The sequence below is a fragment of the Cyprinus carpio genome, chromosome A14 (assembly GCF_018340385.1).
Source record: "Cyprinus carpio isolate SPL01 chromosome A14, ASM1834038v1, whole genome shotgun sequence".
NCBI classification, from domain to species: domain Eukaryota; kingdom Metazoa; phylum Chordata; class Actinopteri; order Cypriniformes; family Cyprinidae; genus Cyprinus; species Cyprinus carpio.
Window position 1 is genome coordinate 8,530,240 of NC_056585.1, and position 72,089 is coordinate 8,602,328.

The 72,089-nt window shown below is 35.8% G+C and overlaps 2 protein-coding genes across 2 annotated transcripts; both read left to right on the forward strand.

Annotated features, from left to right (window-relative positions):
• Positions 1-1,746: 1,746 nt before the first annotated feature.
• Positions 1,747-44,529, forward strand: aff2 (AF4/FMR2 family, member 2). The gene is made up of 13 exons (XM_042770521.1): positions 1,747-1,769; positions 21,788-21,950; positions 24,024-25,147; positions 26,955-26,961; positions 27,212-27,327; positions 28,934-29,192; positions 29,790-29,926; positions 31,964-32,191; positions 32,741-32,812; positions 36,108-36,201; positions 36,461-36,510; positions 38,869-39,086; positions 43,054-44,529. Exons 1-13 carry the CDS (start codon positions 1,747-1,749, stop codon positions 43,173-43,175), a joined length of 2,613 nt encoding a protein of 870 aa, XP_042626455.1. The 3' UTR covers positions 43,176-44,529.
• LOC122147413 (AF4/FMR2 family member 2-like) lies at positions 26,952-30,086 on the forward strand. The gene is made up of 3 exons (XM_042769842.1): positions 26,952-27,327; positions 28,934-29,192; positions 29,790-30,086. The coding sequence occupies exons 1-3, from the start codon at positions 27,230-27,232 to the stop codon at positions 29,943-29,945; spliced, it is 513 nt and encodes a 170-aa protein (XP_042625776.1). The 5' UTR covers positions 26,952-27,229; the 3' UTR covers positions 29,946-30,086.
• Positions 44,530-72,089: the final 27,560 nt, after the last annotated feature.

A 72,089-nucleotide genomic window follows, 5' to 3' on the forward strand; every position in this document is an offset into this window, starting at 1 on the left:
GACAGGGGACTCACATTAAGCAATTCTGAGGCATCTGCTTCGTATTTTATATTGTTACAGAGATGAGACCTACAGTATGATGAGGGTTTTGGATTGAATATTTTTATTTGTCTGAAAGATTATGCATGCGCTTTGTTCTTCCATTGAAAATGAAATCTGAACAGCTTTCACCAGATTGAAACTCTGGCTAACCTTTTACCTCGGCACAAGTGTCTCAGACTTGCATAAGCAATGTACACATGAGTGGAACACAGAGTAAAACAGGTGCAGATCAAAGAGTCTTTCCCAGCTCACTTGTTCCAAACATTTTCACCTTGGTTGCCTGTTAGCTTTTGAGTTTCTACGAATCATGAAATTCCTTGTTGGTTTAATAATGCATTACCGTGGCAACAGGTTTGAACTTTTGATGTTTGCTTTATATTATGCTCTTCAGAAATGGCTTGGCATGTGTCCCAACAGATAAGTTTAACAGAACTCTGAGAAAATCTTTGTTTGGAGTATAATCTACATAATGCCTCGGAGGCTTTGCAAAAGACCCAATTCATTAGAACTGCAAATGGTATTCAGGAGAACCGCTCGTAATGGTGAAGATATTCTTACCCCATTTCTTGACCTTTGCTCTGCCTCGCAGACATGATATGTTAATGTCAGAATAATGTTTGAGTTCTGAGAGGAAATGAAGACATAAAAGAATGCACTGATATTGTGCCTGCATTGTGACCTCTTTGGAGACTAGTAATTTGTGTAATCTTGTAAGTATGATCTTAATGATTATAAATAATAATGCACATTCAATGAAATGCTTATAAAACTTTAATTTTTTATTAACAAAAATATGTTTAAATTAATATCATTATTTTCTATATTCTAAACTTTGTAACGGGTTGAATGGTTGAGCTTTGTGAAGATTGCAAAAATAAAATTTGTCTAATTACGTCTTCCCTTATTTTTGATATATCATGCAGTGGAACTCAAAATTAAGAACAAATTGATTTGGTAAAAATAAGTTGATAAACTATATATTTGTTTTAAAAAATCACTAAACCTTTCAACACAATAACAAAATCCCTGAATAGAAATTTTAATAAGACACAATTTGAACACTATTAGTTGAAAGTGCTCTAAACTTTTCAACTCTTGTGCAAAGTCCCTGAAGATAACTAGTGTATGAATACTGTTGCAAAATTCGAAACCCACACTTATGTAAACACACACACACTCTTTCGCTTGAACACATCCCGCTTATTTCTTTTTATTTCACTCCAATCAAAACATCTCAGCTAGCTCTCATGTCATCAAAGCTGTGAGTGGTGGACTGGCGTCTAGTGGGTGGCCTTCCCACTGATAGTCCCCAAAAGATAAGAAAATGCAGGAGTGCCCTTCTTAGATCCATGATCTTTCTCTTTTTTGCCCCATCTGAGCAATCATCAGCAACATTAGAGAAACAGCCAGATGTTGGCACAAATAAATCATCACCGTGGCAATCACAAAATCACTCCAGGAAGACCTTTGTGTTGATCATCTTGCAGCTCTGAAACATTTCACCCTTCTTTGCAATTGTGGACACAAAACCCAAAAACCAGGTGTTGCTTACCAGATGTCAGGTCATTCTGCAGAGGTTCAGACTTAATAAACATCAATTACACTTCAAACCAAACAAATATCTCTGCCATAAACAAGATACCAAGATATTTTATTTTTCTCAAGCCAAACTGCAATTAGGCCTTTGTGAGCTGACCACTCAAGATGGTTCTCATTGAGTTCCTGAGGTTTGTTCATGGATACTTGAGTGTGGTGATGTTATTGTGATTGCGAGATGCTTTGATTTCAGTTGCTTCAGGTCAGAGTCACGCTCTACTTTCAGCCTGTCTGTTTCTCATGTGGGCAAACATGCTAATTTATCTTTTCTCCCTTTTGCATGTCCGTCAAGCTTGTGCCTTTTCATTTTAATGTCATCACTCCATATCCTGCTCTCTCACATACACTGATTACACACACACACACACTTCAGCCTCAATACATCCTCTGAATCATTCCTGCCATAGTCAGCACAATGTGTGTTTTTATAAAGTATCTCTCAGTCACTCTGTGTTTACCTCTGTGATGCCATGGTCTAATAATTCAGCTCAATCTATGTGGGCCTGTCAGACACACCGCACACCGCTGTAACATAAATCTCCCTTTCCTTCCCTCCATGCACCCTGTAAATGTGTTGAGTGAGATCTCACTCTGACAGGTCTTTTTTAAGAGTTAGGAGGTGCCGTTTAAGTGGTGAACTTGTGTGGATAAGGAATGAGCCAGACTCAGCCGAGGATTTGTCTATGAATGTAGACTGTGCAGGGATAGATGGGGAAATATGTGTTAATATTTATTCTGGAAGATATGTCTGCATTCTAAGTATGACAGATTGTATGTGTATGAATATAGATATGGATGGATGGATGGATGGATGCATGGATGGATGGATGGAGAGAGGGATGTATAGACAGATGTATAGATGTAAATATCCATAAATAGATTGGATGAAAGGTTGATAGATAGATAGATAGATAGATAGATAGATAGATAGATAGATAGATAGATAGATAGATAGATAGATAGATAGATAGATAGATAGATAGATAGATAGATAGATAGATAGATAGATAGATAGATAGATAGATAGACTAATGGACAGAGCAATGGATAGACAGATGTATATATCCATAGATAGATATATTGGTAGATAATCATTCCCTGTTCTGTCTGCTTAACTGGAAATTTACTTAGTTTTGAATACAATATACTACTTATTAGTTACAATATTTTATTTAGTGATATTTCATTTCAGGCTGGTTTGTGTCACTTCTATATATTTCTGTTCTTTGAAGTGAGTGTGCGTAGGATGCTTGATGCTGCAAAAGCTGATTTATGTGTTTACTGATGGGAACAAATTAACATGACTCAGAGGCCTCTGTGAAACGTCTCTTTCCACTCGATGTTTCTGTTACTCCCACATCTAAAGAACACCTGTTAATGAGCCACAAATATATGACAGCTAGTGCTGCTAATGGCCAGACAGCAGTTTAAATGAATGAGGGAAACATCACTGGAAAACTGCAGATCAACTGGAATGATTCCAGTGAGAGAGCTGGTTTTGACTTTCCGAACAAAACGATCGGCTGAATGTTGCTGCAGGATAAATTCTCTCAAAAGCAAATTTTTGGGGGGCTTAACAATATATCAGAATGCTTTTAAGAGCAGTATTTATAAAACAGCATAGCAACAGACGCTGGAAACAATCAAACATCTTTAGCTGTCAGAGGATGCAGTGGGGTTATTTCGGTGCAGAAGCTTAAAAAAGGGATGTGTCTTTGTTAAGGTTTCTGGAAAAGACATTATTTATCAATACAGGGAGGTGAAGTCAGAACACCCAGTGTTCAGTTTCATGTCTCCCATCTATCAAACGTGTACTGCACACACTAAATAGGTCTCGTCATAGTAATAGAGCCGTGCTGGTGTTGACACACTTTGTCCAGCTGACAGACAGATGATGCTTTTAAAGAGAAGCACAGGGCAATTTATTTGTGTGACCCACATTTGACTCTGCCTGAGCTTGCATTCTTCCTGTTATCCTGGATGTGTTCAAACGCAAGCAGGACTGTTTTTTGTTTTTTCCCCAGAGCTGACAGTACAACTTTGAATTGCATTGTTTACGCTTTTGTTTTTACCCTCTCACATCACTCACTTCTTTTAACTCATACAACAAGGTGTTTGCATCTTCAAATTTTAAAGTGATCTTTTTAGTGCTAGAAATTATCCATTGGGAAAAAAAAGGAAAAAAAACAAAAACTTGACTGGATCTACAGATGCCACATTTACAGCCATCCTAGAGTCTCACTTACAGCCGAGAAAGTGTTAATCAAATCAGGCCACGCTACCAGGTGTCACTCTCAACACAAGTGCATGTGTATCTTTATATGTGTGACTGGAGTAAAGGCTGCTGGTTTAGCCGTCAACATCTCAGCAAGGGTTAAAAAAAAATCTCAAAACACTCTCATAACTGATAGAATGTGCATAGAATAAGCAGTCGGATTACCATAATATTCAGGCTACAATTGCTATGACTTTTCTTTTTTCAGAAGCTGCATCTGAATTGGTATTTAGATATTTTTACAAACAGTTTATTGTAGCTCACAGGTGGCATAAATGCATTTACAATGCATTTACAGTTGCTGAATACTGCATTGGGATTAATGGGTATTGAATGGCTATTAAAGGGTTAGTTCACCCAAAAAAAAAAAATTAATTCTGACATAATTTTCTCACTTTCATCTCGTTTCAAACCTTCAGGACTTTCTTTCTTTTGTGTAACATGAGATAATTTTGTATGTGTATATATATATATATATATATATATATATATATATATATATATATTTCATTATGCAATTGTAATTGCAGTATAAATGCTTTCATGCTAGCAACACCGCTTTCTCCTTCTCTCCAAAGCTAAAAACAAATCCCACTCCAAATCCACAAATCCCACCTCTGAACTGCAATAAACTAAATACCAGTTCAGATGCAGCTTCTGAAAAGCATTGTTGCCTTTATATAACTGTCTGTGATTTCATATACTGATTTGCATGGGATTGGGATTCAGTTTATTATTAAGGTGGATTGTTTGGATGAGGGCATCACAAAAGGATATTTTTTTTTTTTTTATATAATTAATTGATTAGGGTAAAGATCATACCTGGTGCTTTTCTAAAGTGGCCGTTCTGAGCTGCTTCTGGGATCTGACTCTCTCCTTATAGATTTAATTTTCATTTTAGGATGCCAGAATGCATCATTTGAACCACCAACTGTTATTTCACAAAAAAAAAGTAGACAAAAAGATCTCAATACATAAAGAATGTGCAACAGGCAATCACAAAAAGTAAAGTAGCTTTAGTTACAATCTTTAGAACTGGAATCAAAAAGAAGGACTATTCTAAAAGTAACTAGCGCTACTTTCACTTGCTCTGCTTGTTTGTGTTTTTCAATATAACAGAAATAGAAGAGACTATTGTTTTAATTGAATCATAAAAGGAAACATTACTATGTGCATGCCCAGTTGTAAAATAAGACCAGTGAACAGTGATTTATGTATCGCCCACTCCATTCTGACAATATTATATATGTCACTATTTGCATTTGGTGTGGGCGACAGCTCCTTGCAAGTTAACGCCCGGCACTCGGCTGTGTTTATGCTTCTCCATCTGTCTTTGACAAATAACTTCATGTGCCAGCAGCTCAGCTCGAGCACACAGGGTTTTGTAAATACTTAATAGTGACAAGCTTGTCAATATCCAGCAGGTTTGACTGGGATTCCATAAGCTACCCCTCTGGGCACTCATTTCTCCCATAATCCTCCTCTCAGCTCTTCAGTTGTCAATCAGGCAGGGCGCATAACATTTACATTTACACTTAGTCATGTAGCAGACGCTTTTATCCAAAGTGACTTACAAATGAAGACAATGGAAGCAATCAAAATCAACAAAAGAGCAATAAAATATTAGTGCTATAACAAGTCTCAGTTAGCTCAATGCAGTACATGTAGCAGGGTTTTTTAAATTGTATAACATAATATATATATATAAAGGGGTATGTGAGAAAGGCAGAGACTTGGTTGAACACAGCTCATTCAAGTGTTTTTGCAATGGAAGGAAGAAGGGAAACCCGTCTGTAGTTCTCTATAAGCGATGGGTTAAGGGTGGGTTTCTTAAGCACTCGTGATACACAAAAAACTCTAAACGCTGTGGGAAAAACACCAGTGTGAAGGAATGTGTTAATGATGTGAGTGTGTGCAGGTACAAATAAAGGAGAAATGGCTTAGAAGAAATGGCATTAGAAGAGTGAGGCACTGGTGGTGGCAGCTAAAGATGCACAGGCAGCCATTGATAATGTAGTAAAAGAAGAACAGTGGAAATCCTACAGCTGACAAAATCTATCTATCTGTCTGTCTATCTGTCTATTTATTTATTTATCTATCCACATTATATATAAATATTATTTTACAGTATATAAGTAATTATGTACATGAATAGTCTTTCTTTATTTCTTTATTCTATCTTATAAACATCATTTTATGGTATAAAAATAATTAGATAAGTAATTAAAGTCTCATTTATGGCATTGATAGTATATAAAGAATTATATAACTGAATAATAGTATATAAACAACAATATAAATTAATATACTTACCCTACAACATTAAATAAAAAAATTACTTTTCTACCTTATATATAAATATTATATAATATTATATATTTGTTGCATAAAAATAATTATATAACTGAATAAAGTTTATTTTTATTTACTTATTTTACATTTCATAAATCATAGAAAAATGCACAAAAAATGACACTATTCGTTCAAAGTCTGAACACTTTTGCTCTAAGAAAACACATTTAATAAGGCCACCATAATAAATGTCACATCTGTTCAGATCATTAAATGTTTATATTTTTGGTTGTGCATGTTTTCCTTCCTTCCTTCCTTATTGATTGATTGAATTTGCACCTTCTTTTTCATTTCATTTTATTGTAATTGTAGTTATTTATTTATTTGACATGCACTTAAGGCCTATTATTCAAACACAACTGAATAACATATTTGCACTGTATTTGATTGCCGTACATTCAAGAAGATTTCACAGTTAAATCATTAGAACACGCTCATTAGCAATTATAAAAATCTGGCATTATTAGCACCGCGGGTTAACTGCAAACTCCGCTTGGACAGTGTCCAGATGCTAGTGGGGGAACAGGTAGTGTTAGTGCTGAATAGATGCTCCGACACAAAGGTGTCTATGATGGTAATTGAGCTTCATTAGTGATTAGCGGCAGCAGCGTGCTGTGGCTCAGGTGCCTGGGTCAGGTTAGCACAGGTTAGCGCTAATGTGCAGTGGCACTGTAATAACTGCCGCGTTGCAGCCTTGTCAAAGACGTTAGCAGCGTATCTCCCCGTGGGTGGTGAACAGAGGGTGGGGGGCTGTTTCTGCAGAGGAATTCAACACTGCACACACAATCAAACTAATTGAAGGCGAGACTATTATCCAGCTCGAATACATTACCACTTCTGCATGCAGAGAAATATCCTACCCTTGTCGTGTTGGAGCTACACGGCACAGTGGCTGTTTTGATGAAGATGGGATACATACAGGATGTGTTGACCTCAGTGTGATGTTGCCTCACTCTCAGGCACTGTGGTCCATGAATTACAAAAATCAACCAACAAAGGTAAAAAAAAGCAGAGCCGGGAACATCACATGTAAAAATCAAATGTAGAGACCATTAAACAGTTTGTTAAAGTAGGCTTCTCAGTTTTGCTAATCATCTAGAAAATTAGTCCACAGATTTTATAAGAAGTCATAGTTCTCAGGGAACATCAGTTAATGAACTAAGCTCACAAGTTCTGTCATTACCAAACTAGTTCAATCAATTGGTATAATAATAAAAAGTTCACAGTTCAAAATCAACAAGAACTACAGCTCTCAACCTGTGGTTAAAATGATAGTTTCTTGTTTGTATGACTTAAATAGATCATACAGTTAAGCATAATAATCATAGAATGGTTGCACTTTATTTACAAGTCATATTATACACATACAAAACAAAACATGTCGCTTTCATAAGAGAATGGTTGCACTTTATTTACAAGTCATATTTTATAACTAAATAACACAATTTCCATGTGTATTCAGATTTACATCTATATGCTCAAGATTTACATTTATATATTCAGATTTACATCTATATATTTAGACTTATAAATATATACTCAGATTTACATCTATATATTCATACACACAAACAAAAAATCAGATTTACATCGATCTATCTATCTATCTATCTGTCTATCTAATTGCATCGATCTTTATTATTCTATCTATCTGTCATTTACTATAATTCGTATATCTATCTATCTATCTATCTATCTATCTATCTATCTACTTTCTTTCTATCTGTCTGTCTTACTTCTACTATCTATCTATCTATGATAATAAAAGGTTACTTACTTACTTACTTAGAGTTACATTAAGGGGAAGGTTCAGGGCCAAAAAAGTCACCTGGTTATTAAAGTCGGTACACTTGTAATACAGTATAAGCAGTACACTGTACTGTACTGTGTACTTACCTAAAAAGCTACTGATATAAAGGGTAGCTAAACGGTTAAGATAGGTCTGTCGGTTCAGCATTGTTGAACACTAAAGAAAATATTTGGAAGTTGAACAGTTAGTGGACCCAACTTGACTCTGCAAAGTTAACTGTTTGGTTCTAAAATATCTTTCTTTGTGTTTAGTAGAGAGAAAGTAATATAGGTTTGGAAAAACATGGGGGTGAGTAAATGCTGACAGATTAGAAAAAAATTAAAAAAACAAGAAAAACAAAATGCTGACATAAATTCAGAAAAAAAACAGCGAAGCAGTTCCCAAACTATCCTTTTTCTGAGGAGTGCACACATGAGTGAGTGTTTTTGTACCACAGGGGAACCTAAGAGTCACGCAAGAAAACCCGCAAAATATCAGAGAACAAAAACAGCGAAGCAGTTCCCAGATTTAATTACAACAATAAACAGAAATAAACTTACATCAATAACTTATCAAATACCATAAATTACCAAAACACAACAATCCACAACCCACTAAACAACAGCAATGACAGTTCTCACCAATGTGGTTCGAATGACGAATGTGTGACAAAGTTCCTATATCTTCGGGAAACTGTCATGACCAGCTGGTTAGTTTCTCCAGTAATGTATTGTACTTGGGTAGTTAAGCAGTGAGTTCCGTTGTTTTTCAGGAAATTCGCACCCCTGTTTGATTTGTCAAGGTTTTAATAGTCTTTAAAAGAAGGTTCTTTAGATGGCTTAAATGGTTCACACTTAAAAAAAAAAATCCATGAAACCTTTTTATTGCACAAAAGGTACCCAAAAAGTGAATTATTGGTTTCTTCACACTTGTGGGGGGGGGGGGCAGTTTTGCACTCTTGAAATTTTTGGGGCAAAAAGTGAATTGGTTTCAGGGCAGTTTGCAATAAAACTTTCACTTTGGGCACTAACACTCTTTCAGGGCAGTTTGCAAGAATTTGGCTTGTGTTTGAACACTCCAAATGAACTCCCAGCGTGGCTCGCTTACATGTAAATGCAAAGCACTCCTTTATTTTCACATTATCGTAATCCTAAATATATTTGGCCACTACATGTTAGTATACACAGCTAATGACTTCTAGATACACTTTGACACAGTTTGTGGATAGAGGAATTTTCCTCCTGCTGTTGCTATGTATAGAACAAACACCACGAGTCATGTGATCCAGGACTCATTGACATAGTGACAGTAACAAATCTACTTTATAATAGTATACTTTACTTATACTTACACTTATAATAACAAATTATAAAAAACAAAAAAAAATTAATATAAAATATAATTTATAGTATATAAAAAAAATAAAAACTACACTAAAGCAAAGGATGTATAACATTGAAAAATGACAGTAAAGACATTTATAATGTAAAAACAAAATTAAAACTGCTCTTTTGAACGTTCTATTGATCAAATAATCCTGAAAAAAAAGAAAAGAAAATATCATGGTTTCACAAAAATATTAAGCAGCAAAGCCATTTTATTAACATAATAGTAATAATAATAATAATAATAATAATAATAAATTCAAAATATCACTGTTTATATATTATTGAAGGATCTTGTGACACTAAAGACTGGAGTAATGATGCTGAAAATTCAGCAGTTTATTTTATTTAATTTTTTATTGTTTTTAAATTTCACAATATCACTAAATAAACTCAGCCTCAAGGGTTTTTCATACTGAAAGCGAAAATTCTGCGCGAATGTTCGGCGCGATGACACTTTTGAATAGAAACAATATATAAACAATAATGTAATTTATTGATTCATTAAAAGTCTCACAGACCCTAAATGTTTAAACGATAATGTAATTTATTGATTAAATTATTATTACTTACTTACTTATCTATTTATTTATTTATTTATTTCACCAAATATTGATAGATTCTTGATGGATCTTGTGAAATTCACCACCAAATATTGATAGATTCATCACATATAATAAAACATAAACAATATCCACACAGCAAATACAGCTCCCGTGTCTCTGAATCATAACTCCTCTCAGAGTTCATCTCTAATATCCACACAGCAAATACATAACCAAAAACCTGAATCATAACTCCTCTCAGAGTTTCCCAGTTTGTCGGAGGTCCTCTTTGCTTTGTGTTGTGATTTATCAGCCGATGACATATGACTTATGCTCCTGATTTGGATATGACTTCACCAGAAGACATAACCAAAAACTGTACTGTTTACAAGTGCACATCATCCCTTGAAAATCAATACCAATGTATTGAGTGCGGCAGCTGACTTTATTTTCCAAACTGTCCCCACACAAGCCCAATAAAAGTTTAAGAGCACTAAACAATCATGAGACGACAACATAAAAGGACATTTCTCTGGCCACTGTATAATTTACTCTGGAGTGCATCCATTAGTCCATCAAGCTAAAAACAAAAGGCCAGTGGAGAGGATGACATATTCACTGGCACTCACACGCGTTTACACCGAAGCTGGAGTCATAATCACAGCTGAAATGTTTGCTAATAGGGTGCAAGGCTGTCATTCTGAATTAAGGTGAATTAAATGTGCATTCTTTATTACCACACACCTAAAATTATGTAACCTTTTCATAAGACAAACAAAAGAGGATGACTTGGGCATCAGAGCAACAACAGCTGCAGGCTACATTGCATGCTCTCTCTCACACACACACACACACACACACACACACAAGTCTCTCAGCTGGAGTTAGTGTGTGTTATGCTGGCTGGTCTTCTGTTGAGGTAATTAGACTCTCTCAACTCCCCCACCCTCCCCCCCCCCCCCCCCCCCCTCCCCCTCTCTCATTCTCTTACCCGAAGCTCCACACACTCCAGATTCATTTATTGATGTGTTTTTCACTGTGGATCCACTCTCCCCTTCAATTTACATTTCTCCCTCCACTGTCAAAACACACTCTTCTTTCCAGGCCTACACCCTTCAAGTTTCATTGAATGAATTTTTCATTAACTGATCCCACTTCTTATCATTTTCCCCCATACTGAAAGTGTTTTCATCTTCGAGCGGAAGACAGATTAATGTCCTCCTGTCAGGTTTTGACTCACATGATGTCTCATAGACTTTGAGAAATTAGTGCATTTGGGGCAATTTGGAAAGTCTGCGTGCACAACCATGTGCCAGAAGCAAACCAACTGCTCGAGAACAACAGCAATTATCAGCCACTGACATTGTTAAAAATAATCCAAGCAAATAAACCAATCAAATAAACGAATGATTTACATAAAGGTGTTCCATAAAGAGAATAAAATCATTGTCCAGAAACCCTCATCAGAAAACCTTCTTAAAAATCACATTTATTTCCAGAAGTGACTTGTTAAAGGAACATTCCAGGTTCAGTATAACCCAAACAATATAAAAAACAACATTAAAAATGGTAATTGTTCAAAATCACAAAATCAAAGTTTTAGCATAATTCGGATTACCCTCTTAAGATAAGCAATAAGATGCAATATGGTAATTGTTCAAAATCACAAAATCAAAGTTGTAAAAAATAAAGTGTAAAGTACAATAAATAAATAAAATCAACAAATACAGCATAAACAGTAAAAAAATAGAAACTGAAAAAAAATAAAAATACAATAAAAACACAAAAATCAAAAATAAAAAAATAAAAAAACTAAAAAGAAGTTAAAATTTTGAGATCTGAAGTTAAAGTTTACAAGATATAAAATTACAATTACAATGTAGTCACAATCACAAGAAATAGTCAGAAATAAAGTTCCAAGTTTCCTCTGAGATGAGAACTCTTTCATGAAACAGAGCCTGCTCTCCAGATAATTTAGTAGCAGAAGTGTGAAGCACTTTAGAAGGTGAACTGTAATTTCTCTAAATCGTCCTTTTCTAAAGTGAATGGATGTACTTCTGGTTAAATGATACAGATGTGTTTCCTGTAAGTAGAGTTTACACACTCCCTTGCTGTCATCTGTGCATGTTACATGCAAAGGTTACTGGGTTTACTGACATTACGTGGTCATGTCAGTGAAATTGAAAGATTGGATATAACTTCGCAGAGACAAGGTCAGTAAACCATTCTTTCGTACAGAGACATGCCAACAAATATAAAATTTTACTCTGTGACTATAATTTTGAAACACTATATTTTAATGTTTACATCCTGGTTCAGTGTACTTTAATTGTAAAGGCCAAAAGTAAGTGATTCTTGCTTTTTGACAAGACGAGTCAAAATTATTTTCTGTAGTAACCACCATCACGACATGAAATCAACCCAAAACAATGTGTGAATGTTACCAGTGCTAATTTTCTCAGAGCAGGTTTTTGTATATTATCACAAACAGGGTCGAATTAGTTATTGTCATTGGAGGGCTGACAATGTAAACCGTTCACTTTTTCATATAGCAGGGCGTATCATTGATTTTAGAGTAAGGTGAAGCTTCAATTAGCCTCTGATGGTGTATAAAATCCAGCGGAGCGCTAACATTGGCATTGAGAGGGTGTATGAGAGAGGACATAACTCTACTTCTGTGCCAGAGGTCTTTTTATAAGGCTCAATATAGAGAGCCCATGAGCAACAATGTGCAAATTGCTGCTTCATTAGATTTCCAGCAGCACTTAGAATGAGCATGTCAGCATTTGCGGCTCTGCTGGGCCTAGCTGAGCAGTGCAACTGTGTGTGTGTGTGTGTTGGCAGCTTGTGGGTGGCTCAGCATTTGTATCCAGCTGAAATAGTGCAGGGTAACAGGGCACTCTGGTGCCTGGAGAGAGAACACACTAGATCACACCTAAACAACACTGCAAACTACATAAACACAAAAGGAAAACATACACAAACTCAACAAAACTCCAACAAACCAAACCAAACATATAAACATCTTACACAGTCTGTTTTATTTTAACATTTAAACATCCTCTGAAGCGTGTTTATATAAGGCATCATAAACCTCATCATGACTTATACAGTACTTTATAAAACAGTTATATTAATGATTAGCAGTTACACCTGAAAACTAGCATTTCATATGTTTTACTTTAAAATTCACAGCGCTTAACGACATAAAAATGTAAATTATACAGTTTTATGAATATCCTTATGATGTTTTAAGAATAGTGATATATCAACCCTTGTGAAAAAAGGGTTTAATTGTGTTGAATGTGCAGTGTAATATATTTATCAAACAAAATGCCACTTAAATGCACTTTCATGACTGCTTTTTAACACACTTAAGTACACTTAAAGTGCACTTTTTATTCATGTCAAATGAAAAGGTCTTTTTTTTTCTTTAAAGTACATTTAAATCATTATGTTTCAATATGCTTTAAAGAAGTACATTTATTTAGCAGGGTTCAAATAATATTGTTAACAATGACTAATGTTAATGCATCATAACAAATGTGTCATTCATTATGACAAATGTGTCATTTTAAGTATATTTAAATACATGAATCACGATTTTTAGTAGAAATGACACTTATTTAAAAGTATACCCTTTACCGGTCACCTTATTGACGCTGTTCAGTGAATCTATGTGAACACAGTTTGTCCAGAGTGTGATGTTTAACGTGCTTTGAAAGTGAAATAACAATAATCTGGGATCGCTGATGATCTTGACCACAAAGGGGTTAAGTTTCATTTATGGTAAGCTTGTGGCATTCAGTAGTACACTTTACACTTTACTGATGTACTTAAGTCTTACTTTAATTTAATTGCAATTGACATAGTATACAATTATATCATTTCTGTAGTAAGCAAACTTTTTAAAGTATGCAAAAATGTAACTTTTTTTTCCAATTAAGGGAATACATTGGCCGGACATTATATTTGCCAAATTAGATATAAGTGACATTGGCTGTTTACCTATTAAGTCTGTATGCCTAGCCATTTAACATAAGTGTGTCATAAGACTTTCAACAGATAATAAACTATTTCATATTTCAAATACAGTACTTGTTTGTGAATTTTGAGTAGAATAAGTTAACATTGGTTTAGCAATTTATTTTCTCGTCTATCTATTATTGAGTTTATTAGAACTCATTAGTTTCAGCATCAATCACTGAAAACCACACAAATATATTTAATAAATTATGCATGCTTTTTAGAAAGAGTTACTTCAACAAATTAAACTACAAAATATGTTTACATTAACCATAAATAGTTCAACCAAAAACAAAACAAACTACAAACTATGTTTACATGTACCCTAAATAGTTCAACCATACAAATGCATCATTGTGGGAAACAGCTCTGTTTCCAATAACAGATTTGTGTAATTAGAGGAATATTATTACACCTTTTTTTCTTAATGGATCCTTTAATCTCTCTTGGCCAGAGTTCCTTTTCTCAATAGTGTGAGCCCTTCACATATTAATCATAGTCAACCAGTGCTTAATGTGTGCTGCTTTGTTTGCATCTTAATTCATTTATGCTTTTTCATTCAGCTGTGATCTATTAACATCCTGCATCTCTATTCTTTCTCCCTCTTTCACTCCCAATCTCATTCATTTCTCGACTTCTTTGTTAATTGCACTCACACACGGTGTAAATTCAGGTTGAGAAAGTGTGTTGGGATTATCTAGATGGAGTAGAGCTTGTTCAGAAATCCCTCCACGTATTAATAACTTGTTTACTGTTTCAACAATGACATTTTGTCTCTCAAAGGCAACATATGAAATCAAATCAAGCTCCAGTGATGTGGATCTAATTGTGTGAATATCAGGTGACACCACTTTATAAATTCAAATAAAAAAAACATACTGTTATAGGGCCTTCTTGTTATTGTGATGAAAATATTTTGGAAAAGCGGACCAAGTGTCAATACAAAATATGTAACAATACAAAATATGTAATTTTAGTCAAATATTTTTGGAAAAGCGGACCAAGTGTCAATACAAAATATGTAATTTTAGTCTGTTACCTCGAACAGTTAGGATACAATTGCTTCATAAATTTTACTTTAAGGATCAAAATGGTCAAAAGTTCATCTTGTTTTCTGGTAGTTGGCGAGCCTTGAACTGCACCGCCACCTCATAACTGCATGTATGTGTAATATATCCTTGTAAATCTACTATTAACTTTGACATTTAACTTTCCTTTGATTTAGCTTGTTAGCTTTGATTCATCTCATTTGGCATTGTAGCATAGGAAATGCTGTGCAAGGCAGTGGGATATGTTCTTTTAGTCCTCTCAGAATGCTTTAAGATGGGCCAAAGGGAGGCCTGGGATTCGTGCACCATGCTTTGCAATGGCTGTGGTCCTGCTCTTTCTGGAAAAAAACACAACTCCAAACAAGCAGAGCATAATTATGTGAGAAATATCTCCATCTGGAGCCTTTGGGGCTTTTCTGTGAGACTTTGACATTTAAAGAAAGCCACATATGGAGCGTTTCAAAATCATGATCATTTGGGTAATATTCCTGTCGCTCAATCTGTAGAGCATGGCGCTGGCAACACCAAGGTCATTGATTCCAATCCAATGAACCGAATGAACAAATCTATTAAATGCATTCATTCAATCCAATCTAAGTCGCTTAAAAGATAAAAACCATTTGCCAAAATGCATAAATGTAAATATAAAATGGGCAATTAGGTTAGCTATGCAAAGTTGCTCACGGTACATGAAAAATCAAGCTACAAAAATAGTACTGCCTTTTGTTTAACTAGCATATTAAACTATATTAAAAAATAGCTAAATTCATAAAAACTTACAAAAGAGCTCACCAAATGTATTTTAATGGTTGCAAGGTGGTTTCATTGGCATTTAGGGTGGTTCCCAAATTTTTCTATTCAGTTGTTAAGGTGTTCTGGGTGGCTGCTTATTGGTCAAAAGAGTGCAGCCTCTTGTATTGCGGTCTTTAGATGACTTGGATTCCTCCTACAATGTAACCACTAACAAGCCGTATGCTTCTGTTGAAAGCCCAGCATGAAAATAGCATGTAAATGTCACCAGCCCAGACACTTCAATAATTGTGTCCTACTTAAATGAAGTGCAAGTTAACCATTCAAAGCAAATAGCCACTTAATGACTGAACCATATGGCTGCATTACCACAACAAAGCCAAAAACGTCCATAGAGACAGTCCTTTGCAGAAAGATTCAAGAGCAATGACCATACATCAGTGGTTTGGCTTTGGTATCACATTTTTATTTTGGACATCAAGTGGTGCCTTGACACATTAAAAAAAAAAAAAAAAAAACCTTCCATAAAAGTCCTTAATATTAAATATAGAGTGTGTTATCTTTAATACAAACTACATAGACCCAACAATAAATAAAAGTATGAGCATGAAATAGGCTAAATTGGTTGATGTTGGTTTCCGGACGTCTCATCGAATTAGGTTTCTACTTACCAGATGAATTTTCATCGAAATACTGTAGAGCTTGATTGAATGCACCACCTTTGATATCAACAACAGGGAAAGTGGTTTCTCCTTACTTTAAATGTTGATAAGCTAGTTTATTTTGCTATTATCATAATGATACACTATTATATGATTATTTGCATTTTATTTGCAATTACCATTGTTTTTCCCTGACCTAATCAGAACATACCAGGAACCCACCAGTTGAAAAGCACTGCTTTAGATTATGGTATGGAAATGCATTTGACATCTGCGATGTGTTTTCACAAAAAGTAATCAGTGTAAGCGAGTCAGATGGAATTATAGTCTTGTTTTGAACATTCGCAGACAGTTGAAACATTTTAATCAAGGACCAGACCCAATCTGAGCTTGGGAAACCAACCATCAACTTGTAAATATGCTCAGTGTGTCTCTATTGTGAAATGAAGAGAACAGATCTTGTAATGATTCAGGAATCGTAGTCTTGTTTTGAAACAGGATCTATAATCCATTCATCATGCGAACAGACCATTGATTGAATCAAATAAAGCTTGTAATGGATTTAAGGGCAAAGGGAAGTCACAATCATCATCGTAGGGACGTGTGGCGCGTTATTCTTCAGGGCGATTTATAAAAATAATGCATGTGCTGCTCGCAGATGTTCGTTTTATGAGGCGGTGGGCTGATGAAAACTCTTTGTTGACTCCCCCACCCCAACCCCCACCAAAACACATAACCATCTTTAAATCCAACAAACCCCTTCCTCGAACCCCCCCCCCCTCGCCACAAACACATAATCGTGTTTAGCCCGTAACCCACTTATCCAAAAAATAAATTCAAACTTCATAAAATTAACCCATCGACGAAAACCACAAACTCACAGTACATAAAATTCTTCCATGAAGGTGGTGGCGGTATTGACAGGTTTGCGGTCCAGACTAGATGTCTGAAACAGCCCCAGCTCTCTATCAAAGGGGAATAAAATCAAACGTGGGATTCTGAGCTGCGGCCCAGGTCTCTGCCTGCTCCAGCGACTGTAGGATGGGTTCATCTATAATTAACTATTAAACTTCATTGAAGGAGAGTTTGAAAAAAACGAAGAAAATGATGACAGTTCTGCCCTTGGATATGAGACACGGTGGGAGACGGTGAGAATAATAATGCAGTCTCTCTCAGGGTTCATAAGGACGCTTTTAGATAGAGCTGCAAATAATTATGATCAACAAACAAATACAAGAACAGAGGCGGCCTTTGCTTAGTCCCAAAGATTAACCTAAAGCAACTGGCAACACTAAAAGGATGAACTCGGGTCTTAATGAGTCTCTTTAACCAGCTGGCATCTTTCAGACGCTGCTTTTTCTTGACACTCCCATAATTCCCTGCATGACACTTCATATTTGATGTTTTTTGTTGAAATAATATGTCTCTTAGTTTTTTTCTTATCAGTTGTGTACATTAGGGTTTAATCTTACATCTAATGTTGTTAAATTGATGTTTATTGCATTATTTCACTATCATGTATGTCACCACGATGGGGGTTAGTGTTTGTGTGAATGACATTGTGCACCTCCTATATATTGCCCTCCTCAGCTCGTAGAAAAGCTGTTTGTGATTAGCTTTGGTTCATCATGTGACTTTCTCATCACCACCAGTTTTTGGTGGTTATCAGTGCATTTCAATGGTTCAAAACAGATATTAGTACTTCAGTATGTTGGTTTATTAACATTACATCAGCTAATGAAATATAAAGTATTTTATTGTGAATTTAAGTTAAGTCTGCAAAACCTAAAATGTTTCTACCAATTTTTTTATGGTGAAATTCTGGCAACCACAGCTGATGGTATTTTACCGTAAATGTCACAGATTATTTTTTTTAACAGTGCAGGCTGTGACTATCTGTCACATTGATCTGAGATTATGGTATCAGTGTAAACACAAAGAGAAAAACACTAGTCGATTGGGTCCCTGTAGCTTCCGGTGATGCATCTGCCTTTGTTTCAGTGTGACCTGTGATAATCTCAGGGGAGAGATCACAGATTCGGCCCTTGTATTAGCTTGTTTTTCTGTTAGCAAGAGCCATGGATGGTGTGCTTTTTTTTATAACAGTCTTTTGATTTTCAGCAGATAAGTGAATTGTGGCGAGAAGAAGTCAATCTCACTGACGCTCTCCTAATATGATTGGTTGTTTGCTGCCACACTTTCAGTTGCACTCGCTACAGAAATATATGGATCAAACCCTGAGTTGATAGAGAACCTTTATAGCACCTAAACCAGGTTTAGAAGCTAAACCTTCTTTAAAACTCAGAGCTTGTTCAGCTATTTTCATGTAATATACTACAGAAGTCTAGCTAGTGTTTATTTTTGTGTGTACATCTGGTCTCATATGCCCTACTGGTTAGCACCAGCCTGGAAAATTGCTTCATTATAAAGCATGAATATTTAAAGTGTAAATTGTTCTAAATATTGTTATTTATTCATTATAGAGTTGTTAAAGATGTTTTTCTTATGCCTGGAGATCTTTCTGGGTTTGTAACAGCAACGTGCATTGACAGCACATTATTTAAAGCCATGATAAACTACAAGGCCTGTGCAAACTCTTCCCTTACTGAATGTTAATAAGAGCCTTGACGGCTTTTGCATGGCATTACTTATGGTGGATTTGAGAAATATATTTGTGCACTTCTGTATATTTGTGCATATGTGTTATGTGAGTGTTTCAAGACAGATTATAAATAAATGCTAATATGTTATTTGTGAAGCCGCTATGGTATTTATATAGTTCATGAATTGATAAATATTTACACTTATCTCTTACAATGTAGAGTCACTGATAATATCACATTTCACAGGTTATTTATTTATTTATTTATTTTTGGTAAACTATAGCATAAACAGTTTTCTTAGTCTACTAGTATTCAGACCTAGAAACGTCTAACATAATCCCTTATGAAAGCAGATTTGTTATCGTTCCTTATTACAGTTACAGTTCAGCAGTGAAATGTTAGTTTAATTTACCCAGTTCTTTCAGTCTCAGTGGCCCAGTTCTAGTTGAGTTTGCCCAGGGCCTGCTGTATCTCCTTCAGGGAAACACTTCCTCCTTCCTGTGTTCATGCAACGTGTGCTGCTTTACTAAGGAGAAAGCTATTCCCAAAGCTACTCTGTCCGGTCTGTTTGGGGACGAATATATCTTTAATTATGAATAATGATGATAAGTAAACTTTGTTTACTTTTCATCACATTATACACTTGGCAAATCTGCAGTAAATCTGAAATAGGCGACTTCATGTAAGTTAAATTGAGATAAAAGTATATTATATTATATTATATTATATTATATTATATTATATTATATTATATTATATTAGATTAGATTAGATTATATTAGATTAGATTAGATTAGATTAGATTAGATTAGATTAGATTAGATTATAAAAAAAATCATACAGGATAAAGGCTTAATTAGTTATTGTGTTGTATTGTGTTAAAAAAGTAAACTATACTGTCTGAGACAGAAGGTGAAAGAACCAATAAACGCTTTCTCAGACTTGCCTTTCTCTTATTCAACAGCTGTTAACCAAAGGTCAACCTTATTAAGACCAAAAGATGGAGAGAAAATGACCTTCTGCCTTTTTTCTTTTCTTTTCTTTTGGTTTGTGTTGTATCACACCAGTCAGTGCTATTTGCATGGACAAAGGTCACAGAGGTTGGTGTTTTGAAAGAACAGCACATTCAAAGTGCATGTAACTGTGTCATTTTTCTTTCAGGTGGTTTTTGATTGGTAGATTTATAGATATTAAATATAAAATTATAATTTGAACTGTTTCTTTTTGTTGCATTAAATAAAAAAAGAAACCAAACAAAATATAACATTTACATCAGCCAATTAAAAGTCAGAAAAATGAAGTTAGCTCTGAGAAAAGGTCTAACATCCACCACTTGGTTTGATATTTTGTACTGTATCTAATGTGATGACAAGCATGCATTTTCACTGTAGCCCACACTGGCTGTCGGTTGTTTAGGGTTTTTGCTGCACACTGACAGTGCATGAGTGAACAAGTGTGACATTTTGAATATAGCTTATGATTTGGCACAAATCTTCTTTTTTTTTTATGCTTTTTCACTTTCCTGGGACAGGTTCCCCATTCCTGGCTAATGTTGTCCATGTCTTGCTGGCACAGCTGTAGACCAGAGCGCTTTTTCTTGTCGTAATAATGAAGTGTCAACATAAAGCAGCCTGGTCTGACCTTTGGAAAGGAATTTAATTTGCCTCCTTCTGGCATGTTTGACTCCATGTAGAACAATCTTGGATGGCCACATCTGAGGATACCCTGAGAAGTGAAGTACTCATTGGATTAGAGCACTGTGGCCTTTCATGAACTCATAAATAATGCTGAGCATGACTGATAACTCTGAGACAAAGCCGAGTAATAGCCCCGTAGGTGGAGAAGTAAACAAACCCTTTCTTTCCTTGCTCATTTTCTTTCTATTTATATCTTTCTATCTCTGTCTCTCTCTAAGTGTAGTCTATCATCAATTGGTTCAGTTGTCTCTTTGTTAGTTGGATCTCCAGAGCAGCATCAGCTAGTGTTGGAAAACAAAATAAAATAATAATAATAATAATAATAATAATTGTGGTGTCTGATATTTTACAGACTTGAACTATAAAGTAATGGCATGGCATGGGAAAAAAAAAATAATAATAATTTCCCCTAAAATTATATGACAAGCCCTTCAGGCATATAATCTTCGTTACAATTAACCCCAAAATCATATAATTTCAAACTAGTATGCTGTTATTTTTTTCGATGGAACTGAAAAAAATAAATATTCACTTAGATAATCTTTATTGTGTGGTAAAGAGCTGCATGTTATAAAAATTTTGAGCATTTTGGGCACAAATTATGACGTATTAGGCAGGTTCTATACTATGGAAGTACTGTAGTGAAAACAGGCTTCCATGCAAATTAATTTAATTATTTACTTGCGTAGATTGCATACAAAGTCAATGTAAAGAAGAATAGAATAGCCGGGCAACACGTCCCGTTGTATCAAAAAAATGGAGGAGAGCATTATTATGCTATTATTCGCTAATGCTATGCTAAAAACATCCAGTGAGTAGTCTAGTGTGAGTAACGCTATGCGAATATTTGTATGCGAATATTACAGCTCTGTCTGTTTCTCCTGCTGCTGAATAAAATCCAGTGTACATTAATAAAACAACCTGTATCTACATCTATGCTGTCAATGGCACGTTTGTGTGTTTCGAAGTGTGTCATATCATTTGACGAATGTTCTCCTCTGTTCTTTTTCCTAAAGTCTCCCTGGAACCACACCACGAACCAGCGAACCAACCGGTCACTCCAGTGGTGCCTCGGGCAGCTCCAGCGAATCAGAGAGCAGCTCAGAGTCTGACTCGGACAGCGAGAGCAGTTCCAGTGACAGTGAGTGCAACAGAGCGTCCCGCGCTGCCACACCAGAGGTACTGATCACTTTACTCCTATTAAACTGTCACAACACATCCTCACACTGATCCATGACTCGTCTTTTCATTCCATTCACTGATGGCTGTTGTTACAGGTGTTTCTCAGTTCAGCCCATACACTACAGGATAGGGCCAAAAATATGTGGAAACCCCCTTCTACTTAACAAACTCCTTAAATCTTTTTGCATAATTTCTATAAAGCTGCTTTAAAACAATATGCCTGACACCTCAGAGGCAAAATATTGGGAGGGTAATCAAGACATGTTCAATTGATCAATTTATCATCTTTACTTTTCTATGAAACTGATCACTTCTCTATAAAACAGTACTTACTGCAAATAGAGCTATACAGGTAAAACTGTTTTGCATGAGACATTTTTGCCGATGCTGTATTGCAAAATTAATAAATTATCTGTAATGTGAAAAGAAAATATATAAATGGTCTGTTGTTGTAGTTTATAAAAGTACTGTGGTAAATGTCATATTTGGTGGAAGTCATAAAAAATTTTGTTAGAATTTTTGTATTTAATAATAATAATAATAATAAAAAAACATTATTATTACTGTAATTATTATTAATTATTACTGAATTTGGGGGAGAAAATTGTCTAATTGTTGTGTGAACAATGTATGTTAATGATGAAAAAATAGGCATCGTTTACCTACTGTACAGCAAAATATTATTTCCATATTTATTTTTTTCTTTTTTTTAAGGTGAGGCATGACCCAGACATTTTTGTCAGGTTTGGGTATTTCCTCAGCCCTTCTGTTTAGTGTTATTTACAGTTTTGTTTGGTGTTTTGCTCACCTTCTGAACTCTGGGCCCTGAGGTAAATGAATACCAGTTTATGCAATTATTTCCCTTAGATGATTATTGCCGGGCCCATTACCAGAAATTTCAAAAGAACCGAGATGAATCTGAGTAAGTCAATTTTCTCCGTTAGCGAAAGGCAAAGAGAGACTTAGACAGTATCCCCCCTCCGAGTTTCTCTCAGCATGGGATAGGGGTAGCATTTTTGAAAGGATCTCCTCAAAGGATTAATTGGCAGCTTTAAAGTTGTCCCGCAGTAGCCTGCCCAGGGCTCCCTAAGAGCATTACACAAGAGTAAACATCTCCCGGTTCTCATCGCCCCTTCTGTGTGTATAGCTTTGCTCTCTGCCAGGGAAGGCCAATGGGAATCCGTATCTTAGCACCGCAAGCGCTCTGGTCTATAGAAAGATGTTTCTCTTTCAAGTGGCGGCGCATAGCCTTGATGCCTCAGTGGCAAAATATTGGGAGCCTATCAATTTCGACACGCTCAATTGTTAATTCATCATCTTTGCCGGAGCTTTCAATATAAAATTTGGTAGCTCGTATCGGCGAAAATATCTCTCTGACAGATGGAGAATGTGGCTTTTGAATGTGAAACAGCTTTTGTCTCGAAACGTACCATCAGGTCTGATTAGAAAGTGCACTGAATTGAATTTCTTACCCTGTGAGTTTAATGGTTAATGTCCACTCATTTCCACAGCTTCCTTTTCTAAATGATTTTCTATCATTCAGAGCATTCAAGACAGTGTTTATGGGTTCGTGGGAAAGATTTACTTGTGTCTGGAAACATAATGGTACACAACAATTGGCGTGAGATAATATAGCTGATGAAAACATCACCGCAGTGAGAGCTGTGAGCAGTCATCAGGACAGTACTTCCAGCGTTTCCTCCGTTATTCAGGAATTTTATGACTTCCTCTCTTAATGGCCTTTTCATCATAGAGCCAGTTCATTGGTCTGTGAAAGACAAATGACGGAATCATCAAGCTTCTCATGAATCAACACTGGAGACAGATGAAATCTGTACCGATATGCATCATTAGAAATTCGGTTTCCATGTTATTTTACACATGCAACTTAATGCATGTAATACATTCAAGACTGGAGTCATTGTGCAATTGATGAAATAAACTGATTTAGACAATGTAGTCAAAATGATCTGGTTTTAGATCAATGTAGTCAATAAAATAAGTTGCTGAAACACAGTGTGAGCACTAACAAACACACAGTCAAACAATTATTTTGTCTTTTTCCACCAGCCTGAACCTCCATCAACAAACAAGTGGCAACTAGATAAGTGGCTAAACAAAGTTAATCCTCACAATAAAGCACTAATTAACACCCAGTCAGACAGTCATGGGCTTAACAGCTCTCAACCTGATAAAAGCCAATCCTCAGACAACCAGAACTCCAGCAAGAGCAAGCCCAGCACAACACTGGCACCAGCAGACCCCAAGGAGAGAACGTTGCTCAGTCCTATCCGAGAGAAAGCCAAACCCAAGACTGGTCAGAAGGCTCCAGACAGCAAAAGCACCAAGGTAAAATCACCAGCCTCAGTGGAGCTAGCACCCCCCAGGAGAAGCACTGGAAAGAAGCAGCCCAAAAAGGTGGAGCGATCCTCCAGCAGCGAGGAGCACAACTGGCAAAGACCAGGAAATTCAAGTTCTACCCCGAAAGAGAAAGAGCCCCCGCCTTTAGAACCACCAAAACCTAGAGCCAAGGGCCCTGGGGTCAAGACGGCTCCAAGAAAGGAACCTCGAACCACCACAACAAACACCGCACCAACGAATATCACACCAGTTCAGGATAAAAAGAAGCACAGAGGACCAAACAAGATCATCCCCAAGTCTAAGGAGTTCATCGAGACAGAGTCTTCTTCATCCGAGTGTCATTCGGACCCTGAAGAGCTCACTAAAGTTCAGCTTCCCTGTCCCGGTCCCAACACCCTAAGCCTGAAATCCAAGGATTGCAACAGCAATATCCTGAATGTTAGTAGCCTTACCAGCACAAGCAGCACCTCTATTCCTGATCCAGGTGCCTCGGATCTCCTAGAAGAGCCCCTCTTTTCTCCCATCCCCATTGTACAAAATGAACTATTGTCACCACTAAGAGATTTTGAGGACATCAAGTCCCTTTGGGTTAAGATTGAACTCAGCTTCCTATCGCGGATCCCAGGGCAAGACGCCCCAGAGCCTCCCCCAACCAAGGCAGAGTGTCGGGAGGTCAGTGTAAAGCACAGACGGCAACAGTCACCTGCCTCTATCCCTGCAGAAAAGAACCCTAGTAAATCCAAGAGGAAACACAAGGCAAGTGTTCAATGTTCTCACTCTCATTTCATGCACTATAATTATAAAATCAAGGGCTGCAATTGCAAAATAATCATGTAATTATTATTTTAAGCAAGTAATCATTTAGCAGGTCCTTTCAGCGACATTTACTTTTTCCATGGAAGAATTCCTCTGGAGTACCTTGTTGAAGGACACAACCTTGATAACTGAAGTATCACCCCTTGCTGATTTTGAATTGTACAATTCAGTAGCAACCCAGATATGTAATGGCCAAATCTACCAAACATTTTAAAAAATTAAAACATAAACTAAAACAACTCAACAAACAAAACATATAAATTACAGCACACAGGAACAAAAAAACACAACTTTCAGATAAAACCTCTTCAAACCCAAATCAATCAAACACAAAACCAATCTCTAGCAAAATAATATGCACGTGTAAACACATGATCTCAGAGCAATCTTGAGCCAAATAATATGCACGTGTAAACACATGATCTCAGATCCCCCGAAATGATCCAAAGATGCATAAATGAAACAGACAACCTCAAGAGGTTTGTTTATGGTTCAAAAGAGTCCCTTTTAAAGTCCACATACAATGTCAACACCTGAATCATCTTGTTCACTTTAACTGAACTGGGTTTGGTTCATACAAAGTCTACTATAATATAAAAAAACCATTGTCAATAAATAAATAAACAATCAATCACACACAATAAAACGCCCCTTTCACACTGCACACTGCACGTTGGACCCGGAAAATTGCCGGAACATTGCCGGGTCGCCTTCTGTGTGAACGCAAACATGTCCCGGCATTGATTCCGGGATTAATCCCGGGTTGGGGACCTAGTAACATTGCCGGGTTCAGTCCCGGAACACAGCGCTCTGTGTGAACCAAAAGCCAGAACTAATGCCATGTCGTAGTGATGACGCCCGTTATCCCGTCTCTTTTAGCGTGTTTTTGAAGGCAGTGTGTTCACGGTGCTGAAGCTGAGATCGTTCTGGCAGCTTAAATGAAGAGTTAACATGTCTCGAGTATGTTTTCGACTCGTACAAATTCACACATCACACCCTGATATCATATATCTTCATAGGATATAGTACGGGTTGTTTTTTTTTTTTTTTTTTTTTTTTTTTATGTTCTGACATGGGCGAACTTTTCAGAGACCTGAGCGAAAACATTCTTTATACACATTACCTGTACCAGATTCAAAGTGTGAAAGGGGTGTAACTTGTAACTTTAATCTGCTATTTATATTTCATTGTCCCCAGAGATGTAACTAATCATACACAACTTAAGCAGCCTGAGCAAGCATTTTTTTATTGCTGCTGTTACTTACAAAGAAATTTTGTAATAATATAATATAATATAATATAATAAAGAACTTTTTTTTTTTCAAAAAAATGGTAACGTGAATTATTTTACATTTACATAAAAGAACTTTTTTTTTTTCAAAAAAATGGTAACGTGAATTATTTTACATTTATCTAAAACATCCCCATGTAGTAGAGTTTGCACACTACTACACCTGAGTGTGACTGTAAATGTCTGTTTTGTTGCCATTCTGTGCCCATCATCCGCTTTTTCCACCACTTAATCAAGCCACTCTTCATTAAAGCATGATGATGTTTTATTTCACATCTCATTACATTTGCATTGGCTCTCATCTCATGTTGAGTTATTTCGTCCACAACCATTAAAGTACTTGATTTCTACAGTGACTCATTTGGCTCATTTTAAGCGCTGTTTATTGTCTATAGTGGTTTGCCCGAGCATTGCAATTATATAACATTTACTAATCTAACCCAATCAATAAATATAATTCATCCCACATACTTGCAACATATAATTAATTTTTGCATCTGTCCTGTGTGCGGCATATAATTTATTCTGCACAGTTGCAACGTAAGCTTAGAGGGAACGATGCTGTCAGTGGGTTAAGGTCAGGACTCTGTCGACCAATTCATGTATGAAAATGATTTCTCATGCTCCCTGGATCACTTTTTCATCTTGCCATTGTCATCCTGGAATATGGACATGAGTACGTCTTCCACCAAAGTCTTGATCTAGATGTTTCAACTCGTCCTTCATCCTGCCAAGCTAAAATAACATGTTAAATTCTGTATGGTGGTAATTAACTTCCATCTCTCTGCAGTCTGAGCAGTGTGACGTGATGAGTGGAGGCAAAAAGCTTCGGATAGACAAAGACGCGCTGCTGCTTCCTCCTTGTATCTCGCCCATACACAACCACAAGGTCTCCAGCACAAAAGAGTGAGTATACAGTACTGACTCATGGCTTGTTGCCTACATTATCAAATACTCATCTTAGGAGCTTTACTAGTGACTTGCCATTTTGATTTTTGATTTTTTTTTCAATGCATTAAATGCATTCTTGTTGCACTGCGTTCAATCTTTTACTGTTTGTTTCTGCTGAAAACCTCCATAAAAAGATTCCACAATGTATCTCTTTTCTTTAACATATGCTGCCAGTGTCCCCTGATGTTTTTGCCATACATGCACGAAAATACTTTTTGCCAGCTCAGCTTAGTAGCTTACTCTGTGTTATGTCCTCTGAAAGAATGCTGGAATACGCAGAAGGAACAGCAGGTCACCCTTTCGAGCCGCCTGCCTGCTTTGTCCCACTGCATTACAGTAATTTAACACTGACACCAGCACAACGGCTACCGCTAATTTTAGATATTCAATTAGTGTCAGGCCAGGCTAGAGCCCATCGAAGACATTCGCGTGACAGGGGTTATGTGCTTGTCCTGTCCGCCTGAGTGGCCACCGCACTGCGACATGACTAACACCAATGAATCTTCATGATACGATCAGCAGCGCTACGTTAAATTATTAGCCACCGCTAACAACTATTACTGGAAGTGTTTAGCACCTCGGGCTATTTACTGTTATCACCTGCTCAGTGTGTTTTAAATCAGCTTGTTCACTGCGTTCACCCTTTTAATTGAATTAGAAAAGTAAAGAAGGCTTTTTATTTAGTGTTGTTAACTGATGAGACTCACATTTTATGGCGTATTTTCAGCCTAATAAACCAAAGGCAAAAAAAAATATGCTTCTGTCTAGGATATTCTGTCTCAGTGGAGCTTCTTTATTTAGCGCTTAGGCTAAGTTTAAACATGTAAGAGCTTATGCAAATCTCATCTGTATATTACTTTGTGTCTCTCCTATATTGTTCTAGAAAATGGAAACAAAAGGAACAAAACCGTTTGACCTCAAATGACCTTACTGCCATGAAGGGTGAAAATAATAAAACACATATACAACAAAATAACAACCCATTTTAAAAAAATATATGTCAGTAGATACTATGCATAAATAACCCCCACCATAAATAATCACAACCTAACATTTTAAAAATATCAACATTTTAATACTATTTGTTCTCCCTTTTACTTTTTGTTCTCCCTTCTTTTGTCACTGTATGTTTATATTTAGGAAAGTCCTTTTTTCAGTTTAATAGTCTAAAGTCATTATTGAAGTTGTTCAAAAAACAAATCCTTAAACTAAATTTCCACCCCAAACCCATTAAAATAAATTCTCAACCCCAAATCACAGTACATAGCAAGGCCTAAAGCACAGATCTGATATTTTGACACATATAAAATGTATAGTCCCATCAGTTTACATTCACTTATGTATATCTAACAGTATATTTAACTGTGCTTACACTAAGACACACTTTTTTCCCCAGTATACAGACAGATATTGTAAACACCACAAATTTGTTGGCCTAAACTAAATCTCTAAAAGAAATACAATAAAAAACACAAATGTATTGGGCTGCAATAAGTCTTGAAGTGTCATGCAAGTGCTCAGACAGAGACCTTTGACATGTTTTCTATTTTTTTCTGCCAAGTTCATTGAAGAAGCAACCTCGCAAGCGGGAGGATAAGCTGCTACCGCCTCTGCTGTCGCCGCTGTCCGATGAGCCAGTGGGCCGCCCACGGAGGAGCAGCGAATGCAGCTCCCTCAGTCAGGAGGGAAACACCTCCACCGTCCCAATCACCCTCCCCTCCACCCGCACAATACCTACCTCCACCTCTTCATCATCATCCTCATCACACAAACACCGCAAAGGAGCGAACAAATCCTTGTCCCATTCCAAGAACAGCACTGTAAGTCACAGACAGACGGATGGATGGATGGATGGATTTATGAAAGATATATATATATATATGGATGGATGGATGGAAGATGGATAGATGGATGCATGAATGGATGGATGGATGGATGGATGGATGCATGAACGGATGGATGGATGGATGGAGGATGGATGGATGAATGGATGGATGACGAATGAATGAATGAATGAATCGATGGATGGATGGATGGATGCAAGGATGGATGGAAGGATGGATGGATGGATGAATGGATGGATTGGGGAATGATTGGATGGAAGGCCTGAGGCTTTTGCTTGATTCCTTCACCACATATGGATGGATGGATTTGTTTTTTTTTTTCCCTCACTTGAGGTCTTCACCACATTTCTGTGTTTTTTCTAAACTAATTACCTTCTTGGAAAGGTTTCAAAATAGCCTTGAAGACAAGAGAATGGCTCCCATGTGCCGATCATCCAAAATCAATCTAACTAAATGGTCCTAAAAATGAAAACACTGAGTAGATGCATACAGACTGAGAGTGAATGGAACTGTTATGTTTTATTCAAGCTGTTAAAGGGTAATTACCATTTTAATGTTCTCTTGCTTTTCCAGGAGGAAGACAGTCACAGCAAGCCTTCCAGCAGTTTTCACAGCAATGATCAGTCGGAGCCAGACCTCTGGTCAAACACTTCAACCCTGTCCATGGAGCATATGGAGCCCAGGAGACCTAAACTCACATTTAATAACACGTATGTAACAGCCATATGATTACTGCGGGTAATGACTGACGTGTGTGCTTGTGTACTGACGACTGATCATGTAGTATTACATGTCTTGAACTGTCTTTCAGTCGCATAGCAGCTCTATATATTTCAGGTTCATGTTAATGCACACAATGGGATGTGTGTGAAAAACAAACAGATCTTGATCACACTTTATATCATTAAACAATTAACAATACAGAAACAAAACAATAATAGTTAAATAAAAACAAAAATTAAACCATGAGAAAATATTTTCATAACTTGAAAAACTAAAACACAAACAAAATAATTTTCAATAATTTAATTAAACAAAACATTCAAAAAAAAAAATTCAAAAAACATATTTTACAACATATATTTGTCAAGGCAACTCATTTCAATTTCATTTTTTTTGTTTTTAACTTGATGTACTAAAAAACTACATAAAAATTTATATAATAATATAAACTAGAACTAGATAGAAAATGTGTTTTATTGTATGTGTTTTTAGTGTGATGTATAATTTGTTTTAATTAATCACATCTTTAAATAAAATCCTATTGTAAATAACTTTTTTCTAAGCAGAAACAATTTTATTACTATGGTATAAACTACAGAAAAACGTTATAGCTCATAAATTGATCTGATCGTTCTCATTTTGTTATTAGTGGTATTCTGACTTTTGATTGCAGAATTTAATAAATAAAAAAAAAAATAAAGAAGAATTAAAAACACAAGTATAGAAAATAAATAAATAAATAAATAAAGTAGTAGTAGTAGCAGTAGTGTTGTTGTTGTTGTTAAAATATACTAATAATAATAATTATGATGATGATTTAAAAATTCAAGGAAAATTTAAGAGAATTTCTATAGTGAATATAGGTTTTTCTAGCTTTGTTCCGCTAAAACTGGTCTTTGTCAATGCGATCTATATAAGGCATTCTAAAAGTAATTTGGGTACCTGATCAAATCTTGATAATTCAATGATCAGAATGTGTGGGAACCCTAATTTGCGTATCTTGGCACCTGAGCACTGTGGGTAACAGTGAGATCTTTTCTGAAACTCTAGAGGTATGTGTGAAATATGTGAAAAATCTGCCAAGCCAGAGACTCCATTCAATTCTCATCCAATCTCAGTGCAGCCTTGGAGAAACAGTGATAATAGTGCAATCTTTAGCGATTTTTCTTTCCAATGGGAAGTAAGCACTCAGCAAGAGTAGATGAAAAATTCCTGTCACACTGCTCTTAACTACACGGACACATAACCCAGCCGCTACAGAGAGCCATTAGCAAGCTGAGAAAAAGCTCTCTCCGCAGACCTTTTATAATTGAAGACTTTCCAATCTAGGTGAGCGAAAGACCTTGTGTCTGCCCTTAGCATCCATAAAGCAGGAGCTTTGTTAGAGATTTACAAAACAGACCCCCAGACCCTCAATAATTTGATCCAGGCAATTATCTCTGGAGACATTGTCCATTATCGCAAGTTACATCCTCTCTGTCATAAATCGCTATGACGATGTATAGGCCTAGTCATGAATACAAAGTAAAGGGAATTGATTGCCACCGTTACATGAGCGTAGTGGCAGCCCTGTAATGAATCCCGGGCGTCCGCGTGCCTCGTATTAAAGGGCTCACTTGAAAACGAATGGACTTGGCTCCTGAGGTGCCAGCAGAGGCAAGTGGTCAGTAAATCTATTTTACGCTCCTATGGAGATGAGATATGCTCTTATTGTTTGTGTTTTTCTGTGCCAGGCGTAATGTTGTTTAGTGCTATTGATCCGTTTGTGTTTGAGAAACGAGACATGAAGTCAGGATGAACAACATAATCCCTAAATGTAGACAAAAGCACTTCATACTACTTTACCACAAAAAATAAACTGTTCTGATTCATAAACTTGTCATGAAGTTGCAAATATATGCCTGTCCAATGACTGTAATTCTGTAGGTTGCCGCACTCTTGCATTACATCTTCTGACTCGCGTTGCCTCATAAGAGAATTACCTCAGCTTAATGGCTTTATTATCTCCTCTGATGATATCTGATTTTCGGTATGACTTTAAGAGCTTTGAAAATGACCTCAGTCATTTTTATTTGCGGAATTCTCTCAACCTTTAACGGCAATTTTGCTTCACAGATGGACAAGTTCGGCAAAGCTGTAAATTATGCAGACGGAGCGCTCTCATTCATCGAATGCGGCAACGCCATGGAACGAGACCCGTTGGAGGCCAAGTCACCATACACAATGTATTCAGAAACCGTAGAGCTCATCAGGTGAGTGCCCTCTTCATACATTGCAAATAAAAGATGATAGTGAAAAAGTGACGTGACATACAGCCAAGTATGGTGACCCATACTCAGAATTCGTGCTCTGCATTTAACCCATCCAAAGTGCACATACACAGCAGTGCAACACACACACCATGAACACACACCCGGAGCAGTGGGCAGCCATTTATGCTGCAGCACCCGGGGAGCAGTTGGGGGTTCGGTGCCTTGCTCAAGGGAAGCTTAGTTGTGGTACTGCCAACCCGAGACTCGAACCCACAACCTTAGGGTTAGGAGTCAAACTCTCTAACTACTAGGCCACGACTTCCCACAAAAAGGACTGCTGGCTCCACGCTGCCGAAACCCGGGATCATTACCCACAGCTGGAACAGTCCTTGTTTTATTGACATCAGAGGCAATAAAAATAGATGGTCCTCTAAGTTCATCAGCGTATTCTAAGATCATTTGCTAATTGAAATATGGTGTTGAAGAGAATTGTCAAAAGCATCAATAGTTTTATCATATTTGTGTAACTCTTGTACTTTTGTTATTTAAGTACGCATTGAGATTAAAGAACTTCACAAATCATTCTGCCACAATAGCTGAGAAGAAGCTTGCTGTACTGTGGTAAGTTGGCATTCATGCCTCTCAGTTCTCCATATTTAATCATATAAACCATTAAAATATTTGAAGTATTTGTTGTTGTTGTTGTTTTAATCAATTAATTTTGTTATACATCCAAAGACACATTAAATAGAACATTTATGTTAAAAAATTTTTTTGTTTGTTTCAAATAACTTCTGTTCAGTCATGACAACTCTCTGAATAGTTTGTAAAACATTTTATTAATGTAAATGAGGATGTACAAAGGTTTGGTAATGGCGGACTAGATCTGCTACGCTGCTGCTGCAGAGCAAGTATGACTTGCTTCTTCAAAAGAACATAATTAAAGACATGCTGCTGCAAGAAAGAGAGAGGTAGTCCCCCCATGCAAGCAGATCTAGGTAGGTGGTGCTGGGGAGGGGGTGGGCTAAAGAGAGACCTCTCATAGTGCACAGTGACTGTGCACATGTAACATTAGCAAGTAAATATTGTGTCCTTGAGAATAATTCTACATTCTACTTGTTTTATGCAGTTATGCAGGTTATATCAGATTACCCACCCCTAAATGTCACAGAAAAAGATGAATCATGCTTCTTTAAAAGTCACTTTAAATGTCGGTTAGATGAACCCTTCCTAACTAAGGATATGTTTCACGACAATAATGTACTAATAACAGAAAAGTTTTCCTTTCAGTTTTTAAGACAATGTTGTCAAAACCGACCTTCACACTGTAGTATTCATGCCAGGCCAGTAGTTGGCAATGTCATTTTGTAAAGAAACACTATGCACCTGTGCACATGCCTATTAACTGAACACATAATATGCATGACATCACAGTTCTCACAAATTAGCATTTTTGGAGATTACACAAAGCGAAAACGGTATCATTTTCAAAAACTTGACCTTTTAAAACTTGTTAAAAAAAATTGTTTTCATACTGTTGTCATGTAAACTAATAGCCAAAGCTCATTAAAAAAAAACTGTTTCAGTTGAAAACGTTATCGCATAAGTGCCCCCTGAGTATCCAGGATGATCCACAGTATGGACTTCATTCCAGTAGTGCAATACCTGTTTGATGAAAAACAACTTTATTTAAAGTGTTATATGAATCCATGAGTCACACTCAACATACATGGAGGTCAAAATGCGAGTTTCGTTGATAACCCAACAGATGTAGTTGTTTTGAAGAAGTGGCGTCCGCTTTAGGGCCTTCTCCAACGTCGTTCCCCGCATACCATCAGAAGCTAAATCCAGCGCTTTGCACTAGCAGCCAGTTAAATCTCCTCTCAGCCATCACTCAACGACAATCATCCGTATCTGGAAGGAAGCTTAAAAACACTGCCAAAGCACTTAATCAGCTTAGAGTGGATCATTATTTCTGTATTTCATTAAGCTATTAGAGGATAATGAAAGATTTCCACATGGCGACGGCAGAAACATATTCTCGCCCAGATAAATGCCGCCTGTACTCTGCCTGCCTGTCACGCCACGGCAGCTTGTTTATTTTGAATGTCAAGGTTAGTTTTGCGCTTATAGCGGGATGACAGTCATCAGCGCAGATTGGAATTCAGCTGCCAGTCTCTCTTGTTTGGTAATGAAAGCCATCTACCAGCCGAAAGGGATTTTCAAAGGCTGCTGCGTTTATGATTTATAAACCTGGGTCGAGGACATAATACCGTTCGGGCGATATTATATGCATTTAAGAGAGCTGTAAAAACATGTTTACTCTCGGGCTTCAGATATTAGGCCAATATAACCTGTAGATTTTGACCTGTGACATTGGGAAACATTTCATGTACAATAAAGACGTATCAGCAAGATGCCGTAAAAGCCTCTGACATGCTTTAGGAGGGACAGACACCTTATTTATATATTGATGGGACTTCAGTAGTCTGGATGCGTGAGAAATGTGAGAAAGCTAGTTTTGGTTTCATGGGGCTCTGCATATGTCCCAAGCATCTGGTGTCTCGCAAGCATACTGTTGAAAGGTCAGCCACCCCATGATACTGGCTGTTTTTCCCTCAGTGCTCATATTGATGCACACTGCTGCTTATCATAATACTGTTGTTGTTGTTATTGTTGTTGTTGTTGTTGTTGTTGTTTCAACAAGATACTCTTAATGCTCTTGCCAGATACTTTTGGCCATGTGAATTAGAAATAAATTCTTAAAACACATTTTTGACAATATTCACTAGTATTTAATTTGAGTACTAGTGGTATCCAACAGTAAACATACATACATATTTTTTGTTGTTGTTGTTGTTGTTGTTGTTGTTTTTTTGTTTTGTTTTTGTTTTTGTTTTGTTTTGTTTTGTTTTGTTTTTCAACATTATTTATAATGTTTTGTTTTGTTTTTGTTTTTGTTTTGTTTTGTTTTGTTTTGTTTTGTTTTTGAACATTCATCTGAACCAGTAATTTCCACCAGTATTTATCGTGTTTCAAAACATTCTGTGGTGAAAAATGACATTTCAAACATTTCTGAAATAAAACTGATGGCTCCTTTGTCTTGCTAAAGCCAATTTTATAACACTGGGAAAAAACTTTTCCACTTAAAAACTTGTTGTTCGTTTGATCCTCATATACAAGTAATATGAAAACATAAGTTGCCATTACTTACTGATATGATCTGATATGATTTTACAGTGTAGCATTTTATGCCTCCTAATTGCTCACAAATAAATAATATTTTATCAAATCTTGTACAAATTTTGTTAAATTATTTAGGCTTTATTTTGATATTATCTATTTATTTTCTTCACATTTCTTCACATTCTTCATTAACACTTTACATTCCAAGTACACTAATTTACACTTAAAGTACACTAAGCACCAAGTACACACAAAAAATAATAATAATAATTGCTTATACGCAAAATTATCAGTCATAATGGAAGAGATGCCACAACAGTCATAAATTCTTAACATAAGAACATAAAAAAATAAATAATATTAAATAATTAAATATTTAAATTTATTGATTTTATCATAATGAACATAAAAAATCAGAAAAAACATGAAAAAATATGTTTCAAATTTACAATAAAGTCTACACATGAAGGTATTTGAAAAAAAATAATAATAATAAAAAATAATAATAATGGCATGATAAATAGTTTTAGTTTTATTAAAATCCAGTTTTAATGTAACTTTAATAGAACTAAAAGTTAGTGTCAATAAAAATCAATCCTTTGGGCATAAAAAATCACAAACATTGCCTTGATGATGCTACGTTAATAGTCCTAACGGCATCTTTCAATACTCCTTGAATACGTTTGGAAGGATTTTAATATAACCTTAATGAATATTTTCTCTTTTTCAGCAATCGCTGTTTGTCACTTCTGTACTTGCGAATGTTCAAGCTGAAGAAAGATCATGCAATGAAGTATTCCCGCTCACTAATGGAGTATTTTAAGGTACGACCTTACCTCCGTTTCTTTGTTTATTGCAATTAAGAAACAGCGCTAGAACTCTTAATATTTGTTTGAATAGCTTGTTCTCATAAATTCTGCATGCCATTATTGAATCAATTTATTCATCAATTCCAAGCATACATTGTCAAACTGTAAGCTAATTATGATTAATAATATTGGCATGAGACCTAGCATGTTTGCATCTGGTGACTATGTGGTGTTTTTATAAATGTTCTCAACGTAGGTTTTCTTGCACCCGCAGAATTCTGCAAAAAGTTCCCAAGCACCTTCGCCATGGGGAGCCAATGGAAAGTACGTGCATTTTCCTCTCTTTGTCCTTTTGTGTTTCTGCCAGCTTGTGAAAAGATTCCATCTTGCTTGAGAACAGCTCTCCTGAATCTTCTTCCCGCTGCCAAGTGGGGAAAAAAATATAGTGTGGGATATGAAACCTCAGTCATGGCTTCTTGACATCAGTTAAAGGACATGAAGAGATGAACTCTGGGAAAGCAGCATCGCTTCCATGTCATCACCATGGCAACAAAGTACCAATGGGGTGAGGCAGTGCGAGAGGCACTGTGTTTAACTTTGTGTGTGTGCGTCTGATCCGGCCTCTAGCTGGACACTACCCAGGCCCGCTGTTCAGCTGCCAACCTGCCTGTCAAAAGCAATTAGCCTCACCGGCTCGGCCCCTGCAGCCACTACATTAGCAATAAAGAGCCAGCCGTACCTGCTGTAACTGTGATCAACACATCCATCCTCAACCTCCTCCTCATCCTTTACCATCATGAATCTTTTTTTTTTGCCTTGGAGGGAGTTTATTTATTTTAGCAGAGCCCTGAAACCTGCTACGAATGGGCCCAACTGTTGACAGGGCACATAACTTAGCCGGCCAAGGCTTGAGCGTGTTTCCATTTATCAGTGGATTACAGGCCACTAAACCAGACTGTTTGGGGTGAAGCACTAAAAAGACAAATGAATATGTTTGCCGATAGTTGTCTGGAGGAACAACACTATCTTCAGGTTACTGTTGATAATGTACTGAGATACTGATTAAAGGGTTGTTGGGTGAACATAAAGAATTTCATGGCTGATGGTAGTGGTGGTAGCTTGTGGAAAAGAAGTGCACTTAATTGGACTGAATAGGCACTTACAGTATAGTGTACTTCAAATTTTAAATGTATATTTAAAAAAAAAAAACTGTACTTGCAGATAAAATAATATTAATGAAATGAAAGGCCACTTAGGAGAGTACACTTCCTTGACTATGTTTCTTAACACACAGTGCACTTTTAAAAACTTTTTTGAAAGGTGTAATGATGTCAAATTAGAAGTTTTACTTTAACACTTTTTCTGTCAGTGTCTCACTGGCACTCTTTTTCTTTGTCTGGTCTTCACAAAACATATCGTTGGAAAGGCATAAGTCCTAACTAATTAACTAATCTCAACATAGTCCATATTTTTGGTGGTTATTTCATGATATAAGTAATATTGTGGGAGAAATGTATACATTTGTGACAGGAAAAATGCATTTTAAAAATTGTCTGGAGTTTGGGTGTCAACTGGTGGCTATTTTTGATATAGCATCTAAAACAAATCTCGCAGAAACCTAAATTTTTGTAATATCAACTTCAAATTTGGAACATAACTGCTTTAAACAAATAGCATTGATTGTATAGCAATATTCCAAACTATTTTGTAATATATATATATATATATATATATATATATATATATATATATATATATATATATATATATATATATATATATATATAAATATATAGTAAACTTAAAGTATATTATAAATATTTAGATAAAATCTTTTTTTTTGTGCTATAAAGAACTTATTTTGATGTGTTGACCAACATACTAAAGCACATGTAAAGTACTTGATTATAGTGTTATCTGATATTATATTGAAAGTTTTTTACATCTTTTAATTGAAATGCGCTAAACTGCAGAGGCATCATTACGAATGTGCCCTTTCAAATAAATGACATGCAAGTTTTAATAGAAATTACAATTATGTTACCATAAATGCTTAACAGTATATTCGGCAGTACAACTATATTAAAAGACAATAGAATTATGAAAATTATGCTAAACCAAACCCTAATCCTAACTCTAACCCTATATTAAGTACATGTAGTTAATTAATATCACTAAGTACTTAAATATATAATTACACTGTAACAAGATCACCTTAAAATAAAATGTAACTGCATTTTAATTTAATTGTGAATAACATGTAATTAAATGTATGATAACATTAAGTTTGCACTTACTGTAAGTATATTCAATTTAAAGTTTATTATTTCCATTATAAGTACCCGTTTATGAAGTATGCTAAAGAGTACTTCTTTTACACATAGGTAGTCATTGCAGCCAATAAACATATGTTTTATGTAAAGCTGTGTTGCATAGGATATTGAGCTAATGAGATTTCACTGTGGGCAGGGCTACTGAGTATAACATAAAATAAACAGAAACCAAGCAAAAAACAAAATGTCTTTACATGTCCCGTTTGCCACTAATATTTGATAGACAGGAATGCGCAAGATCCATTTTAAGGGTATTGAAAATGCTATGTTAGTTTGATATGATGCAGGAATACAGCAGATCAGATTTCCAAAATGCTCATTGGTCAGTATTTTATCTTTCTTCCAACAGGAGCACAGGTACCCCGTCTCCCATGTCCCTGAGTTCATCTCCTGTCAGTTCAGTCAGCAGCAGCACTGGAGTGATGGGCTCTTCCTCTGCCTCTGGAAGTGTGGCCATTCCCCAACGCATCCACCACATGGCAGCCAGTCATGTCAACATCACCAACAACATCCTGCGTAGCTATGAACACTGGGAAACTGCTGAAAAGCTGGCCCAGGAAAGTCAAGGTAGGATGGTTTTTGAGTTGTTTTTCTGGTTTTATGGTTCAGTAAACACTCGTTTTTTTTACTTTAGACTGCAAGTAGAGAGTATTGCTGAGCCATAAATATGTATATACAGTATATTTACAGTGATTCTGTTGGTGATATTAAGCAATACTTATTTAAAATTTCATTTGGCCATGAAATTTCAAAAAGACTGTCCATTTCAATTAATTGGTTCAAAGCTCTTTTTCAATACAAAACAGTTACAAAAATTTTTTTAATCAAAACTTTTTCTAATCTTGACAAAACAATGTTGGAATGGTCTGAGTCTCAAGGTTCCATATTTGGTGGTTATTTTTTGATAGAAGAAGATTGTGACAGAAATGTATACATTTGTGACAGGAAAGAGCATTTAAAGGGGTCATATGGCGTTGCTAAAAAATAACATTATTTTGTGTAAGGTTCAAAAAACACATTATTTTCCACATACTATACATTATTGTTTATCCTCTATGCCCCGCCTTTCTGAAATGCATAAATTTTTACAATGGTAATTGTTCTGAAAAGCGAGGTGTGTTCTGATTGGTCAGCTATCCATTGCGTTGTGATTGGCCGAATACCTCAAGCGTGTGACGGAAATGTTACACCCCTTACCATTAGGGTGACCATATGCGCCGTTCATACGGGACACGTCCCGACCAGGATTTTAATATTGCCTAAAATATTCAGGTTTTGGCTGTTTGCAGGTCGATCGTTGTACGACATTCATGAGAGCTAGAGAGCAGAGCAGACGCCTCCTTATGCTTTCAGATTGCTCTCGCACCTACTTTGCTGTCTTTTTTTTTTTTTTGAGCAGTGACGCTTCAAGTCAAACGAACGAACGAACACGTGCGCATATTTGCATTGCTTTGATTGTTCCCTGTAGATCTCACCTTCTCACGCACAACCCCATGATTGGTCAATTATGTATAATACCTGCATGTCATTGGTCAAACTGCTTTGGATGTTTTAGGCAATATTAAAATCCTGGCCGGGACGTGTCCCGTATGAACGGCGCATATGGTCACCCTAACCCCTTACCATATTGTCATGCTGTGTGTCCCGGCATGACGAGACAAAACCACTAAAACCCATTACAAACAAGGCATTTGTTGCATCCAGTGGGGACTTATTTCGGATTATAATGACTTATACTGTGTTTTGAGACGTTGCATTGCCTCACGCCGCATAAACATAAAACCATGTCTGCATTTGTGATCAGAGAAACAACAAACAACATTCGCTACACTACACTGCTCAAAACTCGCGTTTGAATCATCGGTGGGAAATTCTTTAAATATGAAAACATACTTACAGGCTGTGAGTCAGCATTATTTGTCAGAACACCGGCATTGTAGGCTACTCTCCCAGGAAACAGTCCTGGTCCTCCGTAAAATACGCTGAACACATCTGAATATTTGGGTTGAACTGTTCTGGAACAGTGTTGTAAATACAACTTAACCACTGATTTCTAGTTGGAAGGCCAAACAAAGTAGTTTTGCTTTCACAACGAAACACACAGCGTCTCCATGACATGACGGCGTCGGCAGCAATACTACAGCAAGAATCAAAGTTACACCTTCTTTCTTTTTGTGAACATTTGGGCAGTGTTATGCAAATCTTCCCACACAGTGACTTAGACATGTGGGGGCGTGTTTAAACAAGGCTTTAAATAAGGCATTTTAGGAGGGCGTGGACGAGTTTTAACTATTATAAAGAATATCTCTTTGGGTTTGAGACTTTAGTCTTTGCAACTTTAGGGATCTTATCTATGCAGGAACAGCTTGTAACACTGAAAGGGAAAGGAAAAATTGAAATCACATCATATGACCCCTTTCGAAAATTCAGTGGACTTTGAGTTTCACCCAAAATCAGTTCTTCACCTACCACTTTTGGGGCTTTTATATCTTGCATCATAAAACAATCACTAAATCAAACAACTACTTATAAACAAAATCTCCCAAAACCTCCCTCTTGCGGAAAAAACCCAATCATCATATAAGTCTACTGTATATCTCAACGTTATATAAGAAATTCACCTCTCACACTTGCAGCATTATCAGTGACTCAACGTTTGATACGGCCCACCAGAGAAATGAAAAAGCCACTATGTTAATTGCATTTGAGATCTGATGTGGCTTGTCATTTCCTCTCTTTCTCTCTCTGTGTCCTCTGGAGGAGACTAATTAAAACACTCTGAGACACTGCTTGTTGTACGAGGTCTCCCCCGCCTCAGAAATCAGCCGTAATAAACTCTCTCTCAACTTCCCCTCCTCAGTCTCTTTCCTAGAAATGAATGCAGTTAAAGGTGATGGTGGGTACGAGCTTTAGTCAGAATGATAGCGGGATTGGCTAATTATGACAGTATCAGCTCTGATGCAGGTCCTCGGGCACATTGATGACTCTGTAGTCTGTTATTGTCATCTATTTGCTAATTGCTGCAGTCATTAGTAGGAGGCAGTGATGTCATCAGATACCTCTGTTATCTTCATGCTTAAGAAGATTGACACTGATGTCTTTCCTTGATTTTCAGTGCACCCAACAAAAAAAATAGCTTAAGATGAATTGGTATTTTTATTTATTTAATAATTTGTCTGTGAATTAATATAAGAATTATTATATTGTTATTTACATCTTTATTTTAGAATTATCAATCATACCCTCACAAGAAATTCCATAAGATAAATTCTTAAGAATCTTAATTCTTTGTAAGAAGTTTCCTAAGTGCAATTCTTTAAGAAAGAAAGAAAGAAAGAAAGAAAGAAAGAAAGAAAGAAAGAAAGAAAGAAAGAAAGAAAGAAAGAAAATACAAAATTGAAGAATTTCATAAATATTTTCTTAAGAACTTCTTGCTGCAGACTCACTGATCATTTTCATTGAACTCAATGAAAAACACATTGAAAACACTCTTTCTGTGCTACAGTACCTGCAAATTACCTTAATAATCATAGCAATAATCATAATAATAATCATAGAGCCTCTCTCAAGCAGTGTTGATTCAGCTGCATCTTTCTTGTGCTCTATCTAGAGTGAATGCACAGTTTTCAGTAAAGGAACGGAATTTTGCAAGTGATTTAAGACCTTATAAATACACAAATACAGTTATTTTATTTTATTTTATTTTATTTTATTTAATTTATTTTATTTTATTTTATTTTATTTTATTTTATTTACACAGATATACCTTTAAATTAAAAAAAGTTCCACTTCATGTTCAGCAAGTAAAATTTTCCTTCGTTACCATAATATTTGTGTTGTTTTGTTATCAGTAGTTTTCATTAATTTGGGCAATCATGATATATATGTGAAATTAATTTAATTAAATGCTATTCATATATGACTACGTGAGGGTAAATCTTAGATTATAATGTATGTTCTTATTTTACCAATGATATATTCGAATAAGATTTCTCATCAGCACAAAACAAACAATAAAAAGAAAATAACATGGTAACATTCAAAACCACTGATTAAAGATTAATTAATTTATAGCTCTCTAAAAAACAATCACTGGCAAAAACATGTTTTTTTTTTTTTTTTTTCTCTAGCTCAATCACTAAAAAACATCACTGTTTTTTTTTTGTTTTTTTTTTTTGTTTTTTGTTTTTTGTTGTTGTTGTTGTTGTTTTTATAAAATTCATGATTTGCAATTTATCAACAATTTATGAAGAACAGTTTTCTCTAAATACACAACTAATTTTGAATGCAGTCACTGGACCCATTTTTGGGTCAAGATGTTGTAGATAGTCTGCAAGCAAACTGCATCTGCTTTATTGTTGGTTTTTTGCTATCAGTGGCACATAAAAAATGGCACTTTGTGTCAAACGGTTAGCAACACCTGTTATATACAATTTACAGTAGTTGTATTGAGAAACATAATAATAATACAAATAATAAAAACTGTTTCTCCCATGTTGACAGTTGCACTGTGTGTCTGTCTCTGTTCTGACAGAGTTCTTTCTGGAGCTGGACTCAGTAATGGAACCGTTGACGCAGCACAGCAGCATGACAGAACTGGTGCACTACATACGCCAAGGACTGCACTGGCTTCAGCTGGAGGCCAATTTGTTATAGTGGTGGCTCTTCCACTGTGCTCTTCCTTCCTTTCTGTCTTACTCGCTCTCACTCTCTTCCCCACCGTTCATCACTACCTCCACCATCTTTGCCATCTACAACCCTCCGGAACCCTGAGGGAAGTCGACAGTTAACCACTAGCGAGCCTCAGAACTGTGAGTTATTCCCTGGAGGGTGCCATGTCCTCGTTCCAGCTTGATTCCTGTAAGAGTGCGTCAAGAAAAACTGGGGATGTCGTAGAAGGACGGAGCGCTGCTGCATCGCATCACAGCACTACAGGAGGCCAAATTTATGCATCTGTTACAAGAACAGGATCTGTGATGGTAGCAGTGGGCAAGTTAACAATGTTGTTGAACAAAAATCCAGCTAGTAACCTCTGTGATGTAGGCCAGGCAAATCTAATTCACTTTGTAAGGTAGGATGAGCCAGAAACACACTTCACGCAAGTACACAAAGACAGGCGTGAATGCGTAATAAATTCAAATGATATCTTTAAACTTAACTAGATGATCATCAAACTGTTACTACACTACAACACTAGTTAAACCATAGGAAAAGTTTCCAGTCCTTCTGCTTGAGAGCAGGTTTGGTTTGGTTTACTCTAATAGCCGCTATATCGCCCCCTGTGGCATCGCTGAATATACACACAGGCTGCTGAATTATGAATTGCGCTCTGACAGCTTTCAGAACACTACACATGAAATCCAACTCATGTAGCTGACATTCACGTACTTGCATTAAGTATATTTCAGACCTTACCACTGCAAGACTGAGATACAAAGGAATTAGAGTGCCGATAAATGAGCTGTTAACAATGCATTCATCTCAAACGCATATCTGGAGATTCACACATATCCATTTGAAATTGTACTTATCTGTCGAGGCTTTTGTGATGACTGTAAGGGACGGGTACGGTAGTCATCTATTCTCTCAAACATCACCGTCTTTCTATTTTACTGTGGCACGGTGACAGCTGGCATCAGTGTGAGCAGTATGATAGGCTCGTTGGCTTCGCTCCAAAGCTGCGTTCTCCGAGACAGGCATCACGTCTTGTGTTCACAGCGTCAAAGGCTGATGGGAGATTTCCCTGTGCAATTAACTTATACATATGCACATATGACAGATCGATATCTTCTAAAGGAGGTATCAGAGAATCTTAAAGATTTCTTTACAATATGTACCATAATGACTGTGTTGTATATGACAGCTACTTTAACTGTTCGGTGTTTGTTCAATCTTGCATGTTAATGCAGAGAGGTAGAGGTAGAACTGAGAGACATCAGCGTATTTCATGAGCACTATGAAGAATCGATGTGTTTTGTCCATTTTTTTTTTTTTTTTTTTTTCGGATGAATCAAGCATCTTTAAGGCTGGCTTGATAACATTTAACATTAAGTTGTTATCTATAGAGAGTTTATTAATGCTTGTACTTTATTACATTACATTTTTCTATCTCCAGAGATACTCCCTAAAAAGCAAGGTCAGAATTTTGCGGCCTAAACAATTGCATCATGTGATCAAATCACAAACCTTTTTTAATCAAATGTTAACTTTCCATGCATAAACTCTCCTGAGGAATTTAATGTTAAATATGATGTGAAATTGTTGATAACCTATCAGTAAGATACAAACTGTTTCTTCTTGCTGGTCTGTTCATAAATGTGTGTGTGTGTGTGTGTGTGTGTGTGTGTGTGTGTGTGTGTGTGATTTTCATTTGCAAGTTTTTTTCATTGTATTGTAAATATACATATAACTTTATCACTATAATTTCATTGGCAAGGTGTGTTCATTGTATTGTAAAGCTTCATATATCTGTCAGTTTATCACGTGAATGTCAGAATGTGAGCGAAAGATGTCATGTATGTGCGAAATAGACATTTCACTAAGATTATTCAAAAGTGCCTGCGTATCCAATGGAAATTTATTAGAGTCTATATTTAAGGATGACAATGGATCTGAATGATTTTCCATACCATATTGGTATATCCAATTTTTCTGTTTTCATAACATGATTATTTATTTATTTTCTTTGTAAAAATGGCGGTTGTGATACCTGTTTTTTCGCTTTAATGTTCAAGTACATTTCAAATTTTCATTTTCTGCTCTGATGATGATAGAAAATGACTTAAAAGTGAATGACGTCTAAGTGCATTTGAATTCTTTACATATTGTACAGCTTAATATACAGTACATCATATACATTTCTCATTACCTCCTTCGCGGATGTTTCCTGGGCAACTTCCACATAACATAGCGAGAAATGCTTACTGTCCAATAATGGTTTATAGTGCAATACTCACTGTAGCACACCAATAGCAATACATCAGGATAAAGTATACAAAACATCTTACAACAAAATTAATTACGGAGCAAAAGTATGTTTTTGTTGGAAGACTTTATTCACTTCATTGACTTCCTTTGATGCGAGGCAAAAATATCATTATGCAAATAGTGAAATTCTCCTTCCCAATATTACCAGCTGTTTTCTTACTTCTATAAAGTGGCTTTCTAAAATATGTATGGTTTATGCCGCATCTGTTGCTGTGTTTGTTTGAGTTATGCCAGTCTGGCAAAGAAATCTGTGGCCCTCTGGCAGTTCATCAAAAACCAGCAGCACTGACTCACTCTAACAGTGAAGTAAACAACCTGCTCTGCCTATTAGATGCACCTCTAATGCCCCCAGTTTGTCTTGCAATGAAAACAACAGTTGTATTCTTTCTGGAGCTTTTTGTGTGCTTTATATGCCCTTCCTGAATTGCGAATAAAGCAAGAGGGGAAATAATTTTGGTCCAATACTCTGCGGTTTAAAAAAAAATGGTATTTTGATTTATTACATTGTTACAAATTAGTTATTACAATGTAATAATGAGAAAAAATCCACAGATTTTTCAAGGAGTTTATATTTCTTTTCAGTTTGATTAATATTAGGTGGAAACATTACCGTTAGGTCAGTTTCCAAAATATAATGCACTTCTTATTTGAATATTAAAATATACTTATACAAATATCTCTTTGTTATTATTATTATTTTAAATAAGGGCATTGAACAAATACTGACCAAACCAGAGCAAATAAATATTTATTGTAATCTTGTATTCTAGAATATATACTACAATGAAGAAATTCCATGATGAATAATGGTCAGAATAATACATACAGTTTTGTTGCAATCAGAAATCACATTAATTGGCCAAATGTACGGTATAGAGCCTAAACCAGCAAGGATGTCTATAAAAGTTCCACAAAAATCATCTCAGTACTGGGACACATAATATCCTTTTGCAAGGGATTTAATATATATGATGTTGCTCATATTGACCTTGGTAATATTTCATTTATTTTAGGACCTCACTGCATTATACTAATCTGAAACAAACATTTTTTATCTGAGAAACTTATTGACTATATCAGTTAAAAAAGGCTCACAAACACAACTATGCTGTTTGATTTTTTTCATTTAGCATTTGCATTTGCTGCCGAACCATTCTCAAAGCAACCATACAACAATCAAACCACAACCATACCAAGTTACCACAATTCTCTTTCTGAGGTAGCATGAGATCGCTTTGATTCTTTGTGCCTCTGAATGAGCTCTACAACGATGAAAAAGCCTATCAGGAAGAACAATCTCCAATTAAAGCAGGCTCAGCTGGAGGCTTTCTATTTGCTCTGCAAATTAAACATGTAAATAGCTCCTTCGTTACCGTAAAACACCACATCATGTCGTCAATTAAAGATCTTCCAATTCCCACGCTGATTAACAGGCGGCATGTACCATGGTACGTTTAAAGGACTGACGGTGGCGCTTATAAACAAAATGCATCGAAAAGCCTTGATTTGTATTAAACTTGAGCACTTCTCTGATTAAAATGTATGAGTATTTTGCTATAACACAAGTTTAAGTGATTCCATTTATTGCCTATAGACCATAAAAATGTCATTGTATTTAAACAAACACGTTACAAAGTCAGTTTCTAACTTCATCAGAGATTTCTTTTTTAAATACCTTGTTGCAAATGCCTTGTTATACTAATGTAAACTGTAGAGAATCAAAGAACAGTTATTTACAGTCTTGTTCTGTCCAGTTTGTCTTTCTCTGTACAGTATAAGGTTGTGCACCATGATTTGTCTTCTTGAGATTGTAATTACATCAAGGTGTTGCATTTGACCCTGAAACCCATCCACAGCTTTGAATCTGTCAAGATATGCAACATCTCTCATTGCTTCCATGTCATTTGAGTCTGCCTTTCTGCTACGTTCTACATTTTCAGTTAAATCACCAACTGGAGAATCTTATTGTTAATCAGAGTGTACAAATGGGTAACACTACAATGGGTTTCTCACAGAAGAAAGGTATTTACAAAACAAGGCAATACTTACTTTGGGTGGATTGTTAGAAGCCATTGAAGTAACCAAATGAAAGGCAATGTATTTGAGTATATTGGTGGCATAGAAAGATGTAAATGCCAGAGATATGTCTGGGTCACTACTGGCAAAATCTAAAACTGAAATTGGAGCAATGTCCCAAAGAGCAGTTAATCTCGATTGAGCCTTAAGGGAATTTATAGCATTTCCTTACCAAGTGGATTCAGAAATGCAGCCATCATACTGTTATTTAAGGAAAGTTTCAAGGTTTCATTTTGATAAAATATGCAAACTGATTTATGTGGAGAAAAAAAAAACTTAATGGCAAAGAAAAACAAGTTTCTTACGAGTTTTAATGCAGCATGACTCTTTCTACCAAGTAACTGTCATAATCAAAGTTGCGTTTAATTAATACTCGATTTCAAAGACGTCAGTATTGTTATATGTTGTAGACATATTTAAACCTATCAGAAAGCAGTTCTGTGAAACTTGCGCTTTATAGAAATGCCTCAATGCTACCTATTGCCTAAAAGTATGTTGGTTTGACGTCAAGAAAGAGCAGGATTTCTACTTCAAGTAAAGGGCCTTTATCTTCTGAAGGTACTGTCTGTCGGCAAAGTTGTACACATTACTTGCAATGAAAGAGATTGCAATGTTCTGGCATGCTGTAGAATTTAGGTTTTTGTTTTGTTCCTTTTTTTGTACAGAGCAGGTAACCTGCAGTGCTTTGAATTTATACATTGTATAGTTGTACGAATTCATTTTAAAATGCGTTATGTATCAAAAACCTTTCCTGCCTGGTTAGCTTTGTATTTCCAATGTGTTGCACAAGTCCAGCGATTTTTTTTATTCTTCTTTTTTTTTTCTTTTTTTTTTCTTTTTTTTGGCTATTGTATGTTTATTTTATAATAAAACTGTCAAATGTAATGAACAAAACTGAGATGTAGTTATGTTGTTTTTAAATGTGTAATGTCTGTATAAAAACGATGAATAAAAATTTTCTGACCAAAAATAAAAAAAATTAAGTTCAAAAAATTTCAAACCAAAAATGACTAAACATAAGACCTCCCAACCTTCAAAATAAAAAAAACATCAAATAAAAATCCTCATCTTCTGAATAAACAAGACATGCATTAGCAAAGCATCACTGTAAGTGGAAGGAACGCATGACTTTTAATGGGAGATGAATTGCATGGAAATTAATTTTAAATGGTGAAATTGAACACCTTTTTTATTTGTCATCTTGTACTGAATGAGACATGAAATACTATTGGATATGACAACTGACCACATTAACCTTAAACCACCCCAGTAAATAGAAATATGTTTCAGACCCAGTGAACTGAAAAATAGACCATGATGCAATGGCTTTGTTGGTGTTCACCAAATGTAGGAGGAGAACATTTGACTTTATTGCATGTATTTCCCTCATTAACTTCATTCTAAAGATCATATATACATTTCATTTAAATTAGACTGTGGTTACTGGGCCTCATAACAGCATTCTGCCTGAATATAATGCCCTCTTATTTATTCATCACTGGTAAAAATTTGCATGCTCAGACATGTCTTATTAATTTATGAGCATTTTCGTGTGCAGGGAAGTGTTGCAATTCTGTAATTTAAGCCATAAAATAATATACCTTTAATATAATAATGTGCCTAATAAAATGCACCTTTTCTCATATTTTTAGCCATGGGTTCCTCCCATTAAAAAAATGCTCCAAAATTATGTGTCAAAAAGACTTTTATTTACTTAATATGAGCTTTTCATTTCTTCCTAGCACTGAGCCACCTCATTGACAGTTAAGATTTATTGATTTAATTGCCTAAGGTAACCATGCAATAAAATCATTGCAAAGATAAATTTCCATGATGCTGTGCACAATCAGGGTAATTTTTCATACATTATGGCTACATGTCTTCACGTTACAGGTGCAAATTTATAAGTCAGAGTCCCTCATTACCAAGGGACAGTTTTAGTTGTGAAAGTTGTAATAGTTTCCTGAGTGATTGTTTCCTGAACTGGGCATTTGTTAATTGACAGTTTCAGTTGATGAGGTAAATTTATAACATGACCAAAACTGATTATGTTTCTCTTTAGGATTCAGAAATGTGCTAATTATGTGCAATTGTTTTGAGCTCTTGCAAAAAAAAAAAAAAAAAAAAAAAAAAAAAAAACTTACAAACTATAAAAGCAAATAAGTCAGTTTGAGAAATATTCTGTCTCATTGACTTCAACCCTTTTTATATATTTGGTGTCTGAGACGGATCACCCAAATATGATAATTGTGTCATCATTTACTCACCCTTATGTTGTTTCACCCCTGTATGAGTTTCTTCTGTAAAGCACAAACAATTTTAGCTGCATGCTGCTCTCTTTCATAAGAACAGTGGATGTGGACCAGCTTCATAAAGGAAAAAAAAAAATACATTTAATCATTCAACATAAGCTTTTATTCAATGTGGCTTACAACTGAGGAATAGCAACAGAAATGTATCATATGAGAGTCAGCAATATTCACAGTACTACTATTATCTAAGCAAACTAAGATAATAAGAGTGAGACACGGTGAGCTGTTCCTTTAAAAAAAAAAACTAGGCAATCACTGTTTGACAGGCAATCACTGTTAGCGGATACCATTGAAATTAATGAAATGTGTTATAAACTAAATCATTCCTGTGGCAAACTTTTTTTTTTCTATGTAAATATAGATCCATCTAAACAAATGTTCAATGGCAAGCATGTTCAAGATTAGCCTATCCACCTTATTTCTAATGTGGCAATTTGTAATTTGAATGTGCAACACTTAGAGACAGGGTACCAACAGGCAGCCCACGGGTACATACGGCCCATCTACATTAATTTTGTGGCCCTCAAAATTGGGCAAATGGGATGGTTTTCCTCTTGACATCATCAAAAAAAAACTTAAAATAAAATTCAGAGTGAATTTATGTTTGCGTCATTTAAATGCAGTTGATACTCACACTTTGCATTGTGTAAATGGCAGATGGTACTCTGTAGCATGAAAAACAAACTTAGGAAAAAGCAAGAAAAAAGCGCTCCCATTACAATGAATGGAGCCGTCATCACATCAGTGAGTTATAAATTTACTTTATTATTATGAAAATACCAGAGATGGCTTGAAGAACACAGATAAACCACATATTGTCACATTGTGTGTTTACTGTCTTTATGTTTGATCAGTTAAAGCAGGGTTTCTCCAAACTCTGTTCTGGAGGTCTGGTGTCCTGCAGGTTCAGCTCCAACTAGTGTTGCTTTCGTCAATGAAAATTATGACTAAATATCGTTGTCAACGAACCTTTATCATGTGACGAAAACGAGACGAGACGCAATGTAAATGCTGGTCATGTGACGATGACTATAATTAAATGTATAATGCAATATCATTGACGAATAAAAACGAGACTAAATGTGGTTTACAAAATAAAAACTATGCTAAAATGTCTCTTCATTTTCGTTGACCAAAAAGAGACTAAACGAAATGTTTTAACACGTTATTTTTGTCTCGTTTAGTCATTATTATTATTTTGCAATATTTCTGTTTCCTGTGTCTCACTGCGCACACGCGACCGACGTCACTTCCTCAAGTCCCACTCGCAGCATTTAGAAGACGACAACAAACAAAGTTAAGCGGGATTTATACTTTCACCTTGCTCCGCTGACTGCGAGCGCTCCTTCCCAAACGGACGAGGCTTTTATACTTGTCATGTCTATCGTTGTACTATTCTTTGAAACGACAGGGGAGCGACGAGGAGTAATTGTCCTCTAAAATCATAGGGAATCACCTGTGAGAAGAAGTCATTTGCCAGTACAAGTCTTGTGATGAATGAGTTGATGAATTTATCATTTCTTTATGTACAAACTTAAAACAATCTTAAACTATTGGCTGTATTACGCATCAAACACAAGAAAACTTTAAGCAAATAGTGTATAATTAATATCTAAATGAATTCTAATTCTATTTTATACAATAAAAATAAAACGTACACCTGATGGAGTTTGAACTTCACATTAAACTGCTTCTGTTTCACACAAACGCCGGCACAGACGTGCATGTTCGGCTAGAATCGCCCTGAACTCGTGCATGTTCGGATGCGGAGCTATGTGGAAAGTTCGCGCGCACTCAAAGCGAACATCCAGCAACACCGCAAAGATGTCATATTTTCCGCGCTCACCCAAGCGAAATTGCGGACACGTCGAGTATAAATCAGCCTTGACACAGAGAAAGGGGCCGATGGCCGGCCAGCCTGGGTTCATCTTTGGGAGAAAAATTAACAGATCCCTGCAGTCCCCTGACTTCATTTTATTCAGTCACAGTGATAGCTGGATGCCCTTGTCCAGGGATTTCCTGGAACGTTATGAGTTCCATTCTATTCACGAGTTCTATCTTCTGTGATGCATATATGGAGTTTCTGCATTAGTATTAATGAAACAGACATTAAAAGAGTTTAGTGCTCAGTAATGCGCACTCTTTTCCTATTTTGGCCATAAATAGGAAAAATAACACCTCTCTGAAGAAATTTGTGAACTACATTTGGTCAAGAATGTTTTGAGTTTGAACATTCTGAGTTTGTTTAATACTCTGTTTGAGTATGAATGTATTTTATTTTGCATTGATATAGCAAAAAAAAACACTTTTTTGTTCCAGATAAGTAAAAAAAATAGCATTTCTAAATCAGTAAAAAGGCAAATATCATCTTAAATAAAGTCAATAAATGTCTGGCCCTTTGCATTTTGTGTGGTTTAAATGGCCCCCTTGGCCTCTGAACTTGAGAAGCTACCCCTGGTTAACAGTGTCATTAGCTTCAAGTTCTTTTAGCTACAAAATAACTCATTATGCTGCTTAATATTGCGAACTGGTCATTTTTTATGTATTTTCGTAATCTTCAAAACGTTAGTTTGTGGTGTAAATAGTTTTATTATTTTTATCATCATTCAACAGAAGTTTGTCAGATTCACAGAAAACAGTTTACTTCCGCGTTGAAAAATAAGGTTGTTGATTCATTAAAAGAAATGTATTTAGTGTATTGAAGTCTCTTCTTCATTGACATCCATTAAAAAATGGCCTTTGGTCTCCTTTTCTATGTGTACATTGCGTTTTTTGGTGGTGGGTCATTGGAGAACAATTTGCTCATTGCGTCTGTCGTGTGAAAATATAACATTTAACATTACTCTTTGAATGAAATGACTTTAGTTGATGAACAAGATCGAATGAGAGAGTCAGTAAAATGATCCAGTCTTTCCATTAGAGTTCCATTCATTTAACTGAAGTGGGCACCAAAGCTGCAAAAAATAAAAAAATAAAAAAAATAAAAAAAAAAATCATAGAGATGCTTTAATCTTATAAAAGCTGATTATAAAAAACATTTTAACTTGATACCAATAACAGGTCCGCCATAATAAATGTTAAAATCCTTAGAGACCCATTTTTTGCATTATATGTAAACCTTGCCTGTATTGTATTTATTAACTCTAGTATTATTAGTATTATTGTATTTTACTTGTGTTGCTAGTGTTTGTAATACAGTATATCAATTTAAAGCTTCAATGATCAGATGGGATTTGATTAAATGGTTAGTTCACCCAAAAATGAAAATTAGTCCATAAATTACTCACTCTCAAGTCATCCTAGGTGTATATGACTTTCTTCTTTCAGACGAATCCAGTCGGAGTTATATTAAAAAATGTCTTTGATCTTTCAAGCTGTTTAATGCCACTCAGCGGGTGTTGCATGCATCAGTCCAAAAGAAGTTAAATAAAAAGCGCCCTGTCCTGGCCAGCCTGCTTGCCTGTTTTTCCCCCTTGGGGAAGTTGTTGTTATTTATTTTGTTTTACTTTTTACTAAATAAAAGCCCATCCTTTCCTGCATTTGAGTCCTCATCTCATCTCTCTTCCGGGACCATGACAGAAAGAACCAGCAAAATGAGGACTCAGCAGAGAATTGGCTCAATCTAGCTACCAGCCTCCACTACCTGCAGCCCCTTCAACCAACACATGCTTCAGGTAGCAACACTAAGTTCCCTGCATCAACAGGGGGCTCACTTAAAAGCACAATGTGTAATTTTTTGCCACTAGAGGGTGCTATTCAAAACAAACAAACAAGCAAAGGCGTAGTGATGTAGCTCGAAATTAGTGGAGCTTTTATTATGCCACAGTCGACCGCTTCCGGTCGTGCTTATGTGGCAAAAAAGCAGCGCCGTCTTATCATACTAGATACATTTGAAAGTTCTGTTATAATGTTACTCTGTGAGGTCGTCACCGCTCTATTAAAACACACAACATATTAAAGTGTCTTTGGTGTTTCCATGTTTTCTACAAAACAAAACCGGAAATTGATGGATTATGATGTCATTGGCAGGTGATGCAATGACACTATGGACACGGTCCGTGTCACTAGTTAAAATTGCTTGTCTGGTTTTTAACATTCTTCGAAACATTTGGGATAATGTAAGTACACAAGTCAGCAAAATACATAACACTGTTCTAGTGGTTTTTGGACATTTTTGGCTTTGGTTTTTGGACATTTACATATTGTGCCTTTAAGGGAGTTTGCTTTGGAGTTCAGGAGTGCTGCGGAAGGACTGGACTACAACGGTGTGGCTCTCAAGGATCTGTTTTACTATACCCTTGATGAGCCAGTCAGCACCTGGAGAAGGTTCATCATGGAGCACCTGTCCTTTGGGGCATTTGTGGACTTTCTGTGGACAGTGAAAGTGAAAGTGACGTGACATAAAGCCAAGTATGGTGACCAATACTCGGAATTCGTGCTCTGCATTTAACCCATTCAAAGTTCACACACACAGCAGTGAACACACACACACACCCAGAGCAGTGGGCAGCCATTTATGCTGCTGCACCCGGGGAGCAGTTGGGGGTTCGGTGCCTTGCTCAAGGGCACCTCAGTCATGGTATTGAGGGTGGAGAGAGAGCTGTACATTCACCTACAATTCCTCCCACCCTGAGACTCGAACTTGCAACCTTTGGATTATGAGTTTGACTCTCTAACCATTAGGCCATGACTTCCCCATAAGAGGTGCCTTTTCCTGCCATGGCCATCATTCCAGAGTCTCGTCCTGACATGGCCGCCAGTCCAGAGTCTTGTCCCGTCATGGCCGCCACTCCGGAGTCTGGTCTCTTTGTGGCTGCCTTTCCAGAGCCTCTCCACAAGGTAGCTGCCAGTCTGGAACCTCTTCACAAGAGGGGCCCAAGGCGTTTGAGACTAGTTACCTGTTTGGCGGACCCACTTTTTTTGTCAGTGTGAACAGCTGGCATCACTGCAGTGGTCCCTAGTCTGGTGGTCCTAGATGACCTGACTTCCGGTGGTCCCTAGTCCGGTGGCCCTGGAAGACCCGACTTCTGAAGTCACCGAGCATCCCGCTCTTCTTGTCTCGGTCATGGAAGCCGCTACAGAGCTGCCCGATTTCACTGCTGCAGCCACAAAGGCCATCACGGAGCAGCCCACTCTCCTTGTCTCGGCCATAGAGGGTGCTACAAAACCGCCCGATTTCACTGCTGCTGCCGCCATTGTCAAGAAGGCTCTCTTCGCCAGGAGTCCAAGAGCCTTCAGAGTCTACTCCAGAGCCTGCTCCAGTCCAGGAGCTCTCAGAGTCCACTCAAGAGCCCACTCCAGTCCAGGACCTCTCAGAGTCCACTCAAGAACCTGCTCCAGTCCAGGAGCCTTCAGAGTCAACTCAAAAATTTGCTCCAGTTCATGAGTCTGCTCCTGAGCCTACTCTGGCCCTTGGATCTGCTCAGCCATGGTGGTCAGGAGCTCTGCCTACTATCCTACTATAGCATACTATCCATCCTAAATAGTATTCGAAATTAAAATCAGAATGTTTCAAATCATTGTATGTTGAAATGAGTATTCCAAAATTACCCGGATGGTTTACTGCTTCTGGTAGAAATTCGAAGTGCAGATCCATGCACACTCTAACGGCTAATATTGCCCACAACAATATGGTAGAAAAATAAATTAAACAAAATATGGATAATGCTGACTTTGGCAAGATGATTGACAGTGCAGTTTAAATGGTGACAGAATGTACGTAACTAAGCAACAGAGCGACCGTTAAAGACACAGTCATGACGAAGTAGTATGTCCTAAAGCTTGCCTACTATTCTGCTACATACTCAAAAGCATGTACTTTTTCTTCTTAAAAAGAGTACATACTTTTAGGGAATAGTATAAGTGGGCGAATTGGGACACAGCACTTTTGTCTGCAGTCCTGTGCTGGTTCCTTGTTATATATTAGTAGTTCCTGTTGTGTCTGGTAGATGTTCGTGTTTCCTTGCCGTTCTGTGCTGTGCCGTGCCCTGTCCTGGCTGACCTGCCTGCCTGTTTTTCCCCCTCTGGGTAGTTTTTATTGTTTATTTTGTTTTACTTTATACTAAATAAAAGCCCATTCTTTTCTGCATTTGAGTCCTCACCTCATCTCTCTTCCGGGACCATGACAAAAGGCAGTAAAGTCCATCTAAACACAACATCAGGGTTAAATGACTTTAACTTTAAAGCTAAGGAAAGATTTTAACCTTAAGGGGTCAGTCTGCATGAGTAACATTTATTTTAAATTAGATGTTGCTCATTACCAAAATCTTACTTTTAAAATTATACCTACTAATTAAATAAATGACTATTTATATAATTGGGGTACTATTAAACTATTAAAAAAAAACATAATTATAACAATTGCCTGAGCACTGAACTCCTATATGATTAGACTTTTATCTCTTGAAGTCAGTTTATTTGAGTCAACATATTTAGCAGACATTTTTAGAAATACTATCTACAATTATGCAATTATACGATTTTTCTTCCTTCCCATCTTGCCGTTCTTCTGCTCAGCAGTATTGACTTAAGTGTGTTAGCTGCTTAATTAAATGATTCTTGATTAAAACCAGAACCTGGTGAGAACAGCACATCACATTTCACTGCTTTATAATTGGCTGCTTGTTACATACACTCAGACTGAGATGTGCAGAGGCCACAATTTATTAGATTTCACTTGCATCTCTTAGTTGAGCAATTAGACAGCGTGTACATGTGGTAGACTTAGAGTTAAACCAAAGGAAACCCTATCTCTTTCTTTATGTGGAATGTTTTGGAACGTGTTGGCAGAGTTTACGGCATCCATTTCCCAGCTATTCCACATGCAGAGAGTGTAAATTTATCAGTATATAATGTTTACTGCTTCAAGCAACTACATGATTAAATTACTGTCTAACAATAAATAGTATAAAGCTACTCAAAAAAATGGTTTTTATGCCATTGCAAAAAATGTATTGTAAGAAAACAATGTGAATGCTCTTCAAAATTCCAACTTTGGTGTCCCACGGAAAAAAAATAAAGTCATATGGGTTTGAAACAACATGGGGGTCGGTAAATTGATAAGCAATAAAAGTTTTTATACTTAAATATGTTTTTATCTGTTAAATTCTGTGTGATATCAGATACTGGTCATAATGGAGGTCCTATAGGCTAGACGTTGGATCATTTAGACAGATTTCAGCAGAAATATGCTCCTGTAAAAGATCTTTTTTCTTGCCTGCTGTCTGACACCACAGTCCAGGTCGCTCTTGACATTCTTTCATGAACCAGAAAGCCTGGAAAATTTTAAAGCAGTTTCATAAGAGCAAGATAAATCTCTTAACTGCTCTAATATAATGAATAAAATGTCCTATTAGGATCAACAAAGCATAGCAGTCTATTATGTAGTGTTAATCCACATCAGAATATACATTAATAATCAAAAATCACTATCTTGGGTTGCACACTTGTGTAATAGTTAGACTAAATTAGGTCATTAGCGGTGTTTGTTTCACCACAATTTGTGACAATTACAAGAATGATACTTCAAACTATGGGTTATGAGAAAAGGTGATTAAACAAGCAATCAAACTTATTTAAACACCAGAGATTTTATCTTGTGAGTTTTCTGATTTTAGTTGAAAATGATGTCATGTAAACGACTCTTGAATAACCACATATAAACTGTCTGAAAACCCCTTAGCAACCACCTAGAAAACCATAGCAACTGCCTGGCAACCACTCAGAAAATATAAGCAACATTTAGAGTAGTATGACAATTGCTTAGCACATGCTCAAGTTTTCTGAATGCTCAGGAGCTCAGAGAGACTGAACTGAAAGATTTAATGAATATTATTTTATTAAAGTATTAAGCAAAAGACTCTATTTGAATCATCAGATGATAAGTTAAAAGGATTTCATTTATTTTATGAAATTATATTGTAAGTCCCATTTAGACTTTAAACTATTCCTGACAACTGAAAAAAAAAATCATTCGCTGTAAAAAAGAAAACATTATTTAAATATTAAAATGTTAAAGCAATAAAATTATCAGTATGTTCTTATTTTAGATGTAGTTGATTTTTTTAAAAGTGCTACAGTTGCATCTGTAACAGTTGGTCAATATAATTCTGTAGTGTTTTTCACTGTTAATAGATTTTATTGAAAAGTTATAACAATTTTGTTTTTACATTTTCATTTTTGTGTGTAAACTTTTTGCTATTTTGCTCTTCTTCTTTTTTTTTCTCTTAAACTTTAATATAATGTTCCCGTGTTATAAATTTAGTTATTTACAATTCATAAGCATGATCTAATATCAAACTGCAGCTGTGAAATATTACCTTCTCACCTCGAAATCACAGATATTAAATTGTACTGTTACTCTTCCTACTGCATTACTGTTCATACATGCCTTTTCCTGAAAGATGGCAGGCAGATTGAAAGCAGTCTGTGAGATATTAAGGAAAATGAGAAAAGCATTACTTTTGTCCCCTGTCTCCCATAATTAATGGGTGATTAAGGTGTAATTTCATTCATGTTATTACTATTGTACTTGATTCTAATAGCACAGTGTGTGACATTCTAATTGAATGTCTTTGTCCTCCAGTTATACAATGGCATGGCAACTGAAAACAAACAATTATAAACAAGCACATCTTTTCAGTTTTGATGGATCATTTCCATCCAATTGCTTCCCAGGAGTGAATCCGCGTTATATGGACACATTTAGGTGAGGAGGGAGTAATCTTCCCCTTGTGTTAAGAGGAAGAGGTTCAACACACTCCAGTGACAGCACGTCTGTCACAATACAAACGGCCTCTGCCGTACATCAAGCAGGCAGTCTGACTTAAGGACGCAACTATCGTCTGGTTTTTATTACGCGCTGCACTTGACAAAGAACAGCATTCTCCCCTGGAATTCACAGCCGCCTCACTCCACAATATGTGTTGTGCTTCCCCAAGGTTATAATAAGAATTTATTCTCCCCCTCCCTCTGTTGGCAGATTGGAGGGAAGCCGATGATGTATGAGCCATCTCGTGTTATTTATTTGCCAAACTCTCCCAGATGTGGGGCTATCATTTATCTACTGACAAATCAAACTTTCCAAACAACCTCTGTTGTGACCCCAGCCAGAGCGGAGCAGTGCTGGCACACACACACACACATACACACACACTGATACCTCTGCTGTGACCCAAGCCAGAGCACAGGCACCAGCTGGTCAGGACACACACATTAAAACACACACACACACATACGTCTCATGCACAATCACAACAACAACATTCAAAGCTTCAAACTTAGATTGGGCCAATTGTCACATCTTTTACTCCAGTGTATATGTATCGATGTGGTTTTATTTTTGAAAGTTAATTTCTGTTCAGGCACATATCTTACAGTCTTGATAGTCTGATATTGTCCAGGAAAAAAACATTCATCAAAATTATATACAATTATAGGTTTTCCACAAAAATATTCATAGTCAATTATACAATTATAAAACACCAAACTTATAAAACAAAGCATGTCAAAAATATCAGTCTAATGATCTGAACAAAAAGTATGGAAATTCATGAATTTAATAAATATGTGACAATTTTTCAATGATTACAAAAATATACATAAGATACAACTATATGATGTGGAAAAATAAGCACACTTTAGCATATTTTAAAGAGAGTATAGAATATTATGGAAATAATATACAGTACTGTATGTAGTATACAGTTTTAATATATGGATGAAAACAGTAATAATGTAATGTCCAGACACTTAATTTAATGGCAAATGGAATTAAATGAAAATGTATTTTAGTTTATATTTATATTAAATGTATCTTTATAAGTACAGTAAGTTCATTATAACTCCTATTGTCTTTGAAATATGGTTAAAGTGTACTGCTGGATGTACTGAAAAACATTTATGGTGAACTAAAATATACTTTAATGTGAAGTCCATTGAAACATTTGTGTCATGTATTTATATATATATTAGTAATTAAACATTTTTAATGATGTTGTAAATAATTTAGTACATTTAAAATCTATTAACTTTCAGTGTGATATCGAGTAACACATTGCAGTTAAAATTGCATATCATGTTATTGCTTTGCATAGTATACTATATATTATTGAATGTGAATTAAATATTATTTTAATTTAATATTATTTTAATATTATTAGTCAGCACATCAAAATAGATGTGGTTCTTTAAAGCATGACAAAAGATTAGTAAAACATAATAAACAGAATTATTACAAAGTGCACTTTTTATTATTTTATTTGTCATGAAAATGTACCCTCTATCAGCCTTTTATTTCATTAATGTAAATGCAAGCCTTCTTTTTTCTTCTTTTTCACAAATGATTAGAATTATACTAAATATACTAATTTAGTATGATTTCACACTAAAAGCCAAAATATAATATTGTACTGAGATTATATATACTGTATATATAAAAGCATCTGCTAAATGAATTAATGTAAAAAATAAAACCCATGTAAAACAAAATGAACAATTTAATGTAATTGCTTCAAAAGATTATCTTTATTCACATTAACCATTATGACAAAATAAACACCCCATACACACACGTACAATAAGCATCTTCTATGAAACACTAACAGAGAGCTAAAGAGATCCAAACACACACTCACATGCACAACTTTTATTGCATAACTTACAAGAGAAAAATATTTTTATAGATCATTTTAAAATTGATTTTACACTGCATTCAGGCACACTGTGATTCTGTGCATTCATCTAACCGTAGTTATATTACTGCTCCGTGTCGGCTTTGTCCCAGTCAGCATATCTCGGCAGGACATTAGGGTCCTCCCTGATGGGGTCTCCAGTGACCTCCGGTGCCAGCAGCAGCTTTGCTTTGTGCTGATGGAGCAGGAAGAGACGGCTAGTCTGAGAAACAAACTCCAGCCCTGAGGGGTGAGGAGACTGACGTCTGAGCGCTCTGAACCAGAACCACACAGAACACTCTGAGCTTCTACTGCAGACTCTGTCCGACTCAGTCTGTTCTGGATTTAGTCTAATCATTTTGGAATTCTAAGTAAGCAGACTGCATTCTTCATTCTTCAAGTATTTCTGTCTCTGACTCCAGGAACAAGAAAAGAAGAGCATGCCAGAAATGAAATGATCATATGTCTCTTTTATGCTTTGAATCTCATGTTTTGATGAACGCCATACTGTAATGATAAGCAACACCCAGGCAGTGAAATAATGATCGATACGACTGTGCAGCATGAAAGCCCAAAATAATAAACAGCTTTTAAACTCAGTGGGCTGAACAGCAAGACAGCACAACAGAAAGAGGAAAAGAGAGAGGCCTACACTTGCCCGGCTGCTACAGAATGATTGATTTTTTTTTGATTATATAATTAATTGTAAAAAATAATGATATATTATATAAGATAAAATTGATTTTAAAAGAGTCAAAATGGTTCTATAAAGAGTCATTTTATGGGTTGAATAGGCCAGATGGTAATAGTCTAATAATACTCTATAAATAGTTCCGTCCTGGCTTCTGATTGGTCAATACAGCATTCCACTCATTCTACCTGCCTCAGTAGGATTTATGATTTGAAACATCTGTTTTCTGTATCAGCGCGCAGCACATGTACTGTAACACATCATCATTTCTTTTCCATTACAAAATTATATTATGTCAGGGACTATATCTTCTACTGGTAGGATGCCACTTGAAGAACTTTAATAAAATAAGGTTTAAATTGAAATTTGAGCCATTAATAAATTTACAGCCATGCTGTATTATGAATGTACTTTTTGTATGCCTTATTGCTTACAAGCTCAGGAATTATATATATATATATATATATATATATATATATATATATATATATATATATATATATATATATATATATATATATAATGTTATTTCTAGTATATATATATCTTGATATATAATAATAATAAAAAAAAATAATAATATGAAAAGGTGTCATTTATTATAGCACTGACAATTTGTCAATCATATTCTTTTAAAATGACACCTAAAACTGGCAAATATAATAATAATAAAAAAAATAATAATAATATGGCAATGACACAGACAAATACATTATCATTACAAACTGGCAATTATATAATAATAAAAAAAATAATAGATAATAGATAGATAATAATGAATAATGACTTTTAAGCAAAATCAATTAGTAATATATTTTTTGGCAATCACAGACAAATACATAAACATAACAAATCATAAATAACATCTAATGAAATATTCATACCTCTTACAGATAAAAAAAAAATAAACACACACAAAATAGATAGATAGATAGATAAGAATCAGTTACAGCTTGTTATGCAATAATTATGCCTCTTACAGTGTACAAACACTTCCATTCACTTTAGGAAATAAAAGTAATTATCATTTTTCAAAATGGACATTTAATTGTCTGGCAAAGACATCATCTCTGATGCCAGTGACAGGCAACAAGAACATTTCACATGACTCAGAAAGGCCTGTGTCCAGCTGAACGAGCATCTGAGCTGCATGGCATCAAGGCATGTTCTATTGGTTTGATAAAAGCAGGGGGCTGCATGTACAATCAACATAAATAGGTTCTGGCGTTCCAAGTAAACTCAGAATTTTCTTGGATGAAATATTGGCTTTGCACTAAAAACACAAACAAAACGACTGATGCGCTTGCAGCCAAACTCAATATTTTTCTTTGGTGAATGCAAGTGCTACGATCAAATGTGACCCTGGAGTAACTGTAGCTCACATCAGAAGCGAGCAGCAGTTTTTCCTTTAATTTGTTGAAAGAGTGTGAAGCTCAAGGTCTTGTTTGTACCGCTGGAAAATATAAGATTCTTGGGGAGAAGCTCAGAGATGATACTGAAGGATTTCACCTTAACGCCTCCTAAGAGCAGAGCATGGAGCAATTACTACCAAATGTTCGAGCCATTGTTCTTACCGACAATCTCTTATGCTGCAAAGCCCTGGAGACTTGGTGCTGTGTGCGGCAGGTAGCCTAGCAACAAAATCTTCTACTTTATCTCTGAAAAGTTTTAAGATAACAAATCTGTTTTTCCTGGATGGAAAACTTGGAAATGAGGCCTGTCGAAAAACATGCTTGCCAGAGTTAACAGAAATAGTGAACGAATTCCATACAACTTGGAGAACAAAATGCAAGTAATGGATTTCATCATGTTTGGCACAGAAACATGTGACTAAACAGAAGATAAAAATAACATCAGGTCTACTGGAATCAAAGCACTGGAGCTCTCTTCACTTTCCATGACAGGAAAAATCGTATAATGGATATTGTTAGTTCAAGAATGTGATTGGCGTATAAATTCACTGTATCTTATTGATGTCTTATTAAGACACGTCCAACACGGCTAATACGCAAAGTCCCAACTGGAAAAGTCTCTGAATATCACATTACATTTTCAAATCATTTCTTCTGGCCTGCAAGCACAGCTTTGAATCAGTGTCAATATTTGTCAGGGGACATTAAATGCCATTGTAGGGTAGTTATTCACCGGTAAGTGTCCCGCAGTGAATAACGCGTCCCGCCTCAGATTTGTATCACTGTTCCAAACGCTCATCTGCTGACAATGGAAGAGTTGGCTGTATTGAGCTGTCACTCACCACATCCCTTGTTGAGATGCACAAGCAAGACTGACACAATTATATCCCATCCTTCACAACTGAGAGCAACACAGTCAATATTTGGCTGGTGGAGAGCGTGTTTTTGATTTGTGATTACTGTAATTCACATGCAGCAGGATCAGAGCAACTCAATGGGATGTTATCCACACAAAGACAGGGCATTTAAAATCGCTCAGTTTGATGGCTCATGCAGTGGAATTGTGAAGGGTGACAATATGTCTGTGTTCTGAAGCACATAATGGACTAAATGTGTGTCAACTGACACCAGTCATTCATTATTACTAAATCAAGCCCCTTTTTAACCAGTTCTTCACTCACTTGTAGTCATAGTGAGCTCATGACAAACCAGTGCTGGAATACAGCACCTACAGTATACACCTATACTACTCTTTATTGGCATCAGAGGTTCCATGAAGAACCTCTAACATCCAAGGAACCTTTCAATTGCAAAAAAGGTCCTTTAATGTGGAAAAGTGTTCTTTAGATTGTTAGAATGTTCTTCACACTTTGAAAAACATTGTTTACTGTTCACTGAAAAGTTCTTTGGGGAACCAAAAATGGTTATTCTTCTATGGCACCACTATAAAAAAATAAACTTTTAGAATCTTTTTGGTCTGGCACCCAAAACTTCATGGGAAATTGATGTTATGGAATTAATCAATTGTTAAATCCCCCATTCTCAAGTCAAATCTGTGAAGTTTGATGTTTCAAGAAGCCATGGGCCAAAAAAAGTGAAGCTGTATTAGTCCATAATAGATTACACATGCTGTATGTTTACAACCAAAGTCAAGATCTCAGACACTTACTGTATTCTGTGAATGTTTGCTTGGTTTGTTGATGTGGGAAAAAAGCAACTGTGTTAACATTTCAGTAAATAACTAGGGGCTTAAAATGAAAAGATGTATATTCTCAAATGTATACTTTAATTTAATCCATAACCCCATTATCTTACATTATCTGGGGCACTGTCTAAATCCTTAACCAAACAGTTTCATAATCACAGTTCATTAGTATGGTGTACAATCTTTTTTTTCCGAAACAGACACAGTAATATCCATAATGCAAAGCAGAGGCAGCTGGTAAGTGTAAAGATATTCTATTTATTTGTATTGTGTGTTGTTCTAAAACAGCTTTACTGAGACAAATAGAGTATAAAAGGCTTATGCTGACTCTTCAAAGTAATGTACCCTTACATTTATATTTATGCATCTGGCAGACCCTCCTTACAGTGATCCGCAGTATGCAGTGTATTTACACTATGTGTGTTCCCAGGGAATCAAACCCACTTCTTTGGCATTGTTAGTACTATGTGTCAAATGTTTATGAAGACATACATTAAACATGACAAACACAAGGGGTTAACTGCAATACCACAAGATCCACAAAGCCACAAAACTGACAACATTTAGACGTACAGTTTATGTCAACGATATTTATGTGACTTCCCCAGATCTTCTCGGTGCATAATTATATCACTGCCTGAAGACAAGCCAGTAATAATAAGTTTTTGTTTTTTTTTCTAGCTTGTCTTCATAATATTGAGTTGTCTATTTACAGATTGACTTCAGAACTGTAGTATAAATTCAAAGCTTAGAAAAAAATGGATGATGCAAAGAATCCCTGAAACATTTCATCATGTGTTATAAAGTGACTGATTTCACAACATTAACTACAGGACAAGAAGATTCTGATTAATATTATATTTTTTGTTTTATAGTATGTCATGTACATTAAATATGCTAGCCCAATTTCCATAACCAGATTAAGCTTCCAGTTTCTAGAAATTTGAATAAGACAGCTAACACATGTAAAAGCAATAGACTGTGCTTACAAGCACAAACACATTATGATATTAATCAGAATTTGGTTATTTTCTGAAACATTAATCTGATGGCCATAACCAGATTAAGCCAATATTCAGTTTAAGACACCTGTCCCATGCCAGTCGTAATCAGAATGTCTTTTTCAGAAAACTACAACATGGTCAATATGATGCGAAAAGGGATCCATTTAAAATCTAAACATTATCTTGAGTTTGCCCAATCCTTACTGCAACTATTATGACAATCTGGGCATCTATAAAATATGATATTCATTAACCAACTATTTAACCCACCTTTAAACAGCCTTAGAAGGAAGGAATATTAAATGTGCAACATAAACTTCAGTAAGAGCTGATGTCAGGCAACTGTTTTTCAGGAGGCTCAGAGACAGGGGGCTGTAATGGAAACAAATGAAGAGGTATAAGCATGGAGACAAATCCATATTTCTCTCCGTCTTGCTCCCTCTGGAACAGTGGCTCCCTTGATGTGTCTAATCAATCTCAGGCAAGCTGCCGACATCATCAGTGCCAATCCAGCCTGTGACAAAATTGCCGTGCCATTCACGATTAGCTGCATACAAACAGTAGCACTCATGTAGGTCAGCAGCTCTTTTATGTTTATACCCTCTTTATGCATTATATGTATTCGTTCATACATTCAACCTCTTTTGTTCCTGTTAAACACACACCCTTCAAATGCCTTAAGTTCACACATTCTACTCCGAATACTAGCCATTATTACAAGCTCCAGACAAGCATGTCATTAAATCTGCACTTTAAAGTGCTTGACAAATGCAGCGCAGTAACCAAGCTCCACAGTCTTTTTAAATTAAAACTTGCTCATAACTATTTTTTTTTTCCTCAGGAATTATGGTGAACTGATAAATACAGTGATTAAAGACACCTTAGCAACCCTTAAAGTCAATTAAGGTTAGAACACCGATCAGGTATAGAGAAAGCACACTGTTTTAAATTAGAGACTGTTAATTTGCCTCCTCCACCTTAGAACAATAAAAAAAAATATGAGGCTATGCACTTTTGGTAAAAGAAGAAAGCTTTCTCTAGTGTTGCTATGGCAACACAGACAATCTCCAGCTCTCTAGTTCAGTAAGACTGAGGCTGAAGTCAATATTCACAACCTCAACTGAAAGCAACCAGACCTTTCTCTATCTGATGTACTCAGTTACGCTTACACTTATTCAGACACTTTCAGCATAACTGAAAATGATGGGGCTATAAAAACTATAATTTTTACTTATTTGACAGAATGTGTCACACAGATTTTCTATATAAATTAAGTGCATTTACATTATACACTGCATATATTGATTTGTATCTTGTAGGTGTTAACTGCGATACTATTATAGTTTACATATATATTTAGATTTTTAGATTTTTCAATTGAATGTACTGAATTTCAGTTAATGTTTATTTTATTTCAGGCTACTTTTTGTTAACAATAATAACTGTCCCGTTCACAGGAAAAATCACATACGGTCACATTATTTGATTTAGCTCTGTTTAGTTTGTAAAATATATTTTAGAAAATATTCTTCTATAAAATGTATGTTTTTCTTTTATGTTATCAGCATATTTAATATTTATTAAACACAATATCATAAATTAATTATTAAACACAATATCATGTCCCCTTGATCTCCATTACATTTAAATTGGTTATATAAATACATAAACAATCAAATAAAGCTTACATTAATTATGCTTTCACTGAAATTAAAAATGAAAATATCATGATTCTCAGTCTATGTACTAAAAACACTATAAAATGCTTCTACATAACTTTTAGTTTCATTACAAATATATTATCAGCAAACCAATGTAAATAAAAAGTATCATGTAAATATTAACATAAATAGAATGTATTTGTTATGGCCCCCTGTGTGTGTGTGTGTGTGTGTGTGTGTGTGTGTGTGTGTGTGCGTGCGTGTGTGTGTGTGTGTGTGTGTGAGTGCGTGAGTGTGTGTGAGTGCGTGAGTGTATACATACTGTTTACCCATCCCTAACAAAAAAGAAAAAAATAATCATGCCCCACCAAAAAATAAACAAATTCACACCTTCTTGAGAAAGCAATTCAAAATGTTCTTCTTGAGAAAGCAATTCCATATATACATACTGTATATCTTACAGCTTTTTCTTTTTTTCACAGACATAGTGAATGTTTAATGCACACACCAGACAGATGAGTGTCTCATTAAGGAATGTGAAAGGCTAGTGTTGCTTTACGGTTCTGTTCTGACTCTGTTTTAATTATGTGAAGGGAAACATTGTGGCTGATGGCAGTTGAGCGATTAGGCTTGCAGGCAGGCAGAGCCCTGGGGCCTGTCATTATTATGCTCATTCAACTCAGCTCTAATGAAAAACTCAACTCAACACCAGTTCTGTTCTCCAGAACAAGAACTCATGGCAGAAGTGGTGTGTGTGTCAGTAGACTGAGTACAGTTAGAAGACTTTTTACATTAATACACCATAACCAGCCATTACTTCAGATATATACTTCATATAAATACAAATAAATACTTCATATTTTTCATCGTTAATTCATATAGGCCAAGAAGTAAATTTGTTACAATTGGTCTCATTTCAGCTAGAGTTGAAACACTCATGAATTAATAATTTTATTTCAGCTCTTCATTTTTTTCCCTGTTCTTTGTTATACAACTGATTATTTGAATAACATCTAGGATTTAAAAAAAAATTTCGTCCCAAAAAAGAAGAACATTTGTTGAAAATTCAATCCAAGATATAAATGAGTTTGTTTCTTCAACTAAACAGATTTGGAGAAATGTAGCAGTACATCTCTTGCTCACCAGTGGATCCTCTGCAGTGAATGGGTGCCGTCAGAATGAGAGTCCAAACAGCTGATAAAAACATCACATCAGATCAAGCACTTTTTACAAGTCAAAACAGGCCAAAACCATTCTAAATAATTATATTTGTGGATTTTGTTGTGAGAGAACAACAGAGGATGGACTTTTTTTCATTGGACAAAGTGTTATCATGGATTATGGACTGTTTTTTGGCCAGAAGTGATGTTTAAAGTCATAATGCCTTAATTAAGGACTTTTTGTTTCACAAGATGCTAACTGATGGACTAGAGTCATGTGGATTACTAATCCACAGATATATTTATTTAGAACTGTTTTGGACTGTTTGTAAGCAGTGCTTGATATGTTCACATTTCTCTCCTGATTTCTCTCCAAATTTTTCACTGGAGAAAGCAATATTATGGATTAAAGACTTGTATTTTAGCCAGAAGCAGTTTGAAGTTTAAAAACATCTTAATGAGGGATTTGTTTATGACAAACACACTGCTTTTAACTTCAAAAGATGTTAATTGATGGACTGGACTGGAGTGGTGTGGATTACTTGTGGATTATTGTGATGTTTTTATCAGATGCATGGACTGCACCCTGTCACAACAGAGGATCCACTGGTGAGCAAGTGATGTACTGCTACATTTCTCCAAATCTATTCTGATAAAGCAACAAATTTATCTATATCTTGGATGGCCTGAGGGTAAAATTTGGACCATGTTAATGTTCTTTACGCCAAATTCTGACCCTACCATCTGAATGTTGCAGCAGAAATCGAGACTCATCAGACAAGGCACCATTTTTCCAATCTTCTATTGTCCAATTTTGGTGAGCCTGTGCGAATTGTAGCCTCCGTTTCCTGTTCTTAGCTTACAGGAGCGGGACTTGGTGTGGTCTTCTGCTGCTGTAGCCCATCTGCTTCAGGGTTCGACCTGTTGTGCATTCAGAGATAATATACTGCATACCTTGGTTGTAACGAGTGGATATTTGAGTTACTGTTGCCTTTCTATCATCTCTAACCAGTCTGCCCATTCTCCTCTGACATCAACAAGGCATTTTTGTCCACACAAGTGCCGCTCACTGGATATTTTCTCTTTTTTGGACCATTCTCTGTAAACCCTAGAGATGGTTGTGCGTGAAAATCCCAGTAGATCAGCAGTTTTTGAAATACTCAGACCAACCCAACCAGACCAAATATTATAATAAAAAAATAATATTATGTTCATTTTGATAGTCTTTTTGATAGACACAAGAATGGTTCCCATACATTCCCATACAAAAAAAAAATATGTGTCTGTTGTATATGCTGTCTGTATTTGAAAACCATCACCACACTGTGAGCAGGTAAAGAGATAAAGAGGAGTTACAGCTTTCACATATCGACTTATATAACCTGGTATGTCCTGCCTTGTATATATATATATATATATATATATATATATATATATATATATATATATATATATATATATATATATATATATACCTAGTTTTACAGCTATTAAAGAACTTCCATATCCATTCAACTATATATGAACTTCTATACCAAAACTTTTTGTGTTTGTGAGTTTGAGAGCTGTTAAAGCACTTCCCAAGGCATTTGAATTTATTGGATGACCTCAACCTAAACTTTTCCTTTGTTTTCCTTTTCTGCTGTAATGAGGAGGTTTATTCCCATAGTCAAAACAATTGGAGAAATTCTGAAGCTTGTTATCCCCTTTTCCAAATCAAACTACTGAGTTCATTAACTTTACATTTTATGCATTGCATTGGGCAGACTTTTAATCCTAAACAGCCTAACTTGCATTACATAAATATTTGATCAGGTTTAGGTGTTAGTGCCATGCTTTACTGTTTGAGCTATATGCACAAGAGAAACCGTACAAACTAAGTAACAATTGTTCCCTGGATGAGATGATAGCTGTGGTCCATGCAAAGATTAGGTCATGTGGGATTGACCCGTTCGCCAGATTGGCTGATCATTGCAAGGTCATTGTTATTAATGTTGACCTCCCAGATCATCTGGCTGAAGAATGCTAGTGCGGTCCAAGCACAGTGGGATGTCACCTTTCTGAATAGAGGTGTCAATACACCCATTCTCAGTCATGAGGTCATCCTTTGAGCCATTACTGAGAAGATCTAGCTTTCCCGCTGAGGGCTGAGATTGTTCAGAATGTATTGATCTCAAAGAGTCCTTCTACTTCAGCATGAAACAGCTCTCAGCTCCTTTCATGTGAGATGGAGTGCTCCCATTTGCCTGTACATTCAGAAACATCCATAATCTTCTGAGAAGGTCCAGGCTACTCAACTCTTTTTTTTTTTTTCTTTTACTTATTATTGTGAACCACTTTGTCCTTAGACAGATGGTAACTGAGATTTTTTTACAACTACTAGCTGTGGTTGTATATGTGTGCTACCAGTTAATCAGGGAAAAATTCAATTCCAACCATTATGTAAATTGAATGTTAATGGAACAAATTATCAGTCATGTTTCAATTTAAATTCACTCTAAGTACTCCATGTACTTAAGTTCCTCTTTTTTCGGTTCACTTTGTTCGGTCTCGTCAGTGTTTTGAAATATGTTTCAGTTAGATGCAAAGGCAGCATTCAATTTAGTTAAACTTCATATACTAAAATAAGTAAAATAAAAAACTGAATAAAAATTTACTTAAAAAACCTACATTGACTACATATATATATATATATATATATATATATATATATATATATATATATATATATATATATACTAAAAATAACTAAAACAATAAAATTAATAAACATTTAATTAAAATTAAAATAAAAAAGAAAATAAAAATTACTCAAAAAAAAAAATATATATATATATATATATTAGTTTACACTGCTTTCAACAGCTTAAGGTTAAATCACCATTTTTTTGGCTCGCTGATGGCAGTTTTTCCATTTAAGAATGTTGCATTTTGATAAAAAAAAAAAGTTAATGTGCCTTAATATTATGCAAGTGAAATAAATCAAGCATATGGTTATTAATTATGTAGTATAATTTAATTATATTTATGTGTCATTTATATGTTTAGAATTAATCACAAGTCATTACTAAAAATACACTTAGAAAAGATCAAATGATTAACTCATCTTGTAGATTAAATTGCCTGCTATATTTTCTTGGCATTTCATTTGTTTATATTTTTAGTACCATAATCATCCCACAGGTAACATCTTAGACACACTCCATTGTTCACATCAAACAGCTTCTCATTGACTTCTGCTTAATTTCTTGTGGTTAAATTTAGCTGAATCTAAGATTTTATTGTTCAGACAACAGGATAATAAGAAAGCACAGGTGTACATGGCCAGTACTTGACCACAACTATGCACCCTATTAAAAAGAAAAAGAAAGAAGGAAAGAAAGTAAGAGAGAGAGAGAGAGAGAGAGAGAGAGAGCAGTGTGTGGTTGTAATTCGCTATGTTGTGTGGTCCTGTATGGACGATAAAGTCCCAATGTGCTGTTTGAGTCAATAGTGAAGCACAACACTGGTTCATACCATCAGCGTAATAGATTACAGAGAAAGTGACTGTGTGCAATAACAAAGCTTCACCCCGGCAAACCTCCTGTCTTCCAGACCTCAAGGCTGGAGTGATCACTTAAGGAAACATTTTCCAGTAAACCCATCCAGCAATCACATAACATCTGAATCCAAAACAGGCAATACAAAGCTGTTCCAACAGCTCGGTAACCCACAACCTCAAAACGTCAAAGCAATTACCCCTTAAAAAATATGAGAAATAGTCCTTGCACGATGCAGTCATATGGAGAATGGAAACTTAAAGGGTTTCAGGAGGTTATATATCACTGAAATGAATTACTGTAAACATGGACAAAATGATTTAAAACAAAAAAAATTAACATATATTTCAATT

Excerpts from the sequence above, each read along its gene's own strand:
- aff2 (XM_042770521.1), top strand. The coding sequence starts at position 1,747 with ATGGTTCTCATTGAGTTCCTGAG. Across the intron at positions 21,951-24,023 it reads CCCGCGCTGCCACACCAGAG|CCTGAACCTCCATCAACAAA; the intron begins GTACTGATCACT and ends TTTTTCCACCAG. Across the intron at positions 36,202-36,460 it reads CACTAATGGAGTATTTTAAG|AATTCTGCAAAAAGTTCCCA; the intron begins GTACGACCTTAC and ends TTGCACCCGCAG.
- LOC122147413 (XM_042769842.1), top strand. The coding sequence starts at position 27,230 with ATGAGTGGAGGCAAAAAGCTTCGGATAGACAAAGACGCGCTGCTGCTT. Across the intron at positions 27,328-28,933 it reads AAGGTCTCCAGCACAAAAGA|TTCATTGAAGAAGCAACCTC; the intron begins GTGAGTATACAG and ends TTTTCTGCCAAG. Across the intron at positions 29,193-29,789 it reads CCCATTCCAAGAACAGCACT|GAGGAAGACAGTCACAGCAA; the intron begins GTAAGTCACAGA and ends TTGCTTTTCCAG.